Source organism: Psittacula echo (assembly GCF_963264785.1).
Source record: "Psittacula echo genome assembly, chromosome: Z".
In the NCBI taxonomy this organism is placed as follows: Eukaryota; Metazoa; Chordata; class Aves; order Psittaciformes; family Psittacidae; genus Psittacula; species Psittacula echo.
The window spans coordinates 55,373,185-55,445,273 of NC_137742.1; the positions used below are offsets into that span (position 1 = coordinate 55,373,185).

The 72,089-nt window shown below is 44.6% G+C and overlaps 1 protein-coding gene across 1 annotated transcript; it reads right to left on the reverse strand.

Annotated features, from left to right (window-relative positions):
• Nucleotides 1-2,825: 2,825 nt before the first annotated feature.
• LOC308231889 (neuronal acetylcholine receptor subunit alpha-7-like) lies at nt 2,826-57,806 on the reverse strand (the record flags this gene model as incomplete). Its single annotated transcript, XM_080637712.1, has 10 exons — nt 57,516-57,806; nt 42,262-42,401; nt 28,431-28,475; nt 26,638-26,747; nt 24,149-24,228; nt 21,867-22,034; nt 20,517-20,711; nt 19,141-19,227; nt 7,565-7,674; nt 2,826-3,347 (listed from the first exon to the last, which is right to left on the reverse strand). Exons 1-10 carry the CDS (start codon nt 57,592-57,594, stop codon nt 2,826-2,828), a joined length of 1,536 nt encoding a protein of 511 aa, XP_080493838.1. The 5' UTR covers nt 57,595-57,806.
• Between the last annotated feature and the right edge of the window lie 14,283 nt (nt 57,807-72,089).

The following is a 72,089-nucleotide window of genomic DNA, read 5'->3' on the forward strand; positions in this document are numbered from 1 at the left end:
ATCAGTCTTTCAAAGTGTACTGCAGTTCTCAGAACAGTCTTACATGCTTTGCACTTTATAATCTACAATGTTCTGTATGTATAGTAACCATTTTTCTGTGCCATTTTATACTATTTTGTGATAAAATGTTACTTTCCAAAAGGCCAAGGCCAAACGACAACTGGATGTCAGGAGGATCTGCCTCACTTTGTCATTTGAAAAAGTGAGCAGCAAGCAGTTTCAGCCTAGTGTAAGGATTTTTAAACCACATACCACTAGCAGAATTTGTGTTTTATGACATTTCTATAAAAGTCAACTTAGCCTTGGCAATCTAACTGTGTAAGGTAGTATCTACAAATGGAATATTTTATTTGCAGTGGCTTCTATAAAGTAAAAGAAGTGATTGAAATTAGTTTTCACTATTGTTTCCAGATAGTTTCCATCCTCCTCCTGATCCTAAGAAAAATGTAAGCATCCAGTTAATAATACTCTTATACAATAACTCTGTGTTTCATGTAAAGAAACATGTTTTGCATTAGGATTCTAAGTTATTGTGACTGTGTGCTTTAACATTAGCTTTTATCTTTTTACCCTGTCACTGGAGATTACTTTCAAAAATAGAGATTTTCAAGCAAAAATATTATTGGTCCTTGAACTGTACAACTACAACAACTGTACAACAGTTCTACAACTGTAGAACACTTGTTCTGCAGTTCATTTAGCATCTTGCTTTGCAAGCTGCAGAAGAAATTGGACATTTAGACCTTTTATCCATGGGTTGTCCTCATAATAAAAACATTTAATTAAAATGAACATTTCAGCTGCTGTCCAAGAGCAGAGCCTGTTATCACTAACCCAAACCCTCAGACCAGTTCTGCTCTTCAGTTAGAAGTTTTCATTAGTTAAACCCCTCTTGAATTGCATTCTGTACCTCAGTGAGACAAATTTTGTAAGTAGAAGCAGTAAAATGGGCAGTAGAAAGAAGCAGTAGAAGAAGAAAGAAGATGTACAAGTGTAGGAGTTTTCTCCTGCAGGCTCAGAAGGAGCTAGATCCCTAATGCCCCTGTGAAGGAAAACTAAGATCTCTCTGAAATACAGATTGAATTTCTGGTACAGGTTTTTGCTATAAGCCATTGTTACCCCTTTGAGCTGCACCCAGAACTGAAGTAATTGTGAGAAGTGCAAAAGCTAAATGAAGGATAAACCAGGTCACTATAGTCAGACTGCCAATAATTTTTAGATGCTTTTTCGAACGTACCTCTGACCAATGTGATAAATTAATTTGTGTGATGTTTATTACACTGAAGTCTCTACTTAAAGAGAGCCATCTCCACCTAATGAAGAGCAGTAGTGCAAAAGCAGCTTACCCTAAAGGGGTATTCCTTCAGTCTCTAGGACAACTAGCTTCACCGTCACTTTTTAGATGGAAATATTTTCCATTGAGTAATAGCAACATGATCTGCTTCTTTCTTTCCAACCAGTTACAATGGGAAGAATCCCATCACACATATATGGGAAATGTTAATTTTGGTACACTAACACTGGGAGAATGGGAAGTTGAAAGTCAGCCATAGAAGATAATAGTTGGTCACTTTCCTTTAGCGAGCACAGAAGTGCTGTGTTAGCCCAAAGATGAAAGATGTCTACATTGGCTCACGTCTTTTTGTAGCTCTGCTGTGATCAGTAGGCAAAATAAATTATGCCAACAGAGGTGTCATTCCCACCAACAGTAGTGAGTGGAAAGAAGCTGCTATCTAAAATAGTCCTGTTTTGCCCTTATCTTCCAGAGAATTGGCATAATTGGATTCTTTTTTATTAATATATAGGCATTATATTAGAGTACTTATGGAAATAAATTGATAATAAACATTGCTACATTAAAATTTAGCAAAATACAATCAATCTTTTACACAAGCGTTTTAACAAGCCCTTCTGACCAAGCTGGAAAGAGGATTGTACTAGTTGGATTTTCAAAAAATACTACTTCAGTGGTGTTGACTAAATATGAAATCTGAGCCCAGTGAAATCAGTGGCAATTTTCCTACAGATTATGCAGAGCCAAAATTTTTGCCTAATTACTCAGAGTTAGTATTAGGTTGGCAACCATATCCCAAGAGATATTTCAATTCAAGTAGAGTTTCTAGATGACAGCAACAGTTAAACAGCAAGAGAGCTAAAAAGGCACCGTTAACGATATATATGAGAGTCATCATGGAAAATTATTTTTTTTTTTCCATCCTCACAATCAGCATTTCCTAATTAAAAAAAAAAAAAAGACACCACTCTGTTAACATATTTATTGAGAAAACAGTCCAGTCACTGTACTATTAAGAGCTAACATGATGATAGTTTATTTTCATTAATTCAATATACAGCATCATAAAATTGTGGAGATATGTCTATCAAATCCGAGAAGTAAACGTCACAGCCACATTAAACAAAAAAGATAAATCACAAATATACTGAAAACAACAAAACATTGTAAAGGTTATAGTCATCAATGATAATTTAAATTATTAATAATGTCTAAAAGTTCACAAATTCATAGTAGTACATTAATACCAGTGTTAACTTGTAATAACTATATAGAAATTGTCTATCACTTGTCACGGATCATGACATAATTAACACGTGGCACTAGCCTATGAAATAAGTAACAGAGCTCAATATGTTTACTTTTCAGTAACTACAATCACTAACATCAGGAATAATTACCTCCTGAAATTATTTTCATCCCCTTCTCTGTATATTAGCACATGTAAGTACACTTCTCTATTTGAGTTATATTATCTAGCAAAAATTACTGGCAATATCAACTTCTAAGTGGTCATGCTCATCTTAAATCCTTATGCAAAATCCTTTGAAACAGCTTCTATAAAATTTGGAGCAGACATGAGTATTGTAAATGTGCAAATGATGGCAAAAAGTGTAAATGCAACCAGGCATAATCTGTCTATGACGGCAGCTGCAAACTTCCACTCACTGCAGATCTCTTCACCCTCATCTTGTTTCCTAAAGCGCATTGCTATGAACTGAACTTCCTCCAGAATCTTCACAATCACTGGAATAGTATCTGTTAAAGCTTTCTTTTGAACAAGGTCAGTATCTTCTGGTAAGGAGCAAGTAATCTTCCCACTCTTGCTACCCAGATCATTGTTTTGGAGGCAGCATGGATTATCCATCGTGTGGTAACTATAGATCGTGTTGCCATTGCTGGACTGGTGGCCAGGCAGGACATTCATCTCCATGCTGCTTATGCTCAGATGACGCTTGGGATAGATGTACTTGCAAGAGAGGGGCTTTATACTTTCCCCAGGTTTTTTCATTCGTAAAAACCAAGCACACCAATTCAGCAGGATGACACGGACCTGAAAGAGAGTGATCGTAATAGAAATAAAGGCAACTCCCTGAATTTTAAAATTCTTTTAAAAATTTTGTGACTATTTTAATTAGCCTGTATGGTCCTTTAGAAAGACTGACTGATTTCTGTGTTCTCCAGCTATCTGCTTTGAAATTATTTTTTGTAGGAGGGATTCGGCTTCTTTCCAAGGATGACCTTTTCTTAGATATGTCTTAAACACAGAGGTGTTGAATGCCCACCTAGCTTATAAAGCAAAAGAGATGTAAAATCTTACTTTACAAAATGATTCTTGAAGTCCTATCTTTAGCAAACAATCCCAGATCTTGGCACAAAATTGGCTGCATGTGTTCCAACTATTTCTCAGTTAGTATGGAAAGAGATACATTTAAATAGTAGGGTGTTCAATGATTAGGTTCTGCTGAAAAAAAACAAACCACCCTATGCAACAGGCTAACAGCTGGTTTTAGCACATTCTCCACCCCCATCTCTATTGTTTAAATAAACAACCTTGGTTGCTGTTCCTTGTTGCTGTGTTTTGATTGGTTTTTTTTTTTCTTCTTAATTTGAAAGTCATTTTAACACTCTTTTGAAGAGTTCAGCCACATAATACAGCAAACCCTTTTAAAATGCATAATAGTAAACCAATAAACTTGGGCAGTTCAAAATCTGAATGCTGCTATTAACTGCTGTCATTTTCCTGTTCTCTGGTGTACAAGTGCTCTGATGCATCACAAAAGCTCTCTAACCTGCACATGACAGATTTCTTTTTTTGTTGTCAAGGTCATCAAATAAGCTAACACCAGAGAATAAGTCCAGCATTTTTTCCCAAGTGAATTGATCTTCAGATGTCTTGTCTGAAATCTGAGCCTGCTATACTTTCTACTGTTTTCTGAGAAAGGCAGTAAAAATGTTGTGAAATGAGGAACTCAGTAATTTAGTTAGGACAGCTAACTAAATCAGTAAAATCTTGTTATTATAAAGTCCCTCAGATATTATGTGTACAAAATGGACATTTGCAGTGTGCTTGTGAGAGTTCCTTTGGGAAGGTAGGTGGGCTCTTTAATGAGTTTATTATTCTGGTTACAAGTCAAACAATCTGATGTCCAGGATCGAACAGACATGACCCAGTCTTGGCCCAGGACTCCCTTTGTGATCCTGCTCCAGTCACTTTGGCCATGTTTGACTCAGCACCACACTTATCTCCAAAGTTGTTTCAGGTGCAGGATGAGTTGTCTCCTGTGTTTATAAAGAACAGATGCAGGGATGGGAAAACTATAGCTAACACTTTGAGTTGCTGCTGTAATGACAAACATAATTTCAGAAAGGAGGAGGCATTAAATACCACAGGTGGGAATAATAATAGCAAAAGCCCAAAACAATGACCAGTGTAAGATGGTTACACAGTTTCTGAATTCTGGAGGGTGAGCTCTTCTGAGTCACTGGTCCTTGCCATTTTCTGTAAGCCCTTCTGCTTCTCTCCCACTGAGGGATCTTTTATACTACATCCTGAAAGACTATTTTCTAGTAATTCATCTTATTCTGGTTTCCTTGTGGTCTTTAAATATTTTATTAATTCCTCCATGGTCAACAGAGACAAGTAGAAAACTATAATGTAGCAGCATAAAAAATTGATCCTGCATTTAATTGAACTTACTTAATTAAAATGCCCTCTGCTTATGGACACAAAATAGAACATCATGGAACAAAACAAAGGTCTTAATTGAAACTATCTATCAACAGTATCTGTGGCAAAGGGGAGAGAGAAATTAGTTATCCAGTACAGTGAAATTCCAAAATACTAAGCCAGACAAACTTTGTTATTAGAAAATGTTAATATGTCTGCCTTAACTCTAGAATTTGCCTAGACTTTGAAAAGCCTATTTCCTTGATAGTCCAGGCATGATAGTATGGTGCTGTAACCCATACTTGATTTTGTCTGCTCTCAAACTGCTTCAAACTCAGCTGAGATTGTCAGAAGTGCCAAGTAGCCGGCAGCTCTCACTTCTCAACCAAGTACCCAACAAATGCCCTGACTGCACACCTTGGATTTTAATGCCTTTTCTGGAAAATGTTGGATTTAGTAAGTCATCAAAGATTAATAGAAAGGAAAGCAGAATTCTCAGCAGTGGAGTAAGGGAAGAAGTGGGCATCTACAGAGAGGCTATATACTAACACGTACATCTCCTCTTCCTTCTGGTTCAAAGGCCAAGCACAGAGCCCTTGAGAGACAAGCAGGGGAAAAAAGCTGCTTCACTGTAAACAGTTTAGAAAGTGGGTGTTTAGGCAATGCAGTCAGTCAAATTTTTTAGATGTGGAATTTTTCCCACACAAGACCAATGCCTTCCCCTACAGCTTCCTCCAGTAGCTAATTCAGTTTAATCAGAAGGTGAGAACAATCCTGTAACAATATCCAGTGAACCAAGGTTAGAGCTTTGCAATAAACTGATGTCTGGTTTTGACCATTTTTGTGGGGTCAGCCTCTTCCCTACATGCTTGGCATTTATCCTTTTTCTCTTGAGATCTCAAAGCCCTGTCAGCTTGACTGATCTACAGCATTTACGGCCTATCATCTGTGCTTCCCAGTAATGGCTTCCACAGTTTTGCTTCCCAATGACATTTTGGTTTTAATATATGCCAGTTCAGCTGTTAGGCAATTGAACAAGGCTCCTCCAAAGTGAGAATCTGTTGTACGTTGAGTTTCCAACCAATAGAGCAAGAGACTTGTAGAGAGCAAGAGCTGACCTGCAGGACCTGTGAGCATATTTAACATGAGCCATTGTGTTTAGGCTCCCCAAAAAGCAGACAAAAAAATAAACTTGTCAATGAGGGCTGTTGTGCTGCCACATGACCTCTGAAGCATGTTTACTGAGATTTGTGCCCTCAGGTCTTGCTTACACACAGATTCACCCAGAACTCACATGTACCTTTGTTTTGAAAGTAAGATGATTTTAAACAATACAGCACGTTAAGAAATTGTTAGTATAGTTAATTGCTACTGAGCTTTTTTTTTTTTTAATTTGCATTGATGCTGCAGTTTATTTTTAGAAAGGCTAAATTAGAAAGCTGTTCTGTGCTCAGGCTTACATTGGTAACCATGTGACACTCAACATCATGTCAGGATAACTGTCGAGCATGACAGACGTGGTGAGTGAGACACCAGAGGATGTTGTACAACCAGACTTCTGTGAAACCAAGGTCAGTAAGTAGTTGACTGTGACCATTTGTATCTGTTTCTGTTTTCATTCCTTTGGTTTTTGTAAACACAAAGTATACCTTGCTTATTCTAAAATCTATTCTTAGAAAAAGAAAAGAGAGAAAAAAAACCATCATTATCTTTTAACTTTAAAATCTAAAGGTAATTTTTCCTAAGGGCCAGCTGGCATTGGTACCAGACTTCAACGGGCTAACCTAGTCTGCTGCTGCAGAGAAAAGAGGGTCCACAGGTTAATGCACAGAGAGCTGATCAGATGATAGCACATAAAATTGTTTTTCCACACAGACGAATGGATACGGTTCAGCAAAAGGCATATTTCCAAGCCAGGGAAGTCCTGGGGTCTTCTTAGTACAGCCAGACTAACACTGCAGTGCTGCTTCTCTGTTTCTGCTGGTGGTGAAGTAACTGAGGTCAAAGATGTGAGAAGCACAGCTGAGTTCAGTATTCAACACCCTTACCACTCTGTGGTATTGGGGCTTCTGATCTACCAGCAACTCAGACAGCTGGCTCATAACTGAAAGAGTTGCAAACAGAAGTCAATTGGCTTCACCTCCTGTCTTTGTTTCAGGAGATTACAGCTCTGTCATGAACTACAGTGAGAAACTCTGTAAAGGCACAAAGTAGGCAATCGGCCCAGGAGAGACTAGTATGTGTTTCTTTAGTACTTTGAAATGTCACATTCTATTACTACTGGTGTCAGCTAGATCAGAAATCAAGTTTGCTCACAGGATTAACACTTGTAAAGGTTCTGAACAAGATTACTCTGCCATGTCTCAACCACCCCACTGTAAATTTAAATAAAACTTTAATAACAGATACTGTAAAACCAAATTTAGTATGTTTGTTCTTTCCCTCAAGTAGCAAACTTACGTGTCAAACATATTTTCCGTAGCTGACTATTCAAATCAGTGGAGAACAACTGTCTCTCATCTATAACTAGTTTATTTTAGTTTTTAGATTATTTTTTTCGTTCAGTAGGCTGTTAAATATTTACCGCCAAAGCTGCTTACCCATTTGGGCATCTTTCCTGCTTGTGGGTCATGATGGTGAAACTGCAGAACCAGTACTGTTACCACCACAGACAGCCCAACGATGACCATGATGCTAGCAAAATACTGAGCTGCAAGTAAAAGAAGACTTAGGAAGGGAGAGCACAAAAGGCAAATAATATTCATTGGTCATGCTTTCAGATCTACATTTGAGAAGTGCTGCATAACATCCAAACATCCACTTCTCTGGTATTCCCTACTGGAGCATTTGAGGCCTTTGAGGTTTTCAGTGTATCTGTTCATCTATCTCCTCTCCAGCAAGGGAAGGGCTAAAAGGAGTGAAAGGCATAAACTGCTTGGTTTTGTTCCTCGAGAGGAATGTAAAGCTCCCTGCAAAGGACCATCTCCCTGCCTGCTGCCAGGACAGCAAGAAGCTGAGCTGACCAGACCAGCTGACCATCAGCATCCTCAGTGCTGGTCCACGCCACAATACCAGCGGAGGTGCTGCACAGTGTCCTCACAGTGTCACTGGAACCCCTTAGAAAGTGTCACCAGACCCCACTCCCTCCCTCACCCCACCACTGCTCACAAGGTGTTAGGCATATTTTTTAGCACCCTCCTTAGCCCCTCAAGACCACTTCTTTTTGTTTCTATGAAAGCACCCTACACCCTTGCTTACCGCTAAATTTAAGCCTGCCATACAGGAAAGAAATCAGTATCTTGAAAGCAAGAACTGAGACTTGAAGCTGTTATCTCCTAAGTGGCAGTACAGCTTCTTCAAGCCACGACTGAGGCTGATGCACTGGAGTGTAAAGCAGAATTACCCACAGGGCTAACGGCATTTGAAGGCAGCTGTGGCAAAGTATCACAGAGCATTACCGCTGGCTGATATGATGGGGCAATGTGGGACAGCATGTGACACTGCCCCAGACTACAATATCCTCCCTTCCTCAGTCCTTCCCCCTGCAGCTTGCAGAAAATGTCAGAAATTCAGTACAAGCTCCAAGACAAGTTTTGTTCCAGCTCTGTTTCTTGATACAGATTCCTACTGCCTCAGCAGCAAAAAGCTTGTTCATAATAATAAGGTTCTCAGCCTTCCTGAAAACAATGCTGCAATTGCTTCAAGAGGTGGGCATGACTTTCCATGGCAAAATGAATTATGCAACTGGATTAGAATAGTCCTGAAGGTGAGGTGAATTGAAGGGTCTCTGTTGCACTTGCTCATGAAACAGTCAGGCAGAAGTAGAGCAAAACAAGAGCTCAGGTTTCAGGGAAGCTGGCTGATCTGATTCCCGTATGCTCCTTGTAACAGAAACACAACAGTATTGCTATTGCTGGTTTAAGTACTGCCATAAGTCATTAAATTACTTTCATAATTTCTACACATTTTGATGCCATCAGAACTCAAAGGCCTGAAACGGTCTATTTAAAATGGCGTTGGCTAGGATTTTTCACAGATCCTTGGAAAATTAGTCACCTGATTTAACTTAGAAACAACTTGGTATTATCTGACTCAAGATCCCAGCCAACAATTACCAAAGGAAGTCACACTCTCAGTTTTTCGCACCATAAACCCAGGAACAGAGGGCATGACTTATGGAGACTTGCTAGCAAACAGGAAAAAAGTTTTCTCAGGAACAGACTGGAACTGTAGAGGACCTGTGAACTCATAAAGAAAGATGTTTTATGGTTTGCCTGATGATAGGCAAGGAAGATAGCTGGGTGTCCATCATCTGCATTTGGGGATGGGAGCACTTCTGTTCAAGGTACAGTGAAGTTTTCAATTGCAAAGTAAGGATGGAATGTGGTACTTCAGCTGTCTTACCAATATCAGGCAATCAAACGTCACAAGATATCTGTAAAATAAGCAGGTAGACCTACGCAGCCCAGGTAGTTGCAGATCACAATATCACAGTATCACAGTATGCTAGAGATTGGAAGGGACCTCAAAAGATCATCTAGTCCAATCCCCCTGCCGGAGCAGGAACACCCAGATGAGGTTACACAGGAATGTGTCCAGGCGGGTTTTGAATGTCTCCAGAGAAGGGGACTCCACAACCCCCCTGGGCAGCCTGTTCCAGTGTTCCGTCACCCTCACTGAGAAGAAGTTTCTTCTCAAGTTTAAGTGGAACCTCCTGTGTTCCAGTTTGTACCCATTACCCCTTGTCCTATCATCGTTTGCCACTGAGAAGAGCCTGGCTCCATCCTCGTGACACTCCCCCTTTATATATTTATATACACTAATAAGGTCACCCTTCAGTCTCCGCTTCTCCAAACTATAGAGACCCAGCTCCCTCAGCCTTTCCTCATAAGGGAGATGCTCCACTCCCTTAATCATCTTAGTTGCCCTGCGCTGGACTCTCTCCAGCAGGTCCCTATCTTTCTTGAACTGAGGGGCCCAGAACTGGACACAATATTCCAGATGCGGCAGATGCTGTTTTCATTTTGGGAGGAAATGAATTTCACATTCATTTGCATCCCAAAGCCTTGGAGCAGACCAAACCTACTTTAGGGCTTGGATTTAACCAGCCCTGAAGAACCAGCAGTGAAAAGGTAGGAAGGAATTAGCAATGGCTGGCACACCCACCATATCAGCCTTCCACAACTCTAACTGGGGATTTGATGAAGGCTGAGCCTCCCTTCCTGTTGCCAGAAAAGGTAGAGGTAACTGCCATTGTTCACAAAGTAATTGCTAGATCTTCCACCTATGGGTGTCTTTGACTGAAAGCATGACCCTGTGCTTACAATCCAGCCCCTGCACTGGGCCAGAGCCACAGCCAGGGATGGCCAAGACCTAACTGGGCCTGGGTTCAGTGACAATTCACCTGTAACTGAGTGGGTACATCCATGAGACAAAATTGTCTTGCCTCTGAAACTGTATCCATACTCAGCATTTTCTGATCTTTCCCTCCAGGGTTTAACCCTCAGTCCTCTCTTTCCTAGCAGCAGAAAAACATGGTTCTACTGCAGCAGTCACAAGAACTGGTGGGGAAGACTCCTGCACCACCTCTCATGCACCTCCCCTAAAAGCATGGCTTAATCCTCCTCCAGTTCGCTGGCTCAGTGTCTCTGTTCCTGGCAGTCTTTAATCCTCACATCAGCCAAAACAAGCCTATCACTTGGTGAAAGCTACAAGGGCTGCTGTCCCTTTTCACCTCTACCACCACCTCTGACATGATCATGACTCAACCTTCTCCAGTAAGCATTTGAGCAGAGGAGCCTATGTGCTGAAAGGATCAAGCTACAATGCGCATAGACATCGGACTACAGTCTTCATTCACCTTGCCCTAGCCCCACAAAGCCCTGAATTAGCACACTTTGTTCCAGAGCCTCCACTGACGTGCTGAGCACAGAAATAGGATACTTTCCTGAGAGATTTGGCATGGGAGACAAGCAGTGAAGTAAGAACTGAGCTTTGGTGTCCCAAGTGGCAGCCACAGACCAGCCACCAGACTTTTTTTTTTGCCAATATTTTTGGTCCATTTTAAAAGCCTACAGCAGTTATGCAGTTAAGGTTTTGAAGCTGCTGCTCCCACAAAGTCCTACCCCATGTGTTTGTTTGCAGGGGTAAATGCAAATCTGATTTTACAAAGAAGCTTTCATTTAAACTGCAGAAGGGAAATGCTCAGCAACTTTCACTAAGCATCTCTCTGTATCCTACTTAAGAGCTCCTGGTAGATCATCCCTGATATGGATGAGTCAGCTTGGATGCTTTACAAATTTTTTCACAATGGGCAATGTCAGGAACAGCAATTCCAGACTCCAGTGTATTTGAAAGAGCAGGGACCTTGTTGCTGTATGTCAGCTGCTTTGAGGAACAGCTGGAAAGGGACCGGCCTCTTCTGGAGGGGAACTGCCTCATTGCTGTCTGCCCTGGCTCATACTCTCTGCCCTGGACAGCTGCCACAGGCCAGCAAAAGGAACCAGAAGACCTTTGTTTGGAGCCCTTCAATATCCCTGACTTTACACAGAAACATTCCCCAAGGATACTGAGGTCCGCACCGTACACTGCTAGAACCTCTTCATGAGTTTTTAAACCTGCATGCTGCTTTGTGTACGTGAATGGACAAGCTGTTTGGGATGCTCGGTTGAATCACTGACAACAGCTATTTGTTCTTGCAGGCTTCTTTAGACATCGCCTATATCAAAAGGATGGCAATGACTTGCAATTCATAACTTGAAGGGCCTCCAGTACCATTTTTGGACCTTCTGTCTTAAAAGAGTGAAAGACTTCAGGATTAGATGCTGTGTCTATGTTTTAGTTATGGTACTTGTAGAGGGCACAGGGAAAGTGTTTTTGTTGTGTTTTCAAACTCTTCTCCCACATGCTTTTGAAGAACAGAAGTGGGTGTTTAAAAAATAAAACTGTTTTCTTTTTTTTATAATACTGAAAAAGCATCCAGGACTCATGGCTTGGGGAAAAGCCTCTTTGATCATAGGCATGAAAATAACAGCTGCTGCAAATGAGAACTTCTGTTTCACTTAAGAACCTGAGCAGGGTCCTGGCACCAGTGAGATGCCAGACATGAACAAGAAACAGAGAGGGGGACAGCACTCCACAAAATCAAAAAAGAGAGAGTGAAGTGAAGTGGCAGAAGCTGCGAACATACAAGCAGATGACAGAAGATGTAACAGAAGATTAATCTCATTTTCTCTCTCCAGTCAGAACCACTAGTGCCTTATGCTCCTAATTTAAGCAATCTGTAACTCCTGGAGGTGGCAAACACCACATTGCTTCCTTGTCTTAACAATTTGCAGCTTCGTTTGCTGTATGACTATTTGCAAGAAATCACTCAAAACATCTGCTGCCAACATACTTATTCACAGCCTGAAACTTTCATTCTTACTGAAATAATGTAGGCATGATAACGAATGGCAACGAGGGGCAAGCTGCAAGTAAGTGATGATAGTAGAGCCCTAAGCAGCAAGTAAGTGTGGTTTTTAAAGAAGCAAAGGAGCTCAGCAGAAGAAGAAAGAAATGCAATTTTGTTATCTGGAGGTGAAGACAACTTAATTTTAATGTGCACTATTTTATACATCTTGCCAAGATGTCAAGTATCACATGGATGTTAATCATAGGAAGCAAGTTCCTCATATTCATAAGTCCCATGTTCCCCTTTCAAACACTCTTTGCACACACCAGCTTTCAGGTGTTCCACACTTTCTGCTACAAAACTCCTTTCAGAACAAAATACAGAGTCTTGATCCGAAACCAATGGTGATGTTTTGGAGAAAGCTGGAAGGCAATAATAATTTGCAGTACTTAGGAGTTATTTGGGCATGGAAAAAACTCAGAATTACTAAGCACTTCTGTGCAAGTGGACACTTTGAATTTCCAGGTATAGAAAGTATTTAGGGTAGAAACAAATCATCTGACTGGCCTTAGAGGTCTGAATGTTTCATGTAAAGATTTGGCTTTGGGGCAAAGGCACACCCCACCTGTGTTGACAAAGTACTTTGAAAGTGATACTTTCTCTGAGCCCTGGCTGGGGTGAAGGGAGGGACTGGAGCTTCTGGCAGCTTTGGTCTCAAGCTGAAAGTGTCCTATGTTGGATGCTCCTAGCTGTTTCTCTGCATGACTGTACTTTCTGTGCAGCCTGGAGCTTGAAATCAGAGACTCCAGATGTCTTTGGACCAATACAGGAGTGCAGAGCTGGGTGGGATTTTCAAAGTAAGCATTTTAGGGTCTTTGAAGGTACTGTGTCACCTTGTTCCCACACTGGTGGGACGGCAGCAGAGTGAAAAAGAGGTGAGAGCAAGGTGGGTATAGGTGGATGGAGGTGAGGCTTCTCAGAGAGGAGAGAGAACTGGAGATGTTGTCATGTTCCTTAACATGATTCCCTATCATGAACTTGTTCTTAATGGATGATTTCCTAGCCTTAATTACAAGGTTGCTTTCAAATGTGAAACGTAGTTTAATGAAATGGGTCAGGGATATAGAAACTGTAAACAGGGAGGCAGAATACTCTTTAAAAAAATGAATTCAGGCATGTGTCTTGCCTAAGGAAGGAACTCACAGATGGTCATAAAACCATTATCAAAACCAGATCTGATTATCCAGTGCTGTTTACATGGATCATATTGTCTTTATAGAAATAAAAAAGCCCTTCCAGTTGAGATCAAAATACCTCAAACGGAGTTCTCAAGTGAATTACCTAAGCCTTTAGTTTCAATGGGCAGGACCTCAGCTTGTACAGAAGCTCTAATTAAAATAACAGTATTTGTTTAATTTTTATTTGGTCATGGAACCAGGAAATCAACAAAGTGGGACATGGATACTCCCTCTTACTTAATGGGGCAGGAAGGCTCATCAAATTCCTATGAAATTACTTGCATTTGTAGTGTTAAACGAATAAATGTATAATTGCACAGGTTTTTAGAAGCAGAAAGAGCAATTGTTGTCATATACCTGAGTTGTATTGCACGGGGTTTATGATTTTACCTAGGGATTAGTACGCTCAGACCAGTAGTTTCAGGTGTGTAACACATCTGGAGTTCTCTGAATTACTCTATATCCTTTCTTCAAGTAATGAACGCCATCTTCCTACTTACAGACTCTTGATAAAAGTATTTTTAAGGAGAGAAATCAAAAGTAAGTCAAATCACGAGTGCAGCCAGACACACTTCCCGCAAGGCATGATTAAACTATACTAGGAAGGGTAAGTTCAGGACACATCTGCTGCCCTATAGTCATGATCTGAAAGTCTTTTTGGAGGTGCACTCCAGAGATTTTAAGTGCCAGGAGGGACCTCTAGGACCCTGTAGTGAAACAAGCCTTGTTCAGACAGTCAACTTCTGTTGGATTCTGGCCAAACTCTTGTGTTTGTAGCTATCATGGGACTTTAATGCTTCTGATCAAAATGGCTGAGCTGATTTCTCTTGCTATGGGCTGTTAATGTTTTAAACAGACATAGGTGTCTTTGCTCTGGTTCCCAGACTTCTCCTTTCTTCAGCACCATATACGAGTTTGCAGAAAGGCAGGATTTAACTTTTGAAAGATTGCAGTGCTTTGCACATATGATGGGCTTCGGAAATATCTTGTTTCCCCCAAAAGGAAGGTGCTCCTAGGGCAGACATGCTGCTGGGCAAGGAGTAGCTAGTTACTGATGTGAATGCAAGCCCCAAGAAAGCTGAGTGAGAGCAAGAGTGAATGCAATGATACAGCCTTTCCATTTTCTTGACATAGAAAAGGGCTGGCTCACTGTGGAAAGGCTTTACCCATCACAGTGCAGTGCAGAGGAGCAGCAGAGTCCTGGTGTCCAAAGGCGTTGATTAGCCTGTTGCTGATTTCTAGGCCAAACTTTTTCATCTACTCTTTACAGAAAGTAATTTGGTTGTTTTTAACATGTATTAACATAACAGACAGTTATAGAAATTGGAGTCCCGCGTGTGGGCAAGTTAGACACGTGGAATGAAAGATTTTCTGCTCTGGGCAGCATTACGAAGAGACAGACAATGCAGAGGACATACCAAGGAAGAGGGGAGCCACTTTGCAGAGAGGTAGAAAAAAGCAAGCGTCTTGCCCCACTTGTCTCCTTCTGATTATTTAGGCTGAGAGGTGCTTCATTTATTGTAAATGTAAGTTGAGGTCAAGGGAGAGTGGCCTCAACTGAGAAGAATCGGGATATGATTTTCAGCATTTCTTTGCAAATATACCAAATCTCAGAAGCTAGTTCTTTTCTTGATGTCATATTTGACCAGCTTCCCTTTGCTATTTGGAGTGGAGCAGGGCTTTAAACTAGGAATACCGTGGAAGGGAGATTACAACCCAAATTTAAATGGAGAAACAGTGGACAAGGATGGAAAAAAAATGGTGCTGGGCAGCCAGAGGAAGAATGACATCAGGATGGTGACAACAACATAGATGGGCTCACCTCCAGAGTCTGGTAAATATGCAGGAACAACTGGAACTCTGTGTATGGTCATGAAACAGTAATACTGCTGGGACAACTGAGATGTGGAGGGACATCTCTCACTACCTGAATGCTCTGATACGTAGCTACAAGCTTTTTAGGGGAAGCAGACAACAAAGACAGTATGGGCTGCCCTCTATGTGAAGGAGCCACTTTGATGTGAAGGGCTCCTTTATGGAATGGATGAATGCAGCTTGTAGCTCAGGTTCAGTGAAGAGCTCTTCAGTGAGCGTGAGGCTGTGGTGGTAGTGCATTCTCCAAACGCAGTGGATACGGGGATGGGACTTTCTCAAAACAACTCATAGAAGCCTCCGTATCACAGATCATGGCTGCCACAGGGGACTTGGATCTCCTTGATGTCTGCTGAAAAGGCAACACAGTGTAATGCAAGCAGTCAAAGATTTCTAAAGGATGTCAGCAATAACTTCTCGATAAAAGTACAGGACAGGCCAACCAGATGTGGTGCACAACTGGCTCTGTTCTTTGCTAGCAAGGAAGAACTGTTTGGCAACATGATAATCAATGGCAGCCTCAGTGTAGTTATTATGAAAAGTGGGATTTCAAGATCATGAAGAGAGTGAGGAATTCAAATGGCAGAGTATAGACCTTGGACTTCATGTGAACAGACTTCAGTTTTTTTGAGGAACTAGTAGCTGGGATCCCACTGAAGGAAGCCCTGAAAGATAAAGTGGCACAATAAAACTTCAAGGTCTAAAAGTACAGCAGCATCAAAGTGCAAGAAAAGTCCCTTCTGTTACTCAGAGAAATAAGCAAACGCATCAGGACAAAAGCATGGCTAAGCTGGGAGCTCATGGTGAAGCTCCAGTGCAGTAAAAGTGGTATGCAGGAAGCAGGGACAGGCTGCAAAATGAAATGCCTGTGCATTAGTGTTGGTGTTAGGAATGTTATATAGCTCAGGAGCTGAAACTGCCAAGGGAGTCAAGGGGAACAGGAAGAGTTTCTACCACTACACAAACAATAAAAAGCTGAACAAACAAAACATGGACTTGCTGCTGAGTGGAGAGGATGATTTAGTGGCAGTGGACAGAGATACAGTGAAGACAGTGTGTACAGTTTTCACCACCAAGGTCTCCTATGTCTCTGTACTTAGTGACATGGTTAAAGGAATGGGAAAACAACCACCAGTGGATGAGAATGGAGTCAAGGATTGACTGTGAGATATGAACCTGACAAAGTCCATGGGATCATATAGGTGTCATGAAGAGTCCCAAGGGTGTCCTTGCAAGGCCATGGAGGTGGGGTAAGATCCCTGACAATTGGAGAAAGACAGATGTGTCTACCTTCAAGAAAGTCCAAAATGACAATCCAGAGAACTACAGCTCTGTCTTTCTGACTCTGGCCGCTGGATATATCAGGAAGCAAATCCTTGGGGAACATTTCTAGACACTTGAGGGAGAAGGTGGTGACTGGGAGCAGCCAGCTTCCTTTTATCAAGGTTAAATCATGTCTGACCAACATGACTGCCTTCTACAATAAAACAGCAATATTTGCAGACAAGAGGAGAGCAGTAGATCTCATTTATATCAAATTCAGAAAGGCTTTTGACACAGTCTTCCACTTCTGAGGTCCTTTATACCTTGAACTATCTTGTGATCCTATGAAACAAGAGATTCCATTGCAAAGGGATTGTTGAGTTTCAGAGCATGGAGCCTGAACACACCTCAGTGTGTGAGGGTTCAGTTTTCTTCTGGATTGTAACAAGGAAGCATCAGATGACAGTAGCCACAAGACTGTTTTAGACGTCCCTCATCTGAATACCTGAAGTCAATCTCCAGGGTGTTATGAAGCATCCATGTGCAAGGATTATTCTTTTGCAGCATTTCACAATACAGTATTTGTCTAATGAACAGATGAAAGAAACAGACTGTGTTTGACCTACATGACAACTTTGAGAGGTGCATTTCTAATACATTTTATACGCTCTAATTATTTGGGCATAAGGAAAAAACTTTCAACAATACAAGTAGTCAACAAGGCATACTTCTGAGTAGATTATCACCATCCTTAGCTGAGATTCAGAGTGAAAAGATGTGAGAGGTCCTAACAGCTGAGCCAATGTTCACCTGCAGAAGGGGGACTTCATGCAACAGAGTTCCCCAACACTACTGCCCCTCATCTTTTCCTTATAGGTGTTCACATGGCTATGCTGTGATAAGTAGAAATTAATCCCTTATTACAGAACCAAAGTCTGCAATATGACATAACTATTCATAGATTTTCTTGGTACAAATCTCACCTTCTGTGAAAGAGGATTGTACCAGTATAAACTGGTCTGGTTAAGGCTAGTGGACTGGGCATAGGGCAAGTGCATTTCTTTACTCATTCCAAAATACTTTTGTTACGTATTACACAAATCAAAATTATGTGAAGGCTGGGCCAAGATGGTTTATGTCTCCTCCCTACACACCAAGTTTCTCTTAAAATTGTATCTGCCTCTGTGGAGTCCTCGGTGCATGTTCAGAGAAAAGTTTTGTTAGTTTTTTGGAAGCTCCTGAATGACTCAGAGGCTAAAGTCCTTTTGACTGTCAGTAAGAGGCTTTCAGAAACTCTTGCCTATAGGCATTGTTGCTCGTACTGTTGCTAGCCAGCCTCTTCCCCAACAGTTAGGTCTGGGATTTTAATCCCTGAGGTTATCTGAGTTACATGCCCTTTTGTTTTATATGTAACTTGTGAGGGGCTTTAATTACACAATGGTGAGGTGCACCTTGCATCAGCAGCTAGATATATTGTTGAATATTTTGTTCATTTCTACTGTCCAGAATGTGTACTTTAGTCATGATTTGTACACAAAGATAGACCTTAGCTCAGGAGATGATACTTAAATAGGTTCTGAGTTTTCCTATGGTATTCATACTTTATTTTGTAAACCAGAACAGGTTTATTCTCTCTACTCTGTTATGAGGTTAGGGAAAAATGTTTTCTCCAGTTCACAGTTTGGAAACTGAGGCTCCATGAGATTAAGGTAAAGGGATGTTCCTATGAAAACAGAGGATGTTATAATGCTTGTCTGGCCCATGTTCCCAAGATGATAATCTATCCAATAGTTTTCAATACATGTTAAAAATTCTCCAGTGATATATTTCAATTTTGACTGTAGTATCCTGAGTTGCTTTTCCTGTAAAGAGAAGAGAAGGAGAGGAGGGCAGGCAGGGAAGTGATACATAACAGCAGGGAAGGCAGTTGATGCAGAAGAAGACAGGTAAATTTTCTCCAGCCAGCAGCACTGGGATCAACAAAAGCTCTCTATGAACACAGCTTCATCCAAAGTGCTGCCGATGGGACTTTACGGACAGATTCAGTGAATCCAGAGCTAGGGCTGAGTACTATGCTAGGGCTGAGTACTATTCCAGTATCCCACTCGTGCCTGCGCACTGGAGGTGTTGGCTTTGTGCTTTATCTACCCAAACCTCCACATTGCGTGTTGATTCTGGGTCCCCTCAATCCTTGCAATTACCATCTTATCTGATTATTTCCAGAGCCTTTCTGTATCCCTCATGTAGCCTCTTTTCATACACGCAAACAGTAAAGCCCAGGAAGACATTCACTCCTGACATTGCTGAAATACAAAAGTATAGTAACAAAAAGAGTCAGTCCTCAAGTAGGCTTTGAACAGCTCTTGAGAAGCATCATACATTGTGCACAGAACAGAGGAAATCAACTTACCTATTAGTGGGACTGAGTCAGAAGTTGCAGGCATGATCTCAGCCACAAGCAGCATGAAGACAGTCAGGGAAAGCAGGACAGTGATACCTTCCGTGAGTGAACATAGAGGAAAAGGATGAGAAACGTGAACTCTGCAGCTGCTCCTCTGATGTCTTTCCTGTTAAATATAACCCTGTCCTGATCTGCAGCTAAGCCAAACCCATGACTTCACATCTGTCAGTGAAGATAAGAACTTCCACAAAGCGAGAGCATTTCTGGATGCAACTTTATCTGCTGTCTTTTCACTTTTCTTAATTACACCCAAACCTTTGCTCCCCTTTAAGTAAAGGAGAAATCTTTCCTGCCAAGTGAAATGAAGCTTGCAGAACTGGTAAACTACATTTCCTCTCCAAAGCATAATGCAAACAAAGCCCAGATGGTTATTAAAGGCTAGGAGAGATTTGCACAGACATGAGTCCAGGTTTTGGATATTGCATATTATATAACACTCTCCAAAGAGCTGTAGCCTATTTTAAAAGAAGCTCTTTGTTTGTTCTATCTGGAAAGATGGCTGCTAAACATAACTGTCATGGTACTGAGAAATCACAAGGTCAGTGCAAGAATATTATCTCCTGTTTTTTTGTCAGCACTGTACGTCAGCTCAAATAACACTTTTTCTTGTCTCCGTCTTAAGTTTCATAGTCAGCAATAGTATCCTCCATAGCCTCTGTTTTACTTCTTGTAAGACAGGCTGCTCAGATCCCTCATTGTTCTACTAACACTGAGGGCACTTTATATGATTTAAAGGTCACTGTCCTGAAAGGTGCACAATTGACTCTTAAGGTCTCACCTGAGCCAGTTTTGTGTATTTACAGATCTCTCCATCTCTTGGAAGCACCCCTCCTGTCCTTATCAACACACACAACAGTAAATCTCATTTAGCCCTTCCTTGGCTGTCAATGCTTTGCCTCCATTGAGGCTCATGGCTTGGTGGTTTGGGAGCTGAACTTGGAGGTAAAACCCCAATGTTCAGCTGCTGCTGTTCACACACCTTCACTCTCTGTATCTTAGTATGTCTTGTCTCAAAAAGAGTTAACCAGCTGTGAAATGCATTGAAACATGCTAAAGACAGAACAAGAATTGAAAGAGGACTATCACTGTTGCCTGTGCCAGGGACAAATTCTGCCTCATTCCACGGTAAAATCCAAAAGATTTTACAAATGTTTAGCACAGGTTGTATGAATGCCATAACAGAAAGCTGTTCCCCTGGTTTCCACAACCATACAAGTGGTTTTATTGCTCCTCCAGGGAAATCTTTATTGATCAAGCACCATGAGGTATTTGTTTTCCATTTCATAGGAAGCACTTATGAAAGAAATTAATCCTTTAGCACTTACCTAAAGAAATCTTCTCCCCTGAATCAGCTGGCAAAAGGAAAACAAGCAGTGCCAAGCCAGATATGAGAACACAGGGAATGAGTAGGTTCAAGCCATAGTAGAGTGTTCGTCGACGCATGGTGATGGTATACGTCACATCTGGGTATGGTTCTTTACAGCATTCATAGTACATCTCATTCCTCTTGCCTGGGACACCTACAGGGAAGGAGATCAGAGTAGGAAGAGAAGCATGACTACCAGGTATCTCCTTAAAACTGGCCACGAACTGACGGTTTATGAGCCAATGTGCAGCACCTCCACCACATACTGTACATTGAAGAGTGCTATTAAGTGTCCCGTAGCAATTGATAAGAGAGAAAAGACATCCCCAAATCAGTTACCAGGCAGAACTAGTTTTTCTAACACTTGCAGCCAATGATGCACACACACATGGATTAATAGATTAAAGAGGACAAAAGGCAATGTGCCTCATTCACTATAAAGGAGCACTGTAAAGTCAGGAGTGTTTTAAAATGGATATACTTTAGTGGAACTTCCCTACAGAGTCCTTCATCTTCTCATGAAACTGAATACCAATTATGTTTCTTATTGTATTATTTCTCAGATGCCCTAAAAGGTAAAACTACTGCATGCAGTTAGTCAGTGCCAGTTATATCCTTGTCTGCATATCCAGACCAGAAGATGATGTGTACAAGCTTTTCTTAGGGTGGCCGAAGCTCTATCCATTGATACTGCTTCTGACTTGCAGTTACGTAAATGAGTTCAAAATAACTCACTAGGAGCTCACACTGAATATGAGCTCACAACTTCTATGTCCAGAACTTGAAATAACTAGTTCTGGGCACAGATTTATCTTTAAAAAAAACAGGTATTCTCTAAAGCACAGAAGAGAAGAGAAACATATAGAACTGCAGTTATTTGCAGTTATTATAAACTGCTAGACACTTTGATTCTTTTTTTGGGTAACAGAGATCCATCTCTCCAAATGCTTATTCCAGTTTTGCTGAAATAGTGGGATTAACACCAATCAATTTTTGGCTGACATGTTGGAATAGATGTGACAGTAGTGTTCCATGCACTTACATGAGACATCCGAGTTTAGACATACCGTTCAGATGAACCAGGACCAGTAGTACTCATTATGTACTCAGCTGCATGCAATTGCTTCAGAGCACAGCCTTTTCAGACACAGTTCAATAAATGCAGCTGAAAAGATGTCTCTGATTTGTGATTTTTTTCCTCTTTTTTAAATATCTGTATTTCATGTCCCAGTGGGATTGATCATTTCTATATATTTGAGGGTTGCCTTTGAAAATTGGACTACTAAAAATTTTAGGCCAGACGATTTACCCACTAAATCCCATTCTCCATTTGAGATGTAGTTGGAAATATCTGCCTCAAGCATCTGCAGGTCAATCAACCAGCCACTGTGAGTCCAGGAGCCAAACTTCAGATCACACTTCTGCACATCAAAAGGGAACCAGCGGACGTCAATGTAACATGTGCTCTTCAAAATGCCTGTGAATAGAAATCAGGCAGAAGCAAGCATGTGTAGGGTGTAATTAATTTCTACCCTTATCTGTCTGATTGTGAGCAACTTTGCTCTCCAAAAGTCTGTCTGATGTAGTCACAAGGTAATCAAACAACTAGCGCAGGCAGAAGATGCTGCCATGGCTGGAATAACCTCCTTTCCTAGGGTATCCAAGAAGATCCCTCTCTCTTTCACTGCATCCCTGAGGTGGATTGCCCAGGAAACTCTTGCCACTCAGGAGCAGCCAGCCTGTCTTCCAATGCTGGCTGTACCCAGCAGGTCACAGGCAGTGCTTCAGGGCCTGACAGGAGCCAAGACTACATGGATGTCCAGTACACACTCTGGCTGCAAGTTCTATGACAAGTTTTTTGAAAGGAGCTGTATATTAGACGCTGCATTAGACCCACAGTCCCTTGAAAACACATTATGCTAAACCTCACTCAGTGCTGGCATTGTCTTCTGTATGTTAACCTTGAATTTTACTCTGGATGTGCCTCGTCCACTGTCATTATTTCATGTGACATTTTAAGCAGCTTAAGAGTTGAATACCTGTTTATTGTTGCAATCTATTTTTCCTTGGGCTTTTTAAATTCAGCTGAGAGAACTAAAAAAAAAACCCTAATTGATGCTCCAACCTTTATTCGTGGGGCCACAGCTGTGGCTGTAGGACTTCCTCAGTCATCCAGGAGCATGGAGGGCTTGGAGAGTGGGGAGATGATCTGTGCAATCTGCACCACTGGCAGCTGGTGGCAAAGCACAGAGGTCATGCCTGCAAACCCTCACTCTTGTAGGCCTTCACCTTACCTCACCAGTTCACTGCAAGCTGGCCAGTTCAGAGGCACTGTGTGAAGGAAAGGCAGCTTCTGCTTTGTTGGAAAATTATCACCAGCACTGCACCTAGCCTTCATATTTGTGGTTATTGTGTCTGTGCGCCCCCTAAAATACCAACTAATGCGAATCCCAGCTCCAAGTCATCTAACTGATCAGATTTTGGTGTTTTACAGTAAGTTCTTGAGCTGTGCCTTCTGAAGATAAAATCCCCAAAACAGAGATCCCTGGATGCTGACTTTGCCTTCTGCTGCAAAGGCACAGGGCACTGTGGCATAATCATGTGTGCAAGACTATGTTCCTGCTCTGCGATGGCTGGGTTTCCTTTGATTTGTCTCTTCACATTCTGGGAGGTTTGACTCCCACCATCATGGCCATTTTTGGATGGGCTACATGGAAGCTCTGATCACAGCTTCTCCTGAATCTTGGCTGTGATCTTTTCCTTCACAGCAGACAGTTGTTCCCTTCTTGTCCTTTCTCTTCCTCCAGCTATCTTTTTTCTCTAATTGAGAACAACAATGAGTACAGCCTGCTCTTAGAGTCATGGGAAATAAAACTTTCATGAAGCTTTGGAAACACCATTTTTTCCACTCTTCCATGTTTTCTAGTGTCTTGATTAATCTAGCTGCTTTTGTGAGCCCTTGTTGCCAGTTAGCAGGCTGATTATTAACTTTTTCCTTCCAAAATTTTGCAGATTTTTGCCAGCAATTAAATCACTGTAACAAAAGATTTCCTGCATTTTATACAACAGATTTCTTTTATTACTTTTTCTGTTTACTCTTTCTTTTGGTTCCTAAGTAACCAATTCTTCACCATGGAGTTTGTAGCTCACCAAGAGATGAGCAGGATACTAGATCAGCCTGCATAGGCAACCTCTGCATTGCCTCCCTACCTAGAGGGATGTAGAAGTCTCTTCTCTGGTACATCTCAATTTCACTTCTGTGGTCACATGCCTTTCCACTGTCAAGAGCGAGCTAAATGAATTGCACATGAAACATAATGTGAGAGTGCACACTACCTTCCTTTAGACAACACCTCAGCTGGGCTTCTTAATGTTCTAAGCAAACTGCTTAGGAGAGTAATCTATTGATTTGTGAAGTGGAAATACACCACTAATAATGGATGTAAATTATATCAGTGACTATGTCCCATAATTACATAGCTTGCAAAATTTCCACAGACTGCTTCTAAACACCTTGGTTTCATTCATGAAGAAAAACTTCTTGTATTTATTTGACTTAAAGCAAACAAATGCTTTCTGTGTCCTACCTACCTGGGGGTATATATTGGCAGGATCCAGAGTAATTCACCAGCACATTTGTGTGAAATGTCGCATCAAATCTTTCATCTGCACTATAACAGGGTATAAACAAAACAAACAAAAATCAATCTGATGTTTGAGTTAAGATGTAGTAACTGTCAACATAAAAACAATGTTCCGGCTGAATTTTATGCACAGACTGTCTGAATTAAGGTCTTAAGCCTGGGTGACGTGTCCACTTTCAATCAGTATCTCAGTTTCTCATAGATGTTGTTGGCCTTCTCTCAGGCGTGATGGTTCCATGCTGCAATGTCCTCAAAGAAGTGAAAAGCAAAGCTGTTTGATGTCTCGGAGGAAAGGCAGAAGTGAAAGGAGCAAAGGTGTCACAGTAGCTGTATCCTAAGAATGGACAGCCAGGATGATATGGCTTTTCTGGGGCTTCTGTCAGAATCAGGCAGCTACAGTGCAAATCAAGTTATCTGTTATCCAGATACCTTTTGCAAGAGTAATAGTGGCCTAAGACAACAATTCTGCAGTCTTTCAGGATGCAGAGAGGCCACGGGTTTGCTTCAAGCAATGGAGGAAGGCATTGGGGCTTGTAGGAAGAGATTAATTGAGACTCTAAGAGGAGAAACTAGGTGAAAGGGACCAAGAAAAGATAATTTCTTTACAGTTCCAGCAATTCCGAGTAAAACAGAGGAGTAATGAGCCAGGCAAAGACAAGAATTCTTCAAGGGAGCAGGCCTGGAGACTTGCTCCAGAGGGTCTCCTGAGAAGAGTTTAACTAAAGAGGGCTTCCCTACAGGCTGACGGTGTAGAGCCTTGCCTGTCACGGCTGTTGCATGACACAGCCTGCACCTTACACACCTTGTCTCGCAACTAGCTATGGAAAATTCAGACCCTCTCTTCCTCCCATGACCTCCTTTTTTAACTTTAATACTGAGTCGTTGGTCCTCAGTATTGTCCCCAGCACAAAACAACGGGGATAAAATCGAAAACGCTAAGCGCAGAATGAGTAATAACTATGAAAAGACATGAAAGGCAGCAAGAAAGTATTTATAAATGCAGGGAAATGAGGAAAAAACAAAGGACCACATAGACCCTTTCCTTGCTGTGGGAGGAAAGTTAACAAGAGTGTGCAGACAGCTGCAGTTTCCTTCACTCTCTGTGCTTAACTCTTCACAAGCTGTGGCTCACAATTAATTCTCTTACAGTGGCAGGAGTTCAGGGCAGAAGAGGGGAGGAACAGGCTGAAGAAATGCAGATAAGACAGATTCCAGTTGGCAGGGCTGATGAAATTTACTCTTGAGAACTGAAGGGACTGGCTGAAATACCCTCTGAAGCATTAACAATTATCTGTGAGAGCTCGTGGAGAACATGGAAGGCTCAGTGAATGAAGGAAGATCAAAGAGAATTCTGTTGTTTTTTTTTTTTAAAGGTGAAATTATAGACATATCAACCTAACTTCAAAGATAATGAGGTGAAAACAGCTGGCACAGATTTGCCAAGGGTCAACTGCATCAAATCAATCCACTTTTCTAACTGACTGCGCAAGAGGAAGCAGGTGATCTATCTGAACTTCAGAGAGCTTTTGCTACATCATGTCCTTCTAAAAAAAATACAGTAATACGGACCAAGCTATATGCCTCCTTTTTGGAGACTGAAAAGGAATAAAGAGACTGTGAAGAGTAAAGCTGAAGAAGAACACTTAAGCAATCCAGGTCACTCTAAGCCTTCTTTGGATATCTTCTCATGAGCCTTAGAATGTAAAATGGATCTTGGTGAACTGGAGAAACAAACAGAATGAAATTCAGTCTGGATGGTTAGAAAGCTTTACCCTTGAAACTGCCAGAGAAGGTCAGATCAGTGAAAATCTAGTAAGACAGCAAGGCTGAAGTACAATGTCTGGAGTTTGTGATAGATCAAAAAAGTAAGTCCAACACTAAGCTGTTAGTCAAAGCAAAACCAAAATGCCCTCTTTCTGGAAAGCATTAAGGAAACATCTGTCTAGAGAGCTTCCACTCTTATTCAACACTGCAGAAGTGCTGGCTAAAGACCTGGATTCAGCTCTGGAGGAGGAAAAACAGATTACAGAGTGTTCAGAGGAGAACAGGATTGATGGCGAGATTTATAAAATATGAGTGATGAGGAAAGAGGGAAGAAAATCAGTTTGTTTAGTTCAGGAAGGCACACTATGGCTGATACCTGATAATAATTTTCCATGAGAGCCATGGTAATTATAAGAAGAATATGGATTGTTTTCTGTGTTCACCGGGAAAAAAGTAAAGAAGACATCTGCAGAGCTACATCAAGGAAGACTTCTATTGGCTATTAGAAAAATCTATTAGTGGGTGCTTGTTTGCTTTTATTGCTACTGTTTCTAGAGTAAGAGCCAAATCCCCAGATTGCAAAAGCCTCAAAATATCAGTGAAGCATGGCCAATATTCAGCATCAAATGGTCTAGTTCTAGGCTCTCACCAGCTGCTGCACGTCTTGCTTACCTGTTATACAGAAGAATGTCTGGTACCCAAATCTGGTCGGCTGGAAATCGCAAGTTCTGCACCCCGGGGTATTCATACTGATCCCAAGACAAGTAAACATCAACCCAGTACTGTTGGCAAATACACATATCAGATTACATGAGCTGGTAAAAGTCGTCAAAGCTGTCTGGAATATTATGGGAACAGAATGGATTTTCTAGTAGTAATAGCAGTATTATGATAATAGCTTTATTCTCGGCTTTAATTATTGTGAAATATTAGCATACACTGAGAAATCCACAGTGTGATGATTGAATGCTGTGAGCTTTATTTTAATTTAGTGTCTAACCTCTCCACCTTGTGGCCTGAAGCCAGGCATCCCAAACCTTTTCTGACGGGCTGGCAAAAACACTGGCAGTAGGCACCACCATGAGGCATGGTGATTCTGAGCTGAGGTGGTTTGAATAACTTTGGTATCATCAGTGGTCCAGGTACACAGTCTGAAAGTCTCTATTTGGTGGAAATAATTTAATCTGTTACAAAGATTTGGTAACTCTTTTAATAACCACCTTGCTACAACAGGTAGGCAAGTGAACTTTATATCCTAAGGGGTTGTTTCTAATGCCCTATCCTACAACTCAACACAGTTAATTCAAGAAAGGTGCTGGCATAGCTTTTGTGCTGAACTTCAAACTTTCAGCAAAGGTCTGTGGGAGGACTGCAAGGGAAACAGTTACCAGTGCTATAACTGCAGTACAGGTCTGTAAGGGACAGGACATTCACAGGCTCTTGTCTATAGTCCTATAGGTTGGCCCGGGTTCGTTTTTGCAATAGGAAATAACTCATTTTTACTGAAAATCCCAACAAGTAGCTGAGGAAGAAATAGTCTGTTGTTGCACCTATTAACATGAGACAGTGTTTGGCTGCTGAAGTCAAAGCAGAATTAGTTCAATCATTCAAGTGTCCCAAAGGTTATTCCCTCCAGAATTGCATCCTTACTGAGCACAAGCCATTAAGGAGACTGGTTTACACACCATGAGAAAAGATCATATCTCCTACTGTATAGGGCCAGCAGCAGACCTGACAGAAAACTCTCTCACCCAAAGCCCCTCATTGAAGACCAGTTTTGCTTATACTGCATGGCAACTGCAGCAGGTTTCAGAAGAGGGAGGAGGAACATTTACGGATGAGATTTGTAAACCAGGAGGAAAAGCAGTTTTCCCACTGACGTGCCTGAGCATTGCTGGCAGGGGCTGCTTGCCATACATGGCCACCCCACAGCCCAGCCCAAGCAGTCTCCATGTAGTTCAGCGTGGCTGCATCACTGCTGTGTTTGGTGGCAAGTGAAGGGGATCTTTGTGCCCTGTCCTCCCTGAGGACAGCCCTGGCTCCCTGTTTCAGACAGAGGTGGGGATTTTCCCAGAAGCCATGAGTGCAGGATGCCTGGCTCTTGCTGGCATTTGGCTTCTTCACAAGAAGTCCCTGTCACTGGCCTTGGAGAAGGCCTTGAGCCCCTTGAAGAAACTCTTCTTCAGCTATGGTGGGACCCGATCATGGGGCTCTTTGTTACTAAACCCTTGCATCTGCTGGAATAACAATGCAGTTTGTTTCATGCTGCAAAGGTCAACAGGTCTGCCCAAAGGATTTATGATGTCTCAGTGCTAAAAGGAGCACTAGAGGAATTTCAAGACGCCGGCTTGTTTCACATTATAAACAAGTCAAAAATACAGCAATCTTGCTTTTTGGCTAAGATATCACATTCAGCAGTTTGCTATTAGAAAAGAGGTTTTCCCTTACTGACACAGGTTACTCACCATCTGCAGCCACGCATTTGTGATCAACACCTGATTCTTCTCGTCCTTTGAATGAAAGAGGGAAGGAAAGGGAAGAAAAGAGAAAAAAAAAATGAGACTCAAAGTACAGCTTGATTGCAGGTCAAGAGTTTCCATTTCTTTTAGAAAATCCAAACTCTCAGGGTAAATAGACACAAACTTTATGGAGCAGACTGAGCTCACTGCAAAACCACTGAATTGCATGGCACAGAAAGTAACAGCTCTTTTCCACCTTTAAACCTACAGACCTTCTGCATTTACCATAACTGATCAACAATAAAAGTGAGAATACTAGATAATTGCTCTTATTTTGCTGGTGACAATCAGATTGCTTACCAAAAGCACAGGCTTTTCCTTCTAGCTAGCTGGTCAAAACAAGACAATTTCCAGTACCACACAGCATGCAGTAGTTGGAGAGATTTTATGCTTTATTTGCTGCAGTGCAAAACAACAGTGAAATGGTTCTGGAACTGCTGCTCTTTTGGAGTGATCACATTATGCAGCTCAGCTGAGGCTGAAAAGGAAGGTAGCCCTAGCCTTGGGCAAAAGGATACAAATGCTGCTTTAGAGGAGCTCACATGGTGCCTGCACAAAGCAGGAGTCTATAGGTTCATATACCTGCATGGAGAGGCCACGGGGAAGCAGCTCTAGCTCACAAAAGAGAAGCTGTCGCCCAGCTGGTCTCCAAGTGTTGTGGGGAGCCACAGGGTGCCCAGCTTACTGCAGCTGGCCTGCAGGTGCAGCACCCTGCAGTGCTACTTGCAACTGCAGGGATGGAGAAGCAAGGCTGCACGGTTACTTCAGGGTTACATTCCAGATCCACATCCCTGCCCCACACAGCTCCCATTATCAGCACATGCCCTGGGCTTCCCAAGAGCTGTGGCTGGCTCACGGTATGCTCAGCTGTCTCCACACCACAGGGAGGTGTTTCTTCCCCCTCAGAGCATAAAATCACAGAATCAACTAAGTTGGAAAAGATTATCAAGTCCAACCATTACCCTAGAACTGCATCACCTGTATTTAACCCTTACTTCTCCAGGGGCACTGCAGCTTTGACTGAGGTGCATCCTCAAGCTTGGTTTTGATGCTGTAGCTGGGGGCAGGCCTGACCAAGGCAGCCGCTCTCTGAGAAAACCACATTCTTGGCCAAGAGGCACAGCAGAAAGCAACAGTTTCCCCCTTTGATTCAGCTCAGCTCTCTTGGGCACATGTTGGAAAGCACATTTATGGCTTGGCCCAGGTGACTCACTTGTCCACAGCAAAGTGGTATTACCTTCAACCTATTTTCTCGCAGATTCCCACCCTGTGGTGCACTGACTAGACTTACCTTCCTGTAGGTAAGTTGAAATAAACTATGATTTGGGCCCCTGAAACACTGCTCTTCTTTAACTACAGGCAAAATATTTGTTTTCTTCCCTTTCTTCCATAGCCATTGAGAAACACTAACTCATGCAGAGACTGGAGATCAGCTACATTACAAGGAAGATAAGAAGATCTCTGAAGGACAGAGATATGTTTTAGCATCAGACCAAGCTGCTGTGAAACTGCAGCAAATCCAGTGAGCTGCAGCCCATCATTGCTGGACTGCAACAATCAAACCTCAGGGTACAACATAGAAGTGTGGGAATGTGGCAGCACCAACAGGATACAAACACTCATGGCAAGTATGCTGTAGGAATGGCCAACAGGGAGCTTCACCAAGATGCAAGATGATGTGTTGACCTAGCAAATTTCTAAGGACAATCTCCACTGCCTACCCATAGACCCAAGCTGAGGGTCTCTCCTGACCAAGTTAATTTCCCGGGCTCATGATGCAAATCCCCAGCTGCTCCAGATGGCTGAGCTACCTATTCACATGTCTCTCTGTGTGTTCGTGTCATGTGAAGTGTGTAAGGTTGTTTTCAGTGTTTGGGGTGGGAATGTTGCAATTGCAGACTGCTCTGGCAGGCATTTAAACCCTACAGAGTATCCTGGGCATGCATGCCCTCTCTAGTCATGTCCTCAATGTAGAAGATGAATTAGTGTGTGCTTGCCACTGTCATCCATGCCAGATGTTTATCTCACTACCACCTTTCCTGCTGCACATGAGTCCCTTCCACTTCTACTCTTCATTGGCACTCAACATCCGCAAGGCTTGCTCTCTGAAACCACAAGGTGAACCATAGTCCTGGAGTAGGCTTGGCTTTTTGGTTCACTCTGAACCTAAATTATACTATATTTTTTGCAGTACTTATTGGCTAACAAGGTAGCAATGCCAAAACTGCCTTATTCACTTTAGAAAAATGCCAGTCTGCTCACCTTAAGCAATATTCATGCTCTTTCCTCCCCTCCTCCCCTTCTTTCCTACAGAGCTCTATAGAAGAGCTCTCCTGTAGCTCTTCTTCTACAGAGCTACCCTCATGGTACATATGTAAAGAAACTACTCCAGAAGTGCCATGGAAGATGTGAGCTGCTCAAAAGTAAACTGCACCATCTCACTGAGCTGCACCACTTGGCATGTGCTTTCTTGCATGAGGCCTCTAGGCTTTAGTTCTTGTGTGTCCCACACCGGCGACTGAAGATTCCCAGGCTAATGCATGAAGCAGAACTGCCTGTAGAAGCTTCCTAATTACTGATTCCCCAGCTCAAAGGGTACTCGACTGCTGGTACTGTTGAGCCCTTAGCAGGAGCCTTGTCTGTGTCATGATCTCCTCTATTTTCTCACTTGGGTTGTTGGAGTTGCAGAAACATCACAACCTGGAAAGGCAGACATAACTGATCTCGAGAATTCCTCGCTCTTTTGGCACTATGGACAGTTACCCTCTCCAACCAGGATCATGAGACCAGAAAAAACAAACTTCAGGCATGAAACAGGACTCTGCCATATTCCTCCACATAAAACTGTCTATCACACTACCTCCTCTTCTGCTTCTCTTGAGTTTCCTTGAAATCTTCCTAAACTGCTTCTGCTGCAGGAAGATGCCACACAAAAATCAGATGAGATTTTATGGCATTATACTCTTCATATATTTCCTTTTCACTTCTCTGCTGCTCCCCAGATTTTGGCAGCATATATGTGCCTTTCTTCGGGCATATCACAATCTGCCTCTAGAGGCCCTGTCCATCTGAAACTCCCTTAGTCCCCTTGGTGGCAATTGCTGAAGCAATTATGACGCCTGCAGAAAAATAAGAAAAAGTAAATCACACACAGGACTAAGCTTGCTGAGACATGGTTTTTTAGATGCTAAAGGATTCAAAGGGATAAACACCAACTTGGAAAGGTATAAAACCCTAAAGTGAAAAAAAAAAACCCAAACCAACAAACCAGACCTGGTAATTGATGGGGTTACCAGAGCTATCTGTGTCAAGTGACATGGGAAATGAAAGCAACCCAGCAACAATAGAGGCTGTGTCCCAGTGACTGATACAGGCCAGTCCCTCTCCCTCTGACTGATGCTTTCCTGACCACCAATGACTTCTCAGGTGTCTTCTAGGCATGGTGAGCATGATGCTTCTCCGAGTCACTTATTAAATCCTAGCCATATTTTGTATTGCTAGCCGACCAGTAATTGCTTTATACTTGTAAGTTGCACATGTACTCTTACAAAGTCTTTCTGCATACTGCTAAAGAAGCCTGAAAACCATGACCAAAGATGGACTGCAAGAGTTAGGCAATTCCTTTCCTGCGCAAGATAAAGGGTAGTACCATCTCCATTGCACCCTATAGGGAAGGGGAGGAGGGGACCTTCCCCTTTTTGTTGGCTACCTAACAGCCACAGGGGGATGCATTAAAGTGCAGTGTAGATGTGAGAGGTCTATGGATTTCCTGCATGTGGAGATGCCTCCTGTCAGGACCCTTTCAGGTGTGGCTCTAGGTTTACAAGTAAACTCCCTTTTACCTGGCATAGTAATTTTATACTTGACAGACTGCAAAAGAAGATATTTAGGGCTAACTTCTGTATTTCACAAAACTTTGTTGCCCTTACCTACTCCCCTGTCACACCTCTGTGAGCTCTTTGCTCAAAGTCAGATGCTAATGATCTTGGTAATAAGCTTTGACTCCAAGCAATTCATCAGCCATCTATTTCAGGTAGCATTAAATTTATTATTCGGGGTATCCTTTTCACAGTGCTACTGTGCTCACCATATTTGTCCTGCTTTTCAAATTTGTTTTGCAGTCAAAGGAAAGCTTGTCTATCGGAGTTCTCACAGGCTTAAATACAGCCCTGCATGGTCTTCTTGTCTTGCCTTTTGATAACAGCAGTCAGTAAGAACACAAAGTCTAGCATCGGGCTGCTTACGTCTCTGTCAGCTTGGGGGTTGGGAGGGAAGACATGTCTCTTCAGGATGTTTTCATGGCAGTACAGAGTCTATTCTCACCCTTGCTTTCAGGCTACTGAGCTTTCCAAGGGTTTTTGGCTTTATGGACAGCAAAACACACCCAGTGTTACTTCCATATCCAGCACTCATCAAAAAATGCAGCCTGATGGGTGCTTCTTAGTGGTACAGCAAGTTTTACAAACAAGGATATGCATTTGACAGAAGTGCCTGGTTTGCAAGATCAGCAAAGCTCACTTCACACTGGGCAGGCCTTTGCCCAGGTGTATTTGTCTGTTACAAAGATACTCATAGTAAACCATGAGAGTGTGTGTGTGTACTCTGTCCCAAGAGGTCAGTGGCCAGTACCGCTTTGTTTAAGTAAAAGCTAATTCTAAACAAAAGCTTGGGAAGTGCTGGAGGTGGTTCCCTTACTGTGTGTCATTGGTTTGTGCAGACGGATTTAAAGTTAGCTGTAAGGATGCCTTTCTTCCCAGGAGAAAACATGAACAATTCATCACACTGCTTTTCATGTGAGAGGTTTCTGTCTCATTTGGCAGAGTTAGCCTTGGGGATGACCTTCCCTCCATGTTTGTCAAGCTCTCAGCTCCTGGCTTTTCCCCCTCAGCAAAGGAACAAAACAGCCCTGCTAAGATCCCATGTGAGACTGGAGACGACTGGTCCCCAGAGGTGCTTCTCTAGCACTCCCCTGGGAGTTCAGCTCAGTGGGCTGCAGACGTTCAGCTTAGACAAGTGAGTTTTCTTCTGGTATTCAAAAATGCTGGGAAAAGTTAATACTGTTACCACTAGCTAGTGCAACAGTTGTCCTCTAAATCCTTCCTGTCTCTATCTGGGTCACTTTCTCCCCTTTCTATTTTCTGCTTGACCCTTGTTAATTCTCTGTCCTGGATATCTGCTTATTCCTACAGCCACCTTTGATCCATGGATAGTGACAGTTTGGTTTGTTGTGGTGCACATGTTGCAACACGTGAGTATGTTAGTTCTGTTTTCTTTCCCTGCTCTCATCCAAAGCTTAGAAGGCATGTAGGTCTGCCTGCCTTTTGCACTGTTGCCTGTCAGTAGGTTCTCCTTTGTCAGGCCAACATCTAAATAAAATGTATTATTCCCAGCCACATAATTACCGGGGTCATAGCACATGGACAAAAAAACCCAGAGCCCTTTCTAGTTCAGTAGTCACATCATATGGTAACATGTCATCTCTGTACCAAGGCACTTTTTAACAGGTGACTAGCAGGCATCATTAATCCTTGTCCTTTCAGAGCTACAGAACTACGAGTTGAATTAGCCACTGATTTATTGCAAGATACTGCCCAGAAAAGTCCCAAATTGAAAGGCTGCTCTCAGAAATCACCAAAAGCCATACATGGCTACTTTGGTTAATGTCTTTTTTTTTTTTTTTTTTTTTTAAACATTGGTTTTGTTTTTTAATAAAAGAATGGATGTCCTTGAAAAGTTTTTTTAGCAGATGCATTGTCTCTGCACAGGATTTTGAACAAGAGTATCAAAAGGAATTGATAAGGCTTTCAACTATTTGCGCACTCAATCTGCAACTGCAACCTCTGTATTGCTTGAAACAGCCATCAGCCCACAGTCTTCAGCAAATTAACTAAAACTCAGCTTAAATGCAGTGTATGGTTGAAGTTTCACAACACCAGATAGCTTAATGAAAACCCAGGCTGCTTTGGCAACATTCAGTAAGCATCGCTGGACAGCCTTTGTATCTAAGGGGTCTCATTAAAAAGTTGGAATAAATGTTGCCATAGTAACATCAACTTTGAAGAGATACCTGAAGAGTAAGTATGTCATCTCAATACCTGTAACAAAGAGGAGAGATACAGGCAGAGAGATATAAAAATACACTGGAATAACAAAGGATGAACAAACATCCACTGACACCTGCTAAGCATTTCTTTGCCCATCAGGACTGAGATGCAGCAAGGCCAGTGTTGTCAAGTTAAGAAAGATATGGTTAAGAGCTCATAGAGGAACAACCACGCCATTCTCCTTTAGTCACCTTTTTGCTTTGGCCTTTTCTCTTATGAATGGTTGGAGGTGATGTCTCGTGTTTTCCACCTAATGTTGAGACACATTCCCACCTGTTGACACTGGCTTCTTTTCCACTGTGGGCAAGCAACGCAATCTGCCTTTGGTCTTTGCACTGGGTAGCAGTGTGGCACTGCCTGGTCCCACTGCCTCAAACAGCCCACCACGTTCTTCCCAAAAGAGCATTCTGAGTGGAATAGCACAGCTCCCTACCTGCTGTTTACAGCAGCCCTATGCACACTTGCTTTCATAGCAGGAGCTTCACATGTTGGAGAGTCTGGCCACTGTCCATTCACTGTTCCCCTTGCAAATGCCTGGAGCCAGCCACTTTAAGAAAATCTGTGAAGGGCATAGCATTCAAACAAGGGCTGTGTGAGAACAGCCTACAAACACAGGAATGTGAGCTCTGTTCCTCAGGAAGCATAATGCATGGCCAACAAAGGCTTTGAAAGGTGTTCCTTCTGAAGGCCTTGGCTCCCTATATGTCAGAAACCGTAATTTGCTTTGTTATGAATGTTGAATGAGAAGGCCTGGATGTAAAACCTGCAGCAGGAAGTACTGAATCTGCACATTCCCCAAAGGCAAGAGCAGGATGAACAAACATGGGAAGAAATGGGAGTTTGCTGCTGCCAGCCAGGGCCTCCGAGGATGCAGCTCTCCCACTCACAAACACAATGGGTGACTGAGGGTCTGCCAAGCCTACAGACTTTTTCCTTACCTGCCTTTTTGCCCACATTTTCCATTTTCCACTGCCACTATGGTGAAAAAAGGCAGACTTGTTCTTACGCTGCATATGTCACGACCTTCAACCAGGGCTGTGAGTACCTGTCTTAGGAAAGTAGGAGTTTTCTTCCCAAGGTGCAGCTTCTCAGCCATCCCAGAAGATCAGCACTGCTGTGAAGTGTGTCATGTTACAGACTCCAGCACTGGTTTTGAGACTGTTGGACCTCAAGTCCTTCAACAAAGACCTGAAAATTCCAGGAACAAACTTTTCTCACAGATTCTGGGGAGAATGAAGACACCAGCCTTGTCTTACTCTTTCACAGATGCTTTTCATGGAAACCTAGAAGCTGGGTCAGAGGCCCCTGCATGGCTTTCCAGCATAGCATTGCTCTCTGCTTGGATGAACTGAGATACATACTTGGTTCCTGGGGGAAAGGATGTTATGTCACCATCCAAAAGCAGTCAGTCCTCCATTAAAATCCCAGGTCATCCACACATAGCATGTAGGTGGTTTGTATATTCTCCAGGGTGGATAACTCATCCTGAAATAGCCTTCTATGTGTTTTGTGCACAGTCAGCAGGTGTTTCAATAAACAAAACTAGACATGAATTGTTATTCCAAGCTATTCATTATTCATTGACTTTTTCAGCATTTGAAGTCACACGGAAAGCAGTAGAAGGAGAGTTGAGAAAAGTCCCAAATAGGCCAACTTATTAAAAACTCACACTGAGAAGTTATTAAAAACTCACACTCAGTCTAACTGCAAGGCTGCCTTTGCTTTTTCTTCCTGTATTTGCACACTGCTGTGACCCCACAGGAACGTAAAGGGATGCAGGCCTGTTCAAAAACTCGAGTGAGTGCTTAAAGCCTGTGATCATGGATGGAAAGGTTTTTACTGAGGAGCTGAACTCACTGGCTCTCAGGACTTACACTGAGAGAACAGTGTTCAATAATAGAATCATAGAATGGTCTGGGTTAGAAATGACCTTAAGATCACCTGTTCCAATCCCCCTGCCATGGACAGGGATGCTTCACACTAGATCATATCACCCAAGGCTCTGAACAGCCTGGCCTTGAACACTGCCAGGGATGGAGTATCCACTTCTTTGAGCAACCTGTTCCAGTGCCTCACCACCCTCACAGTAAAGAACTGTAAAGTGAAGTGTTAAGCTAGTAAACTTCCAAACACTGAGAAAATAAAAAGTACTAGGTTCAGCACCATCCCAACAGCTTTGGTTTAACTGCTTTATTGCAACTGGTGGAGTTAGAAACATCACCATTTGCAGTGCTCCTGCTGTATGCTAGCTTCCACAGTCCCCTGGCAATAGCAATGCTTCTTCGAAGGATGACTATCTTTACCTGCCACTGCTATTACATTCCTGAGTTTTCCTAAGTTCATCAGGAAAATCTCACTTTAAATAAATTCTGCTCCTATGCATCTTGGGGAACTGATGTAAAAGTACTAAAGATTCTTAAAAATCCTTGATGGATCAAATTAGTTACCCAAGATTATGGAATATACATGATCTAAATTCACACATCTTCAAAGAGCATAGTACAGCCTTTTCACCAGGCAGGCAGTAAAGTGGTTAGTTATTGCGAAATACCCAAGCTGGATGACCACCACTGAACACCTCAAAAGCAAACCAGCCATTCTTTTGTTAAAGCCAGAGCCACCAAGTCCAGCTTGAGGAACCATGCTGAGAGAAAACTATTTTGCTGCTCCCTAAGTGAGGTCTCTCTGCTCTTTGACCTAAGTCAGGCAGAAACCAATGAAAAAAAGCTGCATTTTTAATTCAAGTAATTAAGACTTCATTGTAATGCTTCATGCTGATGTGTCCATAAAGTAGTATTAGACGGGAAACCATAATACCCATGATTAACTTCATTGTGCCAGCAAACACAATGTCGTGTTTAATTGGTTTAGTGAGACTGATATTTTCATAATGCTTGGCACTAAGAGGGCAGGCAAAATAATAATTCATGGCTCCATTAGCCCTCGTTTTCCCTTCTTCAGGCTCCTTCTGTGCTAATGAAGAGGCCAATTTATTTAATTTTTCTTCCCAGAGTTCAAAATTTATCACACTATGTGAGCTTTATAACCAGGAGAGAGAGTTTGGGATTTAACTTTAATGAATCTGTTGGTCTAGCAACCTTTCTGTAATTTTTCTGCCTGGGATTTTAATGACTCCTATTCAGGATGATTAATTACTGATTTTCAGCTTTTATCGAATCATAGAATCATAGAATAGTCAGGGTTGGAAAGGACCTTAAGATCATCTAGTTCCAATCCCCCTGCCATGGGCAGGGACACCTCACACTAAACCATGTCACCCAAGGCTCTGTCCAACCTGGCCTTGAACACTGCCAGGGATGGAGCATTCACAACTTCCCTGGGCAACCCATTCCAGTGCCTCACCACCCTAACAGTAAAGAACTTCTTCCTTATATCCAATCTAAACTTCCCTTGTTTAAATTTTAATCCATTACTTATTGTCCTATCACTACAGTCCCCAATGAAGAGTCACTCCCCAGCATCCTTATAGGCCCCCTTCAGATATGAGGTCTCCATGCAGCCTTTCCTTCTCCAGGCTGAACAGCCCCAACTTTCTCATGATATTCAGTTTGTTTTCCTTCTCAGTTACACTATTTTGCATCAGTCTTACTGCTCTAGTCTCACTGAATTTGCTTTTGCCAGATAAGCCTCAAATTTCTGGTGGAGAAAAAGCTTTCTGGAAAGATACATGGCTTGGTAGAGTAGGTCTATACAAGGAGGAACAGAGTAAACAGTTCACAAAGGCTAAGGAAGCACACAGCTGAACATGAAGGCATTTCTAGAAGAGGAAAAAGAAAGACGCTTTAATCTGAGAGAGTTGAAAGAGTCAGATTCTCTCTCTGACACTTATCAATGCTTTGTAATTAAAGAAGTCTCAGAATACTAGTTTATAATCCTCTCCTTATTAATTCTCTCTCTTTCTCATATTCTATCTTTTTGAATCTTGCATAGTCAAGCTTACATTGTTGAAGTTATCTGGCCATAAAAGATTTGTACAGGATGTACACTTAGGATTACGGTTTAAGCTAGTGAACACTGATACTATGTTGGAAATAATACATGAACAGGTGCTTATGTGTACTGGAATATTTATATTGCCTTGAATAACTTGTCTGTTGATCTGAGTTTGCTACTTAACACCCCAGCACAGAGATCTGAATATGTAATGGTGCTGAATCGAAAGGCAGGAGGGAATGACCTACCTGCTATAGTCAGTTTAGGAAAGGAGAGGTGAATTCGAGCTAGAAATTTAAATCTTGAACTTTCTGGTTGTTCAGTTCACCTGCAGAACAAGCCCTAGAAAGCCTCTGTCCTAGCAGATGGTATGGCTAGGAGGCTAATGTTTTGCTCTTGGAGCAGTACCTGGGGCCAGGGCAGGTGGCTACCACCCTTCTCTGCCCCTGTGGCAGGGCCAGTGCCAGCATTGGCCAGCTCACAGCCGTGTGGCACCTCTTGCCTCCAACCACACCTCACAAAGGGGGAAACAGTGCCCGTGCCACATTCACACTCACTGGAATGAATAAGCACATTTTCAGATGAGAAAGCAGAGTGGTTTCACAAGTTGGTGGAGTTTAACAAGGCTCTTCTCTATTTTGCAGCTCATGAAGCAAAACCGCTTAGATGCAAGGAAAGCAACTTCTTAAAGGAATTCAGACTGGACAGAGATTATGTGAAGAAACTGACACTATGAAGGCTGTGTCAGACAGAAAGTACCACAGGGCTGGGCATTACCTTCCTTCTGCCTTCTCACCTTCTGGCACAGAGTCTACTGACAGGCAGCTTCTAGCTTTGGTGATTGTCGCTCAAATGGAGCACATGTTTCTCCTCTTGTTTATTCCCCATGCTATGTGCATTTGCATAGAAACATTTAAGTTGCACCCCAGTGAAACTGGCTTACCAGCTGGAGTGGCAAGAATTCCTTTGTGATGCTCTTCAGGCGTTCTCCTGCTGACCTATAATCCCCCTCTGGGCTCTGGGCATCTCTTGCTAGCACTCCATCTATCTGGTAGGAATGGAGTGGATTGATGTTCCTCTCCCCTGGCAACTTTAAAGCCCTCTTCACCAGCTTGGCAAGCTTATGACTGAAGATGCTCTTTGCCTTCTCTGACAAGTGAACCCAATCACCCCATCAGTAAACCATGTTTCTCAAAGCAACTCCTATGGTCTAAGTAGCCAAACCCCTCCCTGGCTGTGGCATCAGTCCCATAACCATTCACTGGTCTGCCAGATCTGACCAGTCCTTTCAAACCCCTTCCTTTTGATCAGGAGACTGATGAAAAACCATATGTACTCCAGAGTTTATAAGTCCTTATTTCCTCCCCAGGGAGCATGGTGCCTGAAGTCCACTCAGGTTGGGACCTTGCCTAGTACCCTGCTCTGCTAGGATAATGGAGCATGCTGGACACACAAGTACCCCAAAAGAGGAGCTTTGCACTTTGTTAGTGCATACACCACTGCCAAGACTGTCATGCTGTCTATCCCCTTCTTCAAGTAAGAAGTAACTCTGCACAAGTTGCTTTGTATTGTGCCAAGCAGGGCAGCTGAGGAGGCATAGTCTACTCATCCCCAGCCTCCCATCTGAGTGCACAGAATGACGGCCTCTTGGTTTGCTTCATGGTGTGTCAGCTAATAGAGGTTACCTCTCCTCTGTACCTTGTCTGCTACTCTTTACATCACTGTGGCTATAACAACCCTCCTTTTAAACAGACATTTTCTTCAGCAGCTGGAGCATCCAGATGCTTCAGTCTGTCCAGCCAGACATGGAGACTGAGGGGCTGTGTCCATGCTCACGGCCTGCTTCCTGGGACCCAGAGGAAGGTAGGGTAGGTTAAGGACCCACAAGATCAGTGTTTTGTGGATTTTCAGGCTGGTTGATTTAGTCACTTGTTGATGCCACAGTGACCTTTCTACTACAGGGACTCACCTGCAAAGGATTTTCTGTCCCTCCCCAGAGAAGACAGGTACCTTTTCACATCATGCAGGGTAAACACTTCAGGTGACTCTGGATGTTTTTTAAAACAACATGAGTGCAGTTTGCAAGACCATGAGCCTGAGACAAGTCATAATGCTCTGAGCTGATTAAATTCTATCATCTGCAGTGTGTGCAGAGATGGAGGGAAGCAAAGCATTGTTTGTGCTATGAATGACCATTTAGATTATCTCTTTCCTACAGTGAGCAATCAAAAGAGAAATCTGGAATTAAATTTGTTGCAATGGACATTGTCATAATGCAGATAAAGTGCTTAAAGAAGTGCTGATTTCCTGAACGGAAGGGTTACGCACGTGAATGTGAAAAACAACTGAAAAAAGGTTTTATGTAACTGCTCCTCACTGACTGACTTTGAAAATGTAGTCACAGCCCTAAGGCTAAAATCTCCCCTTTACCACCCCTAACCTTCAAATTACTGCAAGAAAATACCATCAGAAAAAGGACTGGAGCAAGATCTTTGGAGCTAAGATGTTTCTGCTACACCTGGAACTGGCTGCTGAAATTTATTTGAAATTTGCTGGAGGATTTCTCTGCTCTTTTCTGGGAGCTCCTGCTGTGAATGAATGACTTTGTTCAGAGTACTGATCTCCTCTCTCTTCCAGATCAATGCAGTTGCTAACATTTCAAAACAGAAAGCTGTTTGCCCTGCCTGAGTGGCTGCTGCCTGCCTCCAGGAGCACCACAACTGCCTCAACCTGCCTCTTGTATGGCACAATGCTAAGGGCTAGACTTCCAGGGTCCTGCTTAACCCATCCAGGGACAGCACCTGGTGCACCACACATTTCCTGAAAGATTGAGAGAGCTTTAAACTGTTCAAATATGTAAGGCTTCTGTCAAATTGGTTTGCAAATGCACAAAAGTTTGCACATTTCTCTCTCTTTCTTTCTTGTGCCTTCCATGACAGTAATGGTGCATTGGAAAGCAGCCCATAATACTGACTATGGAAAGGAGCACTAATGGGTTGTTTGCTGTATTGACAGGATGGAGGTGGTAAAAATTGTTCTCCTGGCTTATTTTTTCCACGTAGATGACAGCAATTCTCTCTATGTATCATAGTTTATCATACAGAATCCTCTTCATAATGATAAAAGGGATTTGGATTATTATGTTAAAATTTTCCATGGGTCAGATTGCCAATTCTGAGAGAGCATGTTGCAGTCAAGGCAATTAGGTGGCTGTGCCTCCAGGTTTTGCTTTTATATATTTCTAAACTCATCTCAGGGAAGGCTCCTTCAACTACAGCACATGGTAAAGATGTGAGAAGAGGCCTATGACATTATAATGTCTAATGAAAAAGTGTAAGTGCAGTGATGCTAGCTTTGAGCACTGCACATGGTCTACAGTTATTGCATTCCACATCACTCTGAGGAGGATTCATCATTAATAATTTGTTCTAACACTTGGCTTCTAATTTATTGAATTCTTCTTTCTGTTTAAAAAAAAAAAAGGAAAAAACTACATAATTAATCTTCTTGCAGCTCATGTTGTATCAGAGATGGCTGTACTTTTAGGAGGGTATTTACTCCTCCAAAGTGTCAAAGCATGTACTCCAGCATTTAGGGAGGCTGCTTACCCTAAGACAGTCTGATAGCCTGATTAAGAGGAGAAGTACGGTCCCTACACAAGGGATCAGATTTGTTATGCCATATGAGTGCCTTAGAAAACAGAACAGCAAGTAACTTACCACATCAATTATCTGCAGCAAAGAAAGCTGGAGCTCAACTACCAGGGGTTGGGAGTCATTCACCACTGGTCTTTCAAGACGATTGTAGTTTCTCAGCAGTTCTCTGTACAAGCGTCTCTGGCTTTCACCCTGCTGAGAGACTAGGGGAAAAGAAAGAAGGCATCTATGATTCGTGCTAGTCACACTGTCCCTACTGCTCGTCTGTTTTGTTGAAAAACCCATCTTTATAAGTCTGTAATTTGAAAGAAGTTCCCCAAAAAATCCCCAAAATTCTGCACATGGGTTTGACAGACACAGCTTTTCTGAATACGTGACTGAGGACCTTTTATAAAAAATTAATTATTAAAACTCAGAAACTACTGACCAGCCTCTGGGGCTCTGAGTAAATGTCTCTCTTCCTTGGTGCCTCTCCTGCTGATGGTCAGTGATGTGGCTCCAAAATCACTAGCCAGCTTCCTGGAAGGCAGTCAGAGCTCTTTTATTTGCTTGTCTTTATTTCCTAGAGCCGGTATTACTTGGACATATTGTGCACTTACGCAGCATGAGTAACGTGTATTCTTATTTCTTGGAGCTGATGTATCACACCCTTTGCTGTGCTCAGGAAAGAGTGACAAGCCTTCTTCGTACCCTCTTCAGTTTTCTTGTGGCAGGCTTTCCAGTCTTTGGGTTACTTCCCTTGCCTTTTTTCCTTCTGATGGCACCACACTTTGTTAACACATAATAATATTGTGGTATGAAGGTTAAAGTATTTGACAGGTATCTATAATGATATTGAATTTCTGATGTTACATGCTTGACTCAGTTTTCACTGGGAACAGCCTCAACACAGAAGCTGTCATGCAAACACATGAGCATGATAAAACTTGCTTAAACTGCAAGATGCCCCTGTTCCCTAGGTTTGGGGTGGGTACGGAGAGCATCCATCTAACCTGCATGGCCAGGTTTCCTTGCCACAACAACCATGGATGGGGCAGGACAGAAGTGAGAGCTTGGGTCTCTTTCTACAGAAAGGTAAGCACTTTGCTGGGAGACACTACCCAGGAACTTGGGCCCCCAGAACAGTGTAGGTGCTGGTGCTGTGGCCAGTGGCAACCTGAGCCCTACCAAAGAGCTGCATCTAACAGAGTGAGGGGTCATGGGCTGCAGGTTCCCTGAGGCCAAACCAGTCCTGTCAGCATGAATGCGTATTCCCTGAACTGTAGAAATCCAATCCCTGGCAGGGAATCTGCACTCTAAATTATTATTACTTCGGACTGAAGAATTTTTTATCCACTGCAGCTCCTGGTCTCTGTGAGTGACTATTTTTAACTCTTAAGCAGAGCTCTGCACATTGAGACCGGGACTTCTCTCACAGTGGTTATGATGAGTATCTTTTTGACAATGCAAACAAACGATAACAATCAGTTTGGCCTTCCCTAGACTCTTGCCTCAGTCTTGCAAGCCTGGAACAAGGTGTTTTGAAACACTGCATCCATGGCTTTTAAAGCTAGTGATAAATTTAGTTTATAAGCAGTTTGTAAGTCTGCTTAATTTGTGTTCTCCTCAGTTTTCCTGATATTAAAGGGAGCTTTGTAGCTTTCCAGTATGGCAGTGCCTGGGGAACAAGGAGAAAAAGTATTTTTGTTTATTTTGGTGAGTTACACCACCATTGGCCCTTTCTGCTCTTGTGTAATACATTACATGATCATGGGGATCCAGAGAAGCAGATGGTGTAAGCACTTCTTCAATAGCCCTTGCTAACATGTCAGTATTGTATGCTATGTTTTCACCATCAGCAAAGACAAGCTCTGGCCACAGTATCTCTCCCTCACCAGCATAAGTAAGCTTCCCTGCGGTGATTTAAGTGTTCTGTGTTGGCATTAGTACTTGCTTCCTAGTGTTTCAGTACACCCCAGCTCCCTTGTAAGACCTTCCTACGGAAATGACACCAGTGAAAATCACAACACCTTGTTCTGTGGAAAGTGGTTCTGAGCTTTGGTCAAATTGGCTGTCCGTTCACCCACCTGCCCATCTCACCACCCTCACACCACCACCTCCCATGTTGCTGTGCTTTAGGGAAGAAATTACCGTCTGCACTATTGCTCTCAAGTACTTACGTAATATATTTGCCTTTAACCTTCCTTTTAAACTGGCTGCTTCAGCTTTTACAAGGAAAAGTACCCTTCACCAGTCTCTGGAAGTCAGCTGGGCTGCTAGAGTGCCCTGGTATCATCACTGTCATGGTGCATTAAAGCAGTCCCACCAAGGGAGTTCTGACTTGGAAAGATCTGACCATAACCCTTTGCTGTGTGCTTCAGAAAGCTGTCTCAGTACTGTGTGCTCCAATTGTGCTGAAGCCAGGGTCCTTTCCCTGTTAAACTTCATGGGTTGAAATAGCCCAGTAAAGCAATTTTGCACCTGGTTTTCTACATTTTCTTCAGCTCTCCCTTTGGCAATGTGGTCCTATTACTTTGTGACCTCTTTTATCCAAAATTGTTGACACAGCCTTAGCTGACCTATTCTTAGCCCGCTGACTTGACGTTAGTGGCCACATGTTTGTGTGCTGCATCGTTTTGCTTTAAAAATTACATAGATTCCAAAGCAGCAGAGCCTTCGGGTGTCCTGGCAAATAGCCATGGCAGCTGTTGGTATCACATAGACCTGGCTAGTGTAATCACACTACCATCTCTCTGTTATAGCTGTGCTGGAGAAGGAACTGAGGTGGGTCACAAGTCAGACTTCTGTTTTCATCAACTTTTTCTTTAAATTGCAGTCCTCAAATACTTCATGTTTCATACTGCAGAGAGTTTTCTAGTTTTTATCCCTCTAATGCTTGTGCTAATGCACTGTGACATTACATCTTTGTGTGTTAAATGGAGTGCTTGCCGGTGATGGGGAAGCCTGGATCTCTCAGGACTAGTGATAGAATAAGCTTTACCACTGCTTACCCCTCAGTCACAGAAATCTAACTAAAAGCTATGGCACTGTTTCATCTTTTAAACTAGGCTAGAAGCTGGACATCAATATTTAAGGTTGCCAGGTCAGTCTCCCAAAAGGAACGCCAGACTTACTTGCCTATGTATGTTACAGGAAGTAACTGGCAAAGTACAAGTAACTGGCAAAGAGCAGGATGACTTCTGGATTAAGAATCTTTAAACTATAGATACCCCATATCCACTGTCTCAGACAGTGTCCCCCTTGTTTCTGAATTATCTTTGAATACCCCAAACCTATGAGTAGGAAAAATAAATTGAAAAAAAGAGAAAAATAAATAAACAGCATAAAAACTGAAATAAAGAGAAGGAGGAGAAGGAGAAAGGAGAAGGAGAAGGACAAAGGAGGAGAAGGAGAAGGAGAAAGAAGAAGGAGAAGGAGAAAGAAGAAGGAGAAGAAGGAGAAGGAGAAGGAGAAGGAGGAGGAGAAGGAGAAGGAGAAGGAGAAGGAGAAGGAGAAGGAGAAGGAGAAGGAGAAGGAGAAGGAGAAGGAGAAGGAGAAGGAGGGAAAGGGGAAAAGGAAGGGAAAAAAGGATGCTGACTAAAGCTATCAAGGCCCTTCCTCATTCCTTGTGTACTGGATATGCTTTCAGTAGTTACACTGGTTTGTTCCTTTACAATTTCACTTCGCCTGTTGAGGAGACATAGGGCTCTAGGCATACTGCTGTCGGTTGACAACAAACCTCTTCCATGTTCTCTGTCCAGGTGGGATCCTCTGGGCATGGATTGTCTGTTCCGTGCTTGAGTGTCATCCTATTGTCCTCACCAATAATACTGGTGCCAGCGTAATACTCCTTATTTCTTCTGTGGGTTCGGGTTCAGACCTGGGGAACTGTTTGCTGGGGCTGGAGGCTATTCAGTATTGTCTGGTAGGAATGAATGGCTGTCAGAATTGCAGCTAGCTCTGGCTAGACTAATCATATGCCACCCCAAGGAACGCCAGGTGCTCCTTCCTTTCTTAGGAGTTGTACTGTCATGTCTGGTCTTGGCTGGTTGATGCTTGTGCTCTGCTTTGAATGCAGAGCTCCCTGAGCTACGAGGCAAGAGTCCAGTTCTTGCCAGTTCCCCAGGTTTGCTCCAAAAGTTGTCAGCATCCTGGACTGAATGTGTGGGCCACATTCTGGCTTGCTGTGCACAGTAAAGAATAATATTGAAATATTAACAAGAGAGTAGGTAGAGGGACATGGATTTCCATGAGGTTTTGCCCAGAGAGGTGGTGAATGCCCCATCACTTGCAGTGTTCAAGGCCAGGCTGGACACAGCCTTGGGCAACATGGTCTAGTGCGAAGTGTCCCTGCCCATGGCAGGGAGGCTGGAACTAGATGATATCATGGTATTTCCCAACTCTAACCATTCTATGATTATATGATTCTATGATTCCACCACTGGTTCATAGAGTTCCCTAGTTTTATTTTCATAATCTTTGAACATTTTGTTTGGCCAGCTGCTAGCTGAATGTTTTCTAGCTGTTGCTTTATTCATACAAGATTATGGAAGTTATTGGGACCAAGGGATCCAATAAGGAATGGTTTTCAGACCATTCTTCCCATATTACTGTATATGCACACATACATATGGTAACACGTCTCTGAATTACAAAACATGCCCTTTTTTAAAATTTCCCTTCTCAAAACCAGTTCCTAAAATTGTTTGCATATTACAAACTTTTTGCAGATTAAGTTAAAATCAACAGTAATCAACAGCATATTCCTGGTCCATCACATTATTGCTTTTAAATATGTATTTTCCCTGATACTTCATGGAAGGTCCTAAACTGCAGCAATATTGTGGTTGTGGTATTTATTCACACCTCCTGCAGGTATTTCAGAACATGTATGTAATTTTTTTTTTCTCTCTGTGTTGTTACTTTGCCACATTCCCATGAGTTGGTTTATTTGCTTGTCTTACTGTTTCCTGAAATAAATCAAGTGGAATTCGGGCATTTTTTAAAAAACAGTGTCACTATACTGAGAAGTATTGCTATATTTTGTTGTGTACCATCTTGTTTTAACTGGAACATTCAGAGAGCAAAAAGTCATTACAACAACCTGTAGTTATTAGAGCTAAAACTTTGAACCTTTTAGCATCTTCCTAACAACCTAACCTAACAGCTCTTCTGTCACGGCTCCTCTTTGATTATTTATTTTCTTTTTAGTTTATCACTGTACTTTTACAGAGATTTTTATCTATTTCTTTGGGAATGCAAACAGAATCATCACAGGAAGACACACACTATATGCAATTACGAATTATGGGGGAAGTAACAGAAGTAGTATCAGAAAAAAAGCAGCTTGCTTCACAGGCAACTTCATCAGCATAAAGAATTGGAACAGCACCTTCAAAAATGTGGCATGTTCCAGTGCTTTGGTAGCTATAAAAAACCACCCACCTTATTTTGTATATTTTGCAGATTTCTGAGAATGTAAAGCATGTCACTGCCATATGTCACTTAATCTGCAGACACACAGATGTGTCCCATTTGCTTTTGTTCTTATGTGCTGCTTTGCTGCTTTTATCTGTGACTGTAAACGCATTATTTCTTTCAATGTCCTTTGATTTAAAATGCATGCCATCACACTTTCTGGGAAGAAAATTTCTTACCCACATAAGAAATAATGGAATTTCATCAGCTACCTCAACCCTGTGTGCGTCTGTGTCTGTGTGTTTGTGTGTTGTGTGTATGAATACCTCCCTCATTTAAAACCTCTTTTTAACCTACTTCCCTTCTGGGTAATCTTTGACTCTAATCTTTGGCTCTTGCTATGCAGATTGTTTCTGCAACTTACACACAAAACTCAGGCAGCCAGAGGAATGTGTGAAATGCCATCCTTTCCTAGGCAAAAAGGACCTAATCTTCCTGATATTGGCCATTTCTGTTCTTTCATAGAAGATGAAAAGCTCCCAGCAGAGATTCGTATTAAAGGGTATGCCAGGAAAGGTTTTGTCTCAAAGACTTTAGGCATATGACAATATGCTAAAAAGAAAATATAGGCCATTACATAATGAAAGGCTGGGATTATATTTTTGGTCCTGCTGGCATGGTGCAGATGTTTTAAAGGCTGGGGTATGTGTGTAAGGTGAAGAAACACATGTTAAGATATTAACAGTGGGATACCTCTCAAATATGTGATAGTTATCTGAACTGTGTTATTGCTCCAAGTCAAAAACATAACTGGCCAGAGGCAGAAAGGGAAAAAAACCCTGTATTTTTAGTGCAATGGTAGTTTATGTTAGCTCTATGCAATATAACTGAATTACTGCAATACCAGATGTGGAGTGAGCACAGGAGAAGGGAGTTGGAGCAGTGGTAAAAAGAAGGACTCCCCTTGCTAGACATGTTAAAAAAAGCTGTGTCTGCCTGAAGGTGACTCGTCAGTCATCCTGGGATTTCTGAGGAGAAGCTGTTATGGAAGCCAATGGAAAGAAACAAAATCATATGACAAAAGTGAGATACCAGTGATGTGGTCATCAGTGTATTGGAGGAGGCTTTTGGACTGTCCACTCCCACTGGCTTGCAGACTAGCTTGTCACATCTCTTCACATGTTTCAGCACCTGAACCAGTAAACCAAGGGAAAGCCCTTCTTGGGAAAGTACCATGGACTTCACTAACCAAGTGTTGTTAATGAGGTAACTATGGTGATCTGCACAGCATTCACAGATGGCTCTGAAAAGGGTCACAGTGACTTTGCACCTTCCCATCAAAAGCCCATTCGCACCATGCCAAGCACATGTGGGGAGCTCAGATTTGGGAAAGCCATATGTGAACAGACAGGTGTAATAATGATTTCAATGAAAACAGATAAGCAAGTCTCGTTAGGGCTGGGAAGACAATAAACAGGAAGAGGTTTTTTTCCCTAAACTCAGTGCAGATAATAACAGTGATAAAGTCTGCAATGAAATTTTCAGTTTACTGTGCAACACAGTTCTTCAGGCTCCACTTCCCATACTGAAAATGTCAGATATATAATATAATTACAAAGAAGCCCACAGCAGGGTCAGCAGGACCCTGAAAGAAGAGAAAGACATGTTAACTTCCCAGGAAGAGAAAGCTAAGTAATTCTGTCCCCAACATATGAAGAGAGCTAAGATTTAAAACCCCACAAAATTAGTTCTCCTAAGCACTAATCTTTAGTCACAGACATCCTTTTACTAGGCATGGAAAATTTGTTCCTTTTTTCATAGTTCAGAGGTGAGGGAAGCCTCAAAACCGTTGCCTCAGTGTGCTGTTACCAAAGAAGTGAGGATACTGTTTAACTTCTCTGGGCAATGCAGAGCACAGGTGGAAGTGGAACTGTTACAGAGAATATTATTGTGCAAATGAACCATCCAGTATGCTCGAAGATACTGTAGTGATTCTTTCTCCTTCTCCTCTGCAGTGCTGGTCAGTGGCAATTGTCATGATCCCAGAGATGGCTAACTTCCCGAGCAATGAACTTCTGCCTTTCCAGCCTACCAGCTGCAATTGCATAGCAAAACTAAGCAGCAAAGGTACCAACGATGAAATAGGCTAGGATAGTGATGGCTCCTTCTGTCTTCTTCCCATATTGCTCAAGCCTCGTCTGTTGCCTGTGAGCAAGGTGAGAGCTTGCAAGACTCAGGCAAGGCACAAATGGCTAAACATGTTCTGATTCATGAAGTTTCAGCTATTTGGTTGTTTGGTTTTTTTCCCAGACTTTGAATGTCACAAGGTCTCAGTAACAACTGAGCATTGGTTAGCCTTAATCTGTCTGGTTTTAGAATGCTGAAAGCATTCTGAATGCTAATCTTTTCCTCAGGTACAGCGCTTGAACCCTGGGTTTGTTGGTATCAGTGGGGATATAAAATACATGGCTCTCCTTGCTGCATCCTGCCAGCCAAACCTTCACTGGCTGAATCAGATCCTGACTAAGAGCAGAGATGAACTACATGACGTACTTCTAGATAATGATGATCTGGGGAGCCTGATTTTGTCTTAACTTTACTCTGTTGATTTAAAGCTTTGGAAACTTCGATCTAATGCTCCTGAATTATGTCAATGCAAACAAAACAAAATTAAAATAAAATTGGTGTCCAGGTGGAGTGTGATTGTCATCTTGTGATACAGTAACAATGCCTGCAGATGCAGGGCGCTTGGTCTCTCAGAGACCAAAAGTAGCCTGAAAAGCAGGAAGTGACCCTGTGCTGTCTGGCCTGCCCTCTGGTGTTCCCCAGCATCCAGACTTACTAAGTCTGATAGAGCATTTTGACCCAAAAAGGGGAAATTATTTTCCCACTTGGGAAAAGGTCTTCTATGGAGAAGGATGTCTCCTCTCCTTACCCACAGACCTGTTCCCATTTGGTTTATCCTTTCTCTATCATCCTGCCCTCTCCTTGTCATTGTCTGGCAACACATAAGAAGATCTGACAACGGCAGGGGTGCTGAAATGCTTGGGCTCAGATACCAATACAACAAATCTGAGTTACAAAGTGAATGGAAACTGGGCACCATAAATATCTTTGGAGAACACATTAGAAGGCTTAGACTGAATGAAACACTGCTGCAGAGAGCATGCTGCAGGACAGCTGCTTGTCTAGGTTAGAAAGGCAAGTTTTTTGCTTAGAGCTTTTGAAGCTGTCCAGTTGCCTTTTACAAATTGTGCCTGAAGCCTGAACAAGAACAGTTCCAATTCAAAGTTGCTGCCTATTTGCAACTTGAAACATTGACAACTGTAAACCATCTAACAACTATGCATTTCAATTTTTTATCTCATTTTCCTATTGTTACAGCTGCCTAAACTAGATTTCAGTTTGCTGATGACTTTTCTAAAATGACGCAATATTCAAAGAAATGTACTCCTTCATCTGTCATGACCTGCTCTGTCACTCTGCAGACTCAAGATGAGGAAATTCTTCAAAAAGAGCACAAGATGGCTAAGAATTTCAGAATGTATTTTCTGCATCATTATATGACCTCCTACTTTTTGGTTGTTTTTTTCTTTTTCCCAGACCTATGGACTCAGAGGTGATGAAAACACTAAGCAGCAGCATCCTGTACAGCCAGCCTATATTCATGCAGCATCATCAGTGAGACACAATGCATGACACACAGTTAGCTCCATGCCAAATAAAGCCTCCCCAGGACAGCACAATACATACACTAACTATGCGGAGTGAGTCAAGTGGAGGCCACTGACAATCAGCTGCTAGAGCTCAGCCTGTCTGATGAGAAATGGAGACAGGCCTTTGATCAGCTTGGGGTAAGAAAGCAAGGGGGTGTTCTTCTGGCTGCCTTCAGCTGCCATGAGGAAGGGCACTATGATGAAGAAGCCAGACTCCTCTAGGACATGCACTAATCGGATTAGTGTATCTGCACTACAGCATTAATCAGATACAAGTTGCATCATGGGGCACTGCCAGGCTATCGGGGGATCTTTTGTTTCTCTGAAGAGAGGGGAGATCACTGCCCCTGGAGGTCTTCCCAGCTTGACTTCTTAGGAAGCAGCCTAATAAAGCTGTCCCTGCTCTGAGAACAGGGGTTGGACTTGGCAACTTCTAGAGGTCCCTTCCAGCCAAACTATGCTACCAGTCTATGAATCTGTATAGACAAGATTCTTTTTCACCTCAACTGCCACAGACAGATCTTTTCCAATTTATAACTCAATATTCACACTTGGCATGGTGGAGATGTAAGTAACCAGAGATTCTTTTCCACGTAGTCACAGCTGAACTTCAAGGAACACAGTGTACAGTCTTGTCAGCCCAATTTGCAAACTGACTTTAGGCTGTTTGAGCCCTCAATGTGAAATGATACCTCCTCAAGCCTGCCCCTTCTCTTTAAATCCTTTTTCTGTCCAAATCTATGTTGCATTAAGTACAGAAATGAGGACTGTGGATTTCTCTGCAACACTCTGGAATTCAGTAAGTACTGAAGACATCCATTTCTGGAAGGTAGTAAGGATTGCAGACATCTGCTTCAGTGCTCTAGTAACCACAGCTTCTCTAACTGAGCAAAGCTAATTGATAGCAAGGCAGGACAGGCCACCTGCACCTCACTGTTGACATGCGTAAGTACTTATGCTGACTACAAGTTCTCTTACTTGCAATTTACTGACTTAATTGCAAGCCCCAGGTGGGAAGACTGTTATTTCCAAACACATCATCTGGTTCTGGTCTTCGCTTTGTTATCAGCTGCTTTGCTCAATGCAGAAAGTACTTGATAAACAAAACTCTTTCTACAAGCCGTATTTTTTCAGAAGTGTGTCCCAAACCAGCAATAAACTCCTGTATACCTTTTTCATTCCCATGGATCCTACTGATTGCAAATGCTAGCCCTACCTCTCTCAGGCATATGTGCTCTCTTCCTTAATTAGATTATGCAGGCTCTCTAGACAGTAGGCATCCTTGAATGACCAAGTCAGGAGTGATGAGGAGTTTGATCTACTTTAACCTACCCTAGAGCTAGAGAGACTTTATATCTCCCTCTTTGCTGGTCATATACAAATGAAATTCTCCACTAACCATTTGTTTAGGATGTAGAGAGAAACTGAATGGTATTTAAGTACACACATTCCCTTGAAAATTGTGTTCAGATGGCAATATTTCCTGGTTTGTGACTGACGTAACCCATTCTGAAAAAAGTTATTTCATCATACAGGTGTGAAAGGGATACTGCTGCTTACTGTTCTCACTATACAACACAGACATAAAATATTTCTTTCACTGCTTGGAAAAATTTACAATTGCTGACAAAATAATCCAATATGATATCACCACCACTAACTCATGTGCTCCTCCACACATCTTAGGAGAATAAACCAGAGGGAGAAAAAAAGTCTGAAGCTGTCTTTACAACATGAATCCTCTGCCTGGAATGGGAACTTCTGCTCTGAGACCATCAGAAGCCCCCCTGGACTGGAGGAAGGCAGGGGGTTCCAACATAACATCATACACTGGAGCGTTCCAACATTCCAACTTACCATTCCAATGTTCCAATATACCAACTGGCATCATCCCAAGGACCAGATGTATACTACTTTTACATGCACTGTATCTGCTTCTGGATCCCTTCCTACTTGCAGCATGCTGTATCAATAGGTGCATATAACAATAGGTGCTGGTGATATCAGGCCCCAAGTACTTTTTCTGGACCTTCCCATTTTTTCTAGTGAGATTTGAGGAGAGTTAACACAAGAAGATTTAGCTGGATTACTATCAGCAAATGTGCATGGAAATACCTCCAACTATCCTGGCGCCTGGCACCTTCTCACAAGCTTGGGCCAGCTCCACATTTGCAGCTGTGCCTATGATAATACAGATCAGCCTTAGAGCTGTGCCAGTGCATGCACATGGAATACTAGTGACTGAACATGAATTCTGGTACATTGAACTGAAAAGTCAATCTCAGGAGGCTAGCATGTACAGCAAGTTACCGTAGCAGACAGTAGTTCACAGTAAATAATCTTAAGAGATTCGCCTAAGACTCTACCTTGCCTGTCTCAAATGTGTTGACACAGGTATTTGCATTAAAGTTCTTGATCACAGAGCAAAGTGACACCTCAAAACAGGCACGTGCTACGACAATTACATGAAATTCCATCTGACTCCCTGCATACGTGATGCCTCAGCGTGCTCTCAGCATTCAGAGTGATGAGACCCTCGTGTCTCTCTTCTCAGTTATTATAGTAATGGCAGAGATCTGGCAGTAATTTTCCATCTCTGCAAGATGCTTGTGTGGCATCTTTTTAGCCAATCTAGAAGAAAATACCTACTTGTACAAGCAAAGGTCTTCCCCATATCTTTTCTACTTTAAACTCGATTCAGCTGCATTGTTATCTTTGAAAATCAGTGGGGTGATACAACTCAAAACATTAACATAGAGAACGTGAGGAACTAAGGTGAATGCATCCTTTAGACCTCAAATTAAGTGTATTGAAGATTTTAAGTGACCTAACTTAAACACCTGGTTCTAATCTGGTAACGCTTATGAGATCTGATGGTGGAGTTCCTTCACCAACCACTCAAATTACCACCGACATTACATTGTACTCCATTAAGGCATAGGACTTCTCACAGCTGTTCCATGGTGTTCCTTAGGAGTAAACCAGTGTGATTAACATATCTCACTGCAATTTCATCAGTCCTACCCACCTGAGGCCTCAAGTTTAGATTCCATTTAAAGGTGTTTAAGAACCAACCTTGGCTCTTCCTGCTACACATATCTCTAAACTCGTGTCACCTCAGAATAACTAGCTCACATTAGAGGAATTATAGCTTGGCAGCAGAATCTGGCCTTTTGAGACTGTCTTGTCAGTGTTACTGTTGCTGCAGCACTTGCTTGCATGGAAGTGAACAAAGAACATTATCTTTTTGAGGATTTTCTCCTAGAGATCACCAGTTGTGTTCTGATATGGTCACTACAGCTCACCTAAATCAGCAAAGCTGTGAGAAACATGAAATGAGTATAGCATAGGAATGAAACTCTGGTTTATGAGTGAGCCAAATAAAAACTGCTTTGCACCAGCTCCGTACACCAAGTGAGGCTGAGTAACTTCATAATTTACATCTTTAAGCTGGTCAGCTCCCTTGCAGCATCCCCTGTCATAAGATTTGTCCCAGACTGCTGAACGCTTACATTCCCACCTGACTGCAGAGGAGGGGCTCTGTCCTCAATTTGCCTTTGCCTTTGTTGGGCTTTTCAAAGCCACATGGCCAGAGTCTGACCCTGATGTCAGGCTACACAGAGCAAAGAACCTAAGTCTGACTCTGTGTGACATGTGTGGTACTTTAGTGGCCTTGCTTGAAAGTAAATAAGCCCAGCTATTGGACATAAAAGCCCAGTAATTAGAACACATGGGTTGATTTGAGACCAGCAAAGTGAACGTTTAATTTCCCTGGATGTTCAAACCCAGGAGATGCCTGTGCACTCAGCTCCTCAGGGAGGCTTAGGTGCTCATGTGGTCCATGGGACGTGTTTCTCAGAACTCCCTTGCAGGGTCATCTGCTCCCTGGATCCCAGACAGCACTATGCTGAGAGAAAGGCACAGGAGTGGGTCTAATCCCTTCCTTCCAATCTCTCCCTGGAGCAGGTTTTTCAAGTCACTTCACCTGAGGTTGTTATGTAGCTGCTGGGACTCACAGGGTTCTTCAGTTGTTTGGATGCTCCTTCAAGGATTGCACCTGGCCTAGAAGGGATGTCTGGCTCTGAGAGATTTCATCTAGAATCCAGAGAGGCTGAAAGCCAGTTTCCTGATTTTCCTTAAGATCCATTGGTCAGGAAAGCATCACTAGCTCCAGGATCTTCAGGAAGGAGGGCTGCAATGACCTAACATTAACTAAATGTGAAGCAGGGCTCCTAGCAGTAGTGCAAGCAGAGTCCAGTGAAAGCAGAAAGCTGTGGAAAGGACTGAAATAAATGACCATGATTTGGTTTAGTTTGTTTTTTGCCTAGTCCTTGTCACAATTCTCTGTCAAACAGCCCTGAAGAAATTTTCAATGAGAAATTGTTTCAGTTAAGAAATTATCAATTTCATTGAAACAACTCAGCACTATGGGAGAGTGATGTTAGTTATGATGGACTTTCTGTACTTCTGTGTGGGTTCTCTGAGAAATCTTGGGAGAGTTCATTTGGAGTTTACTGTTAAAAGCTTACTGGTACCTGCTACCAATAACAAGCGAAGATCATCTTGACTTTTTCCTCTTCTGCCCCAACTGAACAACTCCTAAGGATTTTATATTTTATTTTATTTTAATTTTTTTCCTTCTCTTTAAAAAGAAAAAACACCCAACAAACTATCCAAAAAGAAGAGGTCAAATACAGACCACCTTAATCAGAGGTTCATTTTATTCTGCTTCAGCAGTTGCCTATAAAATTGCATACTTGTAAACTGCTGGTAAAAGCACCTAACAAAAAAAATCCTCTGAACTATTTGTAAAAGCACTTTATGTCTTCATGTGCTGCTCAGAGAAACTAAGCTTTTCCCCTGATGATATAACAATTAGCCAGTATTTAAAAGGCACTATTTACACAACAGACAAATGCTCAAATGGGACTGCATACAAAGTAAATTATATCATAACTAGCTGCTACCACCTGCCTGTTAGTTCAGCTCCTGGAGTAGCAGAGAGATGCCTTTCAAAGACAGCAAGGTCCTTAACTTAGCAACTGGAATAACATTGCTACATTAGGCAGCTGAAATGTGGAGCTCTAATAAGGAAATACATGGATGTATTGCAGATTCAGATAAACTAATAAGGAATTATCTGCATGCATGAATAGTCCAATGCAACATCACATACTGGTAACTTTACCATGCCCCTGTGCTTCTGATATATGTGGACTGCTTTCTCTGCTTTAAAAAGACAATCCTTTTTTCTCTATGCATAAATTATAAGTACTATGACATGGTCCCTCACACCTGGAATACTCAGTTTTAGAAATTATAGTTGATGAAGACATGTATGTTTCAGCTGTGGGGAGGAATAAAAGCACATTTTGTGCAGAATCCTGACCATTTTTCAGGACTGTGGCTATTTCACCTCCCCTTCTCATTTTAAAGTTCTTTATTATTAGCTGTGCAATCCTCCATGTTTCAGAAGAGTCACACAGTTCCTACATTTGTTTCTAACATGGTGAGACTTCAGAAGCTAGCTTGGTCACAGGTGACACATAAGTCCATTATTCTTTTTACTAGATGTTTCCAACTTATACCTATCACTGCCTGGAAAGATTCTTATTAAACACGCTAAAATCTGGAAGAGAAAAGACAAACTAGAAATAGTAAATTTATGAATTTATGCACAAATTTATTTATTTATGTACAAATCTTTCCAAACGATACACAGAAAGTAAACAGTTAAAAATTTTCTTCAGGTTATTTTCCTTTCTAGAACAAAGCTATTTCACACTCAGACTTACAGGGTTCTCACAGTCATCCTGTACAGCCTGGAGATATAGTTTCCCATTCCCCCCAAAAAACTAACAGGTTCAATTTTAAAGGAGATCAAGAACATACTCCTTTTGAAACACAATCATTTTAATTCATTCTTGAAAGTGAAAATTAGTTACTTTTAATTTAAAAAAATGCCCACACCTTATCCTTTCTTAAAAGAAGGTGCCCAGCACTGGTAATAAAACTCAGTGGAACCAGCACCGGACTTTAACAAGGTTAAAACTAGAAGCAGGCACAAGTCTTTCTGAAAGTAGTGGGATGTGACTTGTGTTTAATAAAAACAAATAAAAAAAAAAAGGCAAAAAAAAAATTATTAAACCAACCAAACAAAAATTACGAAACAAACTAAATTTGGACAATCACAGATGAGCTTACCTTTAAAGAAAGACAGGAACAAGGATGCCCAGAGACATAGTCCAGAATAAACAAATCCCAAGCACTTTTCTGTTAGCATTGTCAAAATAGGCTGGCTATCCTTCCTGAGCAGAGGATGAGAGAGGGCGAAGTCTTGGAGACAGCCTGCAATGACTGATGTATTTGGCAATTACAGTAATAAGGCATCAAACCAGCTTCCCACCAGGAGAGAGAAGTGCATTTGCTTGTGTGCTTCTACGGTCCCTAGGAGCCAAATCAGCTCAGTGCTCGGTCATTAAATCCAAACACAAAGGGGCTGGTTACTTTACTTGGGACTCACATTCCCAGGCACTCTGAGTCTTTTCTTGGTCAGAAGCAAAAGCTAGTGATACACACACACAGCTGTGTGTGTACTGCAAGAAGGGGGAGCGTGCTGCCTGGGAGATGCTTTCCACATCCCCTCAGATTGTACCTAACTCGAGAGAGCACGTCTGCAGTGCTTCCCAGTGCTTGCACTCGAGTGCCTCTAGAGCTGCTTCCCAGCAAAATGAATATGTGTCCCTCTCTGTTCTCCCTCAGCTGCCTGTGCAACTTAAACACCTGTGGCATAGTCTCTCTGCTATGCTCCTTCTGCTTCTACCAGCAGAGATAGCTGGGGAGATTCAATAATGCAGAAACTGGAAAAGGTGAAACTAGATATTCTGGTGTCCTTTTTGGTGCAACCCTTCTGCAACCAGTAACCTTTCTGAGGTTAGTTGTTAGACAATTGTTGTAGGTCCCTTCAAACAGAACTATTCTATTCTGACCTGGTTTGTTCTGTTCTATCCTGTTTGATTCTATTCTGTTCTGATCTGTCCATTGCTATGATCTCCTATGGGAGGTCAAAGGCAGCATTTGACTTGTTCTCAGGGATTTCTCCCATCATTATCCCCTAACCAGGGGAGGCAGAGGTGATCCCCTCTGCTCAGCACCCATCAGGCTTCATCTTGGCTCTCTGTCCTGTCTGTGGTCCCAGACAGGAGACACACCGAAAGACCAGGGGAAAAGCAATGGCAGTTGCAAGGCTGGAGGAGCAGAAAGCAAGCCTGTGTGTGAAAGCAACAGCACAGTCATCTTGTTGGGCTCGTGCAGGGCCTCTTTGAGCTGAGCGCCATGGGTCTGGCCTGGGTTGCTCAGGGCCTCTTTGTCTCTTTGACTCTCTCTTTGACTGCCTTGCCAGGCCCCATAGCAGCCAGAGCAGGGCAAACAGACGCTGCCTGAGTAGAGGGCTAGGCCGCATGCAGGAGGCCAGCAGGGCCAGAGGGCTCGTCTCCATGGCAAAGGCAGCCTGCAGGAGCACTGGGCTAGATCCCATGGCAGCCTGCTCATGGCACAGGAGCAGTGTGCAGCCATCATGGCCGAGTAGGGGCAAAGAGGCTCTGCATGAGAAGTGAGCCAAGCCCCATGGCATTCTAAGAGGTGCTTCAGGGGCCCATGGGCACCTGAATGAGGGCTCAGCTGCAAGGCCACGTGGCTCTTGGGGGCCCTCAGGCAACTGAGCACCATGCACCCATTTGCTCACTCCCCCCATGGTGAGATGGGGAAAGAATCAGAACAGTAAACGTGAGAAAACTTGGGGTTGAGATGAAGACAGTTTCATAGGTAAGGCAAAAGCCACATACACAAGCACAGCAAAACAGGGAAGACATTCGATACTTCCCATCAGCATGTGCCAGGAGACCTCTGCCATGGCCAGTGCAACCTGACTGTGCCTGCGGAAGACGTGGCTGAGGCTTCGGTGGCAGGCATGCAACACCAGTGCCCAGCACAAGGCAAGCTATGAGGGACTGAAGGTGCAGCGGCATTGCAGTAAGGCCAGATGCGCGTGCTGGGGCCAGACTGCTGCAGGCGGAGCAACACAGGCTGGGAGAAACCATAGGGATGTGCCCCCCTGATGGATGGTGACGTCACTGCGCGATGGGTTCTGAGGTCCTCAAGGGATGGAATGTGACATCTCCAAGCGATGGACTCTCGTCCCTCACTGCTTCAATCCAGGTGCCAAATCTCACGCAGCGGCTTGTGCCACTGTCCAGCTGAGCGAGTCCCCATGGTCTGGAGTGTTGTGCAAGGCTGTTGGTGCTGGTGTTGTGCCTGGGGCGTCCTCAAGTGCAGCTCTCAGTGCTCAGCCCCAGAGCTGTTGGAGGATTTTCCCCAGCCCTGCCAGGTTCGGGCAGCTGGGGCACCCAGGAGGCACGCTCACAGCAGCAGAGGTGAGCTGCATGGAGAAACCTCTCCTTGGGCAGCTGTGAGGGCTTCCTTCTTGAGGGACCTGGGCATGTCATCCAGCCCTCGTCAGGCCAGACAACAGTTGTTCTCTCTCTTCCTTTTCTAGCGCAACATACACTGCTGCAGAGGCCACCAGAGGGAGTGGCACTGTCATTCCCTGCTCTCTCCAGCCCATCGCAGCCCATAGAAAGCATGGCAATGGAGCTGGAGACCCACTGCCCAATCTGCTTGGACAGCTGGGCAGACACCAGCTATGTGATGCCGTGCCTCCACCAGTTCTGCTGCACCTGCATCCTGCAGTGGGCTGAGAGCAAGCCCGAGTGCCTCCTTTGCAAAGAGACCGGTCGCTGCCCACCAGGCGCAGGGAGGAACAAGCAGGTCGTGTTGTGAACCCTGTTGCTGGTGTCCCAGATTGCTGACCAATATGGTCGCCTCCAGAAGGAGGGCTTGCAGTAAGGAGACTGTAGCAACTCAGACAGAGACCCTGCCCCAAACCGTGGCTGTTCAGGTCTCTGGCTGCAGGAAGTGCCAGAGCCTGCTGCTGCCGAGGGAGGGAGGCCAGCATTCCACCTGTGTGAGGTGTGAGCAGGTAGAAGATCTGCTTAGCTTGGTGGCAGAACTTAAAGAGGAGGTCGAGACGCTGAGGACCATCAGGGAGTGTGAAAGGGAGATCGACTGGTGGAGTAACTCCCTGGCGTGCCAGCAGGAACGGTTCCAGGGAGATACCCCCCACAAGGGGATGGACCCCCTGTCCTCTCAGACAGAGGGGGATGACCCGAGACAGCCCCTGCCCTGTAGCTGTCGCGCAGAGGTAGGGGACCAAAAAGACGATGAGGGCTGGAAACAAGTTCCAGTTTGGCGTCGTGGGCAACCTTCCTCCCTTCCTGCCCTGCTTCCCCAGGTGACCCTCAGTAATAGGTTTGAGGCCCTGGATCTTGATGGAGAGGTAAGTGAGGATGTGGCGCAAGGCCGGCCTACAAGGTCACATAGGAAAAGGCGGTCGACTTCGCACCTCAAGACTGCCTCTGATAAGAAAGAAAGAAGGGTCATTGTCGTAGGCGATTCCCTTCTGAGAGGAACAGAGGGCCCGATATGCAGAGTTGACCCTCATCACAGGGAAGTGTGTAGTCTGCCTGGAGCCCGGATCAGGGATATCACCAGGGCGCTCCCCAGCCTGGTGCACCCGACAGACTACTACCCGCTGCTGGTCTTCCAGACAGGTGGGGGGGAAGCTGCTTCCCACAGTCTGAGGGGGATGAAGAAAGACTACAGGGCCTTGGGGCGGATGGTGAAAGAGTCTGGGGCTCAAGTGATCTTCTCCTCACTTCTTCCATCTTCCGGTGATGATGTGGGACTGAATGGGAAACTTCAGTCCGTAAACGATTGGCTACAAGACTGGTGCTTCAGGCAGGGCTTTGGGTTCTTTGATAATAGCTGGTGTTTTAAGGTTCCAGTCTGGATGATGGCACGTGGGAAAGGTTTATCTCACCGAGGCAAAAGGATGCTGGGGCATGAATTAGCAGGGCTCATTTGGAGAGCTTTAAACTAGATTCGAAGGGGGATGGGGTTGTAACTGGGCTTGCCCCAGTGGGGCAGCACTCTAGGATTGATGAAGACTGGGAGGCCTCCTATAATCCTAGGGTGAAATTGGTGAGCTCAGCTCCCTCCTTGAAATGCCTGTACACCAATGCGTGCAGCATGGGAAATAAGCAGGAGGAGTTGGAGACCTGTGTTAAGTCAGGAGGTTATGATCTGGTGGCAATTACAGAGACGTGGTGGGACAGCTCACATGACTGGAATATAGTCATGGAGGGCTATGTCCTTTTCAGGAAAGACAGGACAGCCAGGCGGGGTGGTGGGGTTGCTCTTTATGTGCGAGAGCAGCTGCAATGTACTGAGCTCTGTCCAGGAACAGGGGACGAGCGAGTTGAGAGTCTGTGGGTGAGAATTAAGAGGCAGGCTGGCAGGGGCGATACTGTTGTGGGTGTCTGTTACAGGCCACCAGATCAGGGTGAGGAAGCTGACGAGGCCTTCTACAGGCAGCTGAGAGCGGCCTCACAGTCACAGGCCGTGGTTGTCGTGGGGGATTTTAACTTCCCTGATGTTTGCTGGAAGGACTACGCAGCAACCCAGCCACAGTCCAGGAGGTTCCTCCAGTGTATGGATGATAACTTCCTCATGCAAATGGTGGATGAGCCAACCAGGAGAGGAGCGCTGCTGGATCTCATCCTCACTAACAAGGAGGGTCTGGTCGAAGCAGTAAAGGTTGAGGGCTGCCTTGGTTGCAGCGACCACGAGATGGTGGAATTCAGGATCTTGTGTGGTAGGACCAGTAGAATAGCAAGTAGAATTGCAACCCTGGACTTCAGCAGGGCAAACTTTGGCCTTTTCAAGCAATTGCTAGGGGAAATCCCATGGGCAAGGCCGCTTGAAGGTAAAGGGGCCCAAGATAGTTGGTTGGCATTCAAGGATTGCTTATTCCGAGCTCAAGAGCAGAGCATCCCGACACGTAGGAAGTCAAAGAAGAGGGCCAAGAGACCTGCGTGGCTAAATAAGGAACTGCTGGGTATGCTCAAGTGGAAGAGGAGAGTTTACAGGTCATGGAAGGAGGAGCTGGCCACTCGGGAGGAATATAAGGCTGCTGCTAGAGGATGTAGGAAGGCAGCTAGGATGGCTAAGGCCTCCTTAGAATTAAATCTGGTGAGAGGGGTCAAGGACAACAGAAAGAGGTTTTTCAAATACATAGCTGATAAAAATAACATCAGAGGCAAGGTTGGCCCACTGGTGAATGGGGTGGGTGCCCTGGTGACAGAAGATACGGAGATGGCAGAGTTATTGAATGCCTTCTTTGTCTCTGTCTACTCTGCCGGAGGCAGTCCTGAAGAGCCCTGTACTCCTGAGACCTCAGATGAAGCCAGGTCACTGGAGAAGTTTGCCTTAGTCGATGAGGAATGGGTTAGAGACCAGTTGAGCAATCTGGACATCCATAAATCCATGGGTCCAGATGGGATGCACCCGCGGGTGCTGAGGGAACTGGCGGAAGTCATTGCTAGACCACTCTCCATCATCTTTACCAAGTCTTGGGAAATGGGAGAGGTGCCTGAGGACTGGAGGAAAGCAAATGTCACTCCAGTCTTCAAAAAGGGCAAGAAGAAGGATCCGGGTAACTATAGACTGGTCAGCCTCACCTCCATCCCTGGGAAAGTGATGGAACACCTTATCCTTGATGCCATCTTAAGGCATGTCAAGGATAGGAGGGTTATGAGGGGCAGTCAACATGGCTTTACCAAGGGGAAGTCATGCTTGACCAACCTCATAGCCTTTTATGAGGAAATAACACGGTGGATGGATGATGGCAGAGCGGTGGATGTGGTCTACCTTGACTTCAGCAAAGCATTTGACACAGTCTCCCACAGCATCCTCATAGCTAAACTGAGGAAGTGTGGTCTGGATGATCAGGTAGTGAGGTGGACTGCGAACTGGCTGAAGGAGAGAAGCCAGAGAGTTGTAGTCTATGGGGCGGAGTCTAGTTGGAGGCCTGTATCTAGTGGAGTGCCTCAAGGGTCAGTACTGGGACCAGTATTATTTAATATATTCATCAATGATTTAGATGAGGGAATTGAGTGTACTATCAGCAAGTTTGCTGATGACACTAAGCTGGGAGGAGTGGCTGACACGCCAGAAGGCTGTGCTGCCATCCAGCGGGACCTGGACAGGCTGGAGAGTTGGGCAGGGAGAAACTTGATGAAATATAACAAGGGAAAGTGTAGAGTCCTGCATCTGGGCAGGAACAACCCCAGGTTCCAGTATAGGTTGGGGAACGACCTGTTAGAGAGTAGTGTAGGGGAGAGGGACCTGGGGGTCCTAGTGGACGGCAGGATGACCATGAGCCAACACTGTGCCCTTGTGGCCAAGAAGGCCAATGGCATCCTGGGCTGTATTAGAAGGGGGGTGGTCAGTAGGTCGAGAGAGGTCCTCCTCCCCCTCTACTCTGCCCTGGCGAGACTGCATCTGGAATATTGTGTCCAGTTCTGGGCCCCTCAGTTCAAGAAGGACAGGGACCTGCTGGGGAGAGTCCAGCGCAGGGCAACTAAGATGATTAAGGGAGTGGAGCATCTCCCTTATGAGGAAAGGCTGAGGGAGCTGGGTCTCTATAGTTTGGAGAAGAGGAGACTGAGGGGTGACCTTATTAGTGTATATAAATATACAAAGGGGGAGCGTCACGAGGATGGAGCCAGGCTCTTCTCAGTGGCAAACAATGATAGGACAAGGGGTAATGGGTACAAACTGGAACACAAGAGGTTCCACTTAAACTTGAGAAGAAACTTCTTCTCAGTGAGGGTGATGGAACACGGGAACAGGCTGCCCAGGGGGTTTGTGGAGTCTCCTTCTCTGGAGACATTCAAAACCCGCCTGGACACATTCCTGTGTAACCTTATTTAGGTATTCCTGCTCTGGCAGGGGGATTGGACTAGATGATCTTTTGAGGTCCCTTCCAATCTCTAACATACTGTGATACTGTGATACTGTGATCTCCATTGTGCACTTGGTGTGGGGGGATGATGACTTTGAGGAGCACATCATCCCACCACCTGTGGCACCACCAGTCGTTGTCCAGGTGGCAGGAGGAGCTGAAGAACACCCAGCCAGCCAACACCTCCAGCACCCTGCATCACCCCGACCAGCAGGGGCAGGGCCACTGCCCTTGGCTCCAGTGGGTGGCTTCCATGCGTATGGTCTGGGCATCCCTCTTCCGTGTCTACCCCACTGTCCTCCAATCCCTTCTGCCCTGGCTGCAGCAGGAGCTGGAGCAGCTCTTGGGGAATGCCCAGGAAGCAGCAGTGGTGCAGAGCCTCGTCACATCCAGCCTGCGGTATTTTGGCCTGGATGCAGGGGCTCTGATCCAGCTGCTGCAAGGCTCCCTGGGCAGGCACACGAGGAGCTTTGTCCAGCAGCTCATTGACAATGTCGTGAACCGCTGCAGCAGGGAGGCCCGACGTCGCCTGGGCCTGGAGGATGCCCATGTTGCCAGGAGGCAGGAGGACACCCCCGCGGTGGCCCCTGTCCCCACTGCCTCCTGATGGGGAACCTGGCAGCCCCTTCTCTGCCCCCATTCCCACCCACAGGGAGCAAGAAGAGGTTCAGGAGGAACCCGTGGAGGTGGTGCCAAGGCCCTCCACACACAGCCGGGGCAACGAGTGCTGCCCTGGGAGGTCCCAATGAGCCCCAAAGAGGAGGGCCAGCAGATCTCAGAACCCTTCCAAGACCCCCAGGAAGCCACCCCCTCATCAGTGACGCTGGGAAGGTGCCTCAGGGGATAGCTTAATGGGGTATGGCCACACACCAGCTGCAGCACACACCAGCCCCTTGTGGTCCCAGCCCCCAAATCTATTTAGCATCTAATATTTAATAAAAAATTTAAAGCGTCAAAGCTGTCGAAAAAGTCTCTGTGTTACTATCAATGCCTTGTGCATTGCTATCCCAACTTGTGCTGCTTTCTCCCTCTTCTTCTGGTGCTATGGCTACTATTTCCTCACCTCTCCCCCGGACCACATGGACGCTGGAGTCAGCCTCATGGGAGATGGCGTGCAGCAAGGCAGAAGCCCCAGGAGTTCAACCAGGTAAAGTGCAAAGTCCTGCACAAGGGTTGAACAACCCTAGGCACCAGCACACGCTGCAGGCTGGCTGGCTAGGAAGCAGCTTGACAGAAAAATGTCGAGGTGTCCTGGTGGACATCCAGCTAACATGAGCTAACAATGTTCCCTGGCCACAGATAAAGCTAACAGCATTATTGGAACCTTTACATGAAAAAAGCAACCACCTCAACATTACATATTCACAAAAATGGTGGAAAGGATCACAGTGCATTTTTTCCCACATCAGTATCTGAAGGGAAGGGATTCCTTTGCGATGTAACATACTAAGTAATCCCAACATTGCTAAAAGAGGTGGAAGAAAAAGGAGTTTTACTACTTCAAGACAGACACCTTGCTTCATTCATCCACCCAAGACTCCTGAAGTGTATTTGACTGCAGGAATCTTGCCTGCAGCTTTTGGACAAGGCCAAATTTCTTTTTTCCCCACTTCATCAATGACCGTTAAGTTGTTGAATGCTGTGGATGTTATAAATCTGCAGCACATTCCCTCATATGGAGGCTGGGGGATGTTTCCTGTTGGTGGCACGCATCTATAGCTTATTTGAATACTTAAATTACTTTGACAAGGCAATGAGTTGTCAAAAAGCTATTCTTTCAGCTATTCCCAGCTAGTTGATTTCAGCCATTTTGATACGGGTTTTCTCATCTGCTTCTTTCCAGTAACTCCACATTCATGCAAAGAAGGCCATGAGTTTAACAAGCAGCCTAAGGTGATACACATTTTGGTGACAACTGTTGTGAAATGTGAAGTCTTATTTGTTCATGAAGATGTCAGAACTGGTCCCTGAGTCTTTACAGCTTGAAATGTTAGAAACAGGCCTATACTTGGCCACAATCCCAAATCTTCAAGGTCTTCCTTTATCAAGAGTAGCACTATCTAGTGATAGGTAAGGTGTCCTTCAAGACAAGACAAAGTGGGCACAAACATGGTTACAGACCAGGGCCCATGCTCTCCCTGGGGTAACCACAGCCTTTAACACTGCACAATGAAATAATGCCAGTTGAACTGCTGATCCTCCCCAGAGCTGCTGCCTATTTCTGATTTCTCCGCTGCCACAGGGGAACAGTGCTCAACTCACAAGATTCAAAACCAGACATAATCAAAGCGGTTTACTGGTTTCTCAAGTATACGCAATTAACTTTCAATCAGATTGTACTTCTAGTCTCCTAAGAGGTCCTGGGCTAGTAACCAGGGAGAGCAGTTGGGCAGGCCCTACCTTAATTTAGATCCCAGATCTCTCCTATAGGGGATCAGTGCTCAAAGCAGAGTAGAAAAGAAAAATGAAGCTGCAATTGGTCCTTGCAGCAGGAACAGAACAGTTTCATCACCACTCTGACCAGAGTTAGGTACCCCCAAGCCAAAGTGAGAAAGAAAAACATAGCTCCTGGAGTATTATTTCCCTTCCACATTTTGGGCTACAACATGTGCCAACTTCACTCTGCCTCTCACACTTCTGCCTCTGCCCCTGAAGGTGAGTCTTCAGATACTGCCTACTCGTGGTGGATGGGAAAGGTCTTTCGTGTGTTAGAGGAACTGCAAATATAGGTTCCGTACTTACAGGTGGCAGAAACAAGCATGTCTTACTACCAAATACACACCCCGAAGCCTAGAAAATCATGCTGAAAAATCATCCTTTCTCACTGTGGTCCTGAGAGGCAGTGGTGGACAGCTACCTATGGATGCTTTTTGTACCATGCACTTGGGGAGAGGGAAGCTGGGGGCCAGTCCTAGTGCCATGGAGTTGGCAGGCCAGAGGGCATTGAAGATGACAAACAAATTTTCTCCTTCGAAAATCATGAGAAGACACTGGCGCTATGAGTGAGAGCATGTAACTTACTGCACTCCCAAGCTGGAGCCTGGCTTCTTCTCAGGCTCATTGCTCACACAGGCTTGGTCATCAACACAGGGGCCTGAATGTGCACACAGGCTGCTCACAGGCTGCTGACAAGAAAGGAAACAGCAAGACCAAGCTAACACATGGAAGTCTGTGTTGCTCTTCCTCTCTCCTGTTCATCTGAATTGCGCTGCTACTGCAAAAGGCTTACCAAGAGATGATATAACCAGGCTCTTCTGGCTAAGATCCTACAGGAAGGATGCATACCCTTCAGCGCTGGCCAGATCCATTGCGCAGCCTCCCTGTCCTATAGAAGCAGATTAAGTGAATACAGAAACCAAGAGCTTCCACCAAAGAACTGTGAGGCAAACATTTTCTTTTGCCACCATTTCCCTCTGTGAAAAACTGGGATAAACTACTGCAGACTGGGACTTGTGGAAAAGGTGCAAAACAAAGCTCTCTCTACAAGTTTGCACTGTACTCTGATCTCGTAAAGTTACATGACTTGTTACTCCTCTTCTTGGGGTCACTTCCGCTGCTGGCCACAGCACTGATCTCAGCAAACTCAGCACTTGCCGTCCCTCCTCTACAGACCTGTGCCTACAGGTGGGCCAGCTCTGCTTTTTCCCCCGTGCATGCTGCTGAGTCTCTGCAGTCAGCCCTTCTAGAATTAGCTTGACTTCTAGCTGAACCCTACCACCTGAGCCTGGGAGTCGACACAAATAAAGTACAGTCACAGTCACACGTAACAGCTGAACAAAAAGAAAAGATAAAGAAAGCACTTGTACTGAAGGCAGCACTGCAAAGTGCAGCTGTGGGTTTTGTCAGCCACTGCAGGCTCCAGGGAAGAGCAGAGACACAAGACCCTCTGCTTTGATTCCCTGGAAGTTATGCTGGGCTATCTTAAATCTTCAGGAGAGCTTTTGATTTTCATAAAGCTGTTTTCCCTCAGGAGTGGTTTGGGTGTCTTAGGAGTAGTTTAAGGAAGCTTTTTCTAAGGTGCCAAGTGCTGGCTCTTGAGTGGATGTGCTCTGCAGTGTACTGGTGACCAGTAACATCACCAGGATTTCCCCATGCATGTCAAGCTGCACAGCCTACTCATTGTGTTCAACTACCGTCCAAGGAAGGCTTCTCTCCACACAGAGGCTGAGTGGCCTCACTGGAGACACTGGAGATGCTGGAGGTAGACAGGAAGGCACTGCAGCATGTGAACATCTGGCTGGTGGAGCAGGGAGGTGGCAGGGTGATCCCAATGCTGCTGGGTGCTGAGACAGGCAAGCTGGGGAAATGTGTGATGGGAGACCAGGTGTTGGTGTGAAGGGAAGCAGATAGTGGCAGGAGGGTCTGCATGAACGGGGCATCTCATGGCTCCCCATTCCTTCAACCAGCAGAGGCTCCAGTGAGTGGCCGACGTGGCAGTGGAGCTGCTGCTTGCGCCCTGCACATGCCAGCGGCACATGGAGCTGAGCTGCACCTTAAAAGCAAGGAGCAAGAAAATCTATCAGTGTCAGGCAGATGTGCACTGAGGCTCTGGCACTTCAGCTTCTGCTTGGTCCTTTCCCCACACAGGCTGAAGCTCTGGTGGGATCACACCAGAGCTTACCTGTGAGGCTGAAGTCCCCTCCTCAGCCCATGTGCAATGGCCAGAGCAGTGACTGGAGTGCACCCCTGTCTCCCAACTCTTTCCCAGAGCCATGACATGGCCCAGCAGTACCAAAGCAGGCACAAGGAGCTCTGGAGGCTGGGGAAGCTCCTGCTACCGCTACAGCTTCAGGTAAGAACACCCCAGGGGTCATTCTCCCTGTTCCCCAGTTCCTGCAGAGGGAGAGGGGAGCCAAGTGTAAGGACAATACCCACAACAATGCATGAGGGGAAGAGAAGTTGTTGGGGCAAGAAAGAGAAGGGCTGTGCCAAAGGGCCCAGGGCATGGGAAGATGAACATTGACACGCAGGCCTTACACAAAGGCTGTAGTGATCACACAGACTTAGCCCTTCTCTTTCCTAGACACTCTAACATGGACTAATCCATCTGCAACAGGAGGCGGCAAAACTGTGGCAAGAAAGGGAGTCCTTTCACTAGTTTAAAGTTGAAATAGCTGGTGAGCCCTGGGACACAGCACTAGTACATAACCTCCAGAGACCCCAGGCCTGGGATCTCCTCTGATTTGTGCTATTCCCCATCTCTACACCACTTCCCCAGCTCAGCGTCCATCTCCCTCTAGTCCTCTGTCCCTCTTTCCTGCTCTCCATCCCTTTTCTTCTCACTATCCTTCTGCCAGGCCTTCAGACTTTATTTTTGTGTCCAGCTCCTTCTATGTATTTTCCTGTTCACACCAGTCTTTATCCCCATCTCCTTCCCAGTCTACCTGCCTCCATCCGTTGCCTCTATTTCATTCTCTCTTTCACAGTCTCACCATTCCCTCTCCTGATCCCTCCCTTCCATCACTGGTCCCAGCGTCCTCACATGGCACGTGTCTTCCCTGCCCCGCTGCTGCTGTCCGCTCTGCCCTGCTCCCCATGGGGCCGTGCCCCTGCCCATGGGCCGTGATTCCTCCGTCCCTCTCCACCCTGACCCGCTCCTCGGGATCGCGGTCCACTGCAGCCACCTCATACACCCTTCAAGGCTACCTCGCGCCGAGTGAGCACGCGAGGTTTGCCTATGCGACTTTCTTTTCTCCTCTCAGCCAGCGGTACTGAAAGCAGCACCATGCACACAGCCCCATCGTGCCTTCAGCTTCCGGCAGAAGACCTACGCATGGACACTGCTCCACCTTGCAGCCAAGGCGCTACTGCAGGCAGAGCCACACACGTGAGCACGGGTCCCCCTTGCGTCTACTGAGATACTGCGGGCACAGCCGTAGATAGGTGCACTCCTCTCCCTTGCAGAGGCCGCGGTACTGCGGGCAGAGCCGTACACATGCGCACTGCTCCCCCTTGCGTCCACCGCTATACTGCGGGCACAGCCGTACACGTCCTCACTGCTCCCCCTTGCAGCAATTGCAGTACTGCGGGCAAACCGTACACACGTACACACGTGCATGCACCCCCTTGCAGGCACGCCGGTACTGCGGGCAGAGCCGTACACGTGCTGAATAGCCCCCCCTTGCAGATGCCGGGGTCCTGCCGGCAGAGGCGTACACATGCGCACTGTTCCCCCTTGCAGCCACCGCCGTGCCGTGAGCAGAGCCGGGGGCGTGCGCACTACTTCCCCTTACGTCCATCTCGATACTGCGGGCAAAATGTACACATGTGCACTGCTTCCCATTGCTCCCACCGTGGAACTACGGGCAGAGGCGTACAAATGCGCACTGCTCCCCCTTGCAGCCACCGCGGTACTGCGGGCGGAACCGTACACACGCGCACTGCTCTCCCTTGCATCCAGCGCGGTACTGCGGGAAGAGCCGTATATACGCGCACTGGTCCCTCTTGAGGCCATCGCGGTACTGCGGGCGGAGGCCGGCGGTTGTTGACTCCTCCGACTTTTAGCCATCGCGGTACTGCGAATAAAGCCGGACGCGTGCGCACTGCTCCCCCTTCCAGCTGCCACGGTAGTGGGGGCACAGCCATACACGTGCTCATTGCTCCCCCTGGCAGCCACGGCGGTAGTGCGCACAGAAGTGTATACGTCCGCTCTGCTCCCCGTTACAGCTACCGCGGTACTTCGGGAAGAGCCGACCGCGTTTCCACTGTTTCCCCTTCCAGCCATGGCGGCAGAGGCGGCAGTGCCGTACACGTGCGCACTGCCCCCTACTGCTGACATCGCGGTCCTGCGGGCAGAGCCCGGCGGTTGTTCACTCCTCGCCCTTTCAGCCACCGCGGTACTGCGGTAAAGCCGGGCGTGTGCGCACTGCTCCCCCTTGCGGGCACCGCGGTACTGCGGGCACAGTCCGGCGGTTGTTGACTCCCCAGACTTTTCAGCCATCGCGGTACTGCGGTAAGCCGGGCGCGTGCGCACTGCTCCCCCTTACAGCCACCGCGGTACTACTGGAAGAGGCGTATCCGTGCGCTTTACCCCCCCCTTGCAGCCTCCGTAGTACTGAGAGCAGAGCCGAGCCGTACACGTGCGCACTCCCCCCCTAGCAGCCACCGCAATACTGCGGGCAGAGCCGGGCGCATGCGCACTGGTCCCTCTTTCAGCCGCCGCTGTACTGCGGGCAGAGCCTTACACATGCGTACTGCTCCACCTTGCATATACCGCACTACTGCCGGGCGCCTGCGCACCGCCCCGCATGCACCCACCGAGGTGCTGCGAACAAGAGCCGTACACATGGGCACTGCTCCCCCTTGCACCCACCATGATCCTGCGGGCAGAGCTGGGCGCGTGCGCATTGGTCCCTTTTGCAGCCACCGCTGTATTATGGGCAGAGCATTACACGTGGGTACTGCTCTCCCTTGCAGCCGCCATGGTACTGCGGGCAGAGCTGTACATGTGCGCACTGCTTCCCCCATGCAGCCACAGCGGTACTGCGGCCAGAAGCGTACACGTCCGCTCTACTCCACCTTGCAGCTACCGCGGTGCTGCGGGAAGAGCCTGGCGGGTGTTCACTGCCTCTCCTTGCAGCCATCACGGCAAAGCGGGCAGTGCCGTGCACATTCGCACTGCTCCCCCTTGCGGCCACCTCTGTACCGCGGGCAGAGCCATAGACGTGCGCACTGCTCCCCCTTGCGGCCAACTCGGTCCTGCGCGAAGAGCCGTACACGTGCACTCTGCACCTACTTTCCGTCGCCGCGGTCCTGCCGGCAGAGCCGGGGTGTAGGCACTGCTCCCCCTTGCAGGCGCCGCGGTACTGCGGGAAGAGCCGTACACATGCGCACTGTTATCCATTGCATCCTACGCG